The sequence below is a fragment of the Lissotriton helveticus genome, chromosome 5_1 (genome assembly GCF_964261635.1).
Source record: "Lissotriton helveticus chromosome 5_1, aLisHel1.1, whole genome shotgun sequence".
Lineage (NCBI taxonomy): Eukaryota > Metazoa > Chordata > Amphibia > Caudata > Salamandridae > Lissotriton > Lissotriton helveticus.
Genome location: NC_136065.1, coordinates 696,169,570 through 696,241,658, shown reverse-complemented (window position 1 = coordinate 696,241,658; position 72,089 = coordinate 696,169,570). Strand labels below are relative to the sequence as shown.

Here is a 72,089-nt window from a genome sequence, read left to right as displayed (position 1 = left end):
GAGGGTTGATCAGACTACGAACAGCTTTATTGTTACAACCACTACGGTAATCATTTCTTGCATAAATCTGCAACACCTAGAAATGTGTTTATGTTTAACCAATGGGAACATTGTGCAACACCACCAAAGGGTAGTTCAAAAACGTTTGCAAATAAGTTTCCATACTTTTATGGGTACAATACATCTGATCCAGAAACAGTTTTCTATAGAAATGTAAACAAAACAGGACAGAAAACTATGTTAACTAATACAAAACAGATTTATTCTGCAGCCTTTATTGCCCAACTGTCTACACAAAGGTTTGACTTTTGGAAAGACACAATCGACACTGGGGTTCTAAAGATTGGCAAGTGCCTGTATCATCCCACAGCAAATAATGTTTTTGAATGACACTGTGCAACAAACCTCTTGCCTTGCATTAGCCAAGATCAAAGACATGAACACACCTTCTGTACCAACACCTGCAAGTAATAGCACTACACAGGGAGCCGTCACAGTAGACACAATACTACAAAACAACAGATCAGATCCTGATTCGGAAAAATGTTTGCTCTGGCCCACAGACACAAACATCAGTCAAGAAAGATTCCTGAATAGAATACAGGGCTTTACTATGCATAGGCCAGACCCATGTTATGTTCAACAACAGCACCCGGGGGTGGTAACAACATACAGTGTAGGAAGATTGTGCCTCGACTGGCTACACAAATCTACACTCGAGGATGTGAAACAACACTTATCTTTACTTAAAAAAGACGCAGACCTTAGGGATTTCTTGCTAGGACCAAGAAGACCACGTCAAAAACGTTTCATATATGCCACCATTTATGCTGCTTATAATGAAATATGGAAGGTTTCACAGGCAGAGGCTGCAGAAAGAATAGGTGAACTTGATTGTATTAACTTAGAGAAATCTCTCACTGTGGTTGACAATGGATTAACAATGTTGTTATCCAGAATATATTCACTGGACAACATTGTATCCTCTGCCATTGACATACCGGAACAAGATTTAGCCATGTTACAACAAGGCCAGTCTCAGTTGCGTTTTATTATGTTCTTAGGCTGGACGCTGCAATCCTTGCGTGCAGGCTATGTGCCTTGGCATTTTATCAACACTTCGTCTCTTTTTTCAGAATACAATCTCATGGATAAACAGGTCGAACTGGCACAAAGGGGAACAAAGTATACAGTACTGAGCATTGAAAAACTGGAAAAATTACCATTTATGGTAGCAGAAAAACCAGCTACAGAATGGCTTATACATGGCAAAATAACTCTGCCTGTCACTACTTTTCATTTTCAGTATTGCCTCAAACAAATGCAAGCAGGCAAATATGAAAGGTTGGGTAAAGAATACATGAAGACATCCTGGGATTTACCATACGAATACAGATGTTGGAGTGGGGTCGTGAAGTGTTTCTAAGCGGTACACTGTGAAAATGCACTGAGCGGATCACTCATATGTCAGGGCATTTCTTTTCACGGGGCTTGTAATGCTTCTGTGGCAAACTTGTCCTGCCACCGGCAGGGTACACCAGCTGCTGTGATTAATCCAACGGTTGGCCAACTTTCAAACGGGAGTTACCTCATGTTAAATGATCAAGGTTGGTGTGGCATGTTGCCAGGAATCCCATATCTGGTAACGGTTAGCTCCAGGGTTACTTGTTGTATGCAAGCATTGTTCCCTCAAATAGACACAGTCAGGGAGTCGCCTCAATGGCCTTCATTGAATGATTCTTTTATACGTTTTGATACTTTAAGCACAATGAAAGCCATGTATGACTTTGACCTCGGTCAAAGAAACCTATGATCTACAAATTGCAAGGACTTTGGCTGAGATACAGGCTCTAATACATACATACTGCCCTATACATTTCGTAGAAATGATGGGACGTATCTTAAACATGTCTGATACGAGCGGAATTGTACATGTATTTAAGACCATATGTTCAGGACTGTTAACACCTTTTCAGGCAGCCCTCAGAATCATTCCAAACTTCTTGCATTTGGTGTTTGGTGGTCTGCCATTAATTCTAGCACTCGTTGCAGGAATCCTGTTTCTATTCCTACTAATACGCTATGGTAAGCCTATCCACAGGTATAACTCCCAGCAACTTGGAGAAAGCTCTCCTAGAACGAAAGTGCTGTGAGCGCATAGTGCAACTTTTGGGCATATCTCGTCTACGGGAACTTAATACAACATGGTTTCTGTCATTTAGACCAATCTGGCAAGATTGCATCTTACCTGTTCTACGCTGCCTGCTTTGTGGTGAAGAATGCATGCTAGACATCGGTCTAACACTCCTATCAGTCATGCCAACGAATATCGATACTCTGCTGGACCCGATAACGGCCCATGCTCCGTGTTGTCCCCAGAGGCTACCAATCCCGATGATGGCATTTGTTGAGATCTCACAGATGCTTCCTGCTGCTGCTGAGGCACGAGATGGATCAACAGGCACACAGGTAACAATGGACGCGAACATTGCTGCGGCATCCCATGCTGAAGGCGATGCTTCACATCTCTGTGCTGTTAACCTTCTAAACGAGGTGTTCCAACTGTCACCGACATCGGTAGACTATCTTTTGTCTATAGGAGTAGATGATTTCATGTTTACACCAGTCCCATACACTGACTTTGATTCGACTCACAGTGTACCAGGGAAGCTATTAATTTGACCTCCATATTTTCAAAACAGTACAAAACTTGGAACTCTTCTTACAGTAGAACTATTCATATAGAACGGACTTCTTTGAATACTTCCAGGGTCACATTGTCACCTTATTTACCACTGTTTAATTTAGTACCATGTTATGAAATGGCTTTGGTTTTTGAATAATTGTCAACCATTTTGTCATATGTATATATTTCTATTCATTCATATTGCATTTATTTCCGATATATGCTTAGAGTGAAAAACTGCTTTAAAATGTACAGTACCATTGCATTACATGTTTAGCAAAAGTTTTTTAAAACTTCTTTTAGTATGATTTTACAAATATTGTTTGCAACATGTGGTACTCAGTTTAATGTTTAGCATTTAATGTTTAGCATTTAGTATTATTGTTCATTCGAAAGTGGAGTGGGTGTTGTATTCTGCTTTAGCTGTCCGTATATAGGTTTTCCTGAAACATGTCCTTTTATAGCCACAATTCGCATTGCCCTCATATAGGCATAAGATCCCAGTCCTTATTTAGGCATTAGCCATGCTATCCAAATACAGGCATGGTCACCTACATCCGTCCATCCCAACGTCACAACGAGTTCTTAGAAACCAGACCCGTAAGCTCTTGGGAGTTCCCCTAGCACAGGATTATTGATTTCTCCAAGAACTCATTCGTATGCATGAACCGCTATTCCTTAAGGGTTCATTCCTGACGTCTTCCTCTGCCCGACTTTACGTCAATGCTAACATTCCAAGGCACCTACAAGGTATAAATATACCTTCCCTTGCCCAAGCAAGTAGGAGGAGACCTCGAATTTAGAGGAGCCCGTGTCCCAGCCTGATACACTGTCATCCCTGCTTGCAGAGAATCCAGCTTCCAGTGTTCTGACTCCTTTTGCGGGGTGTTAGAGTTTGAGACCCAGAAAGAGATTCCTACTTCTCTCATTCTCAAGGTATTGAGCTGACTAGAACCTAGAGCAGAGTTCTTCAATCTGTGGGGCGCTCCCCCCTGGGGGGGTGCAACACCATCTCAGGGGGGCACACACTCCACTCTAATCTTCCCTTTGTTCCCTGCATATCAAGTCTTCTTATAGCTGCAGCGGGCCACAGCGGGCCACAATCATCTTCGCCGCCATTCCCCAGAGGCTGGCCACGCCCCCCTCCAACAGGCCACGCTCCCCCCCTCACCTCCCTCTCTATTAATAATGTGCTTTCCCCGTACGCGCAGCGGACGGGCGCAGCGGGCGCGCCTAAGGCAAGCCCGTCTGCGCCCGTCCGCGCCCTTCTGGGCCCAGGGGCCATACCCCCTGACCAAACTGTACGCTCTCGATTATGCTATGACGCTGATCAGATCCTGGCTCTCAGATCTAAATTGGACAATCCGACAGATACTTTTAATATGCTAGATCAGTTTCCACAACACTGTCCCCACTGCTCCTTCCATCTGGATACCCCACAACAATGTTGTGGTCTGGCCTCCCGAGCAGCAATTCACTCCCTTTCAAACTACACCTTCCTCAGCTTGAACTGTCGTTCCCTGCCCAAACACAAACATGAGATCTTTGATCTTCTCACAGATGAATCCCCTGACGCACTCTTCATTACAGAGACATGGCTCCGCGATAGTTCCGGACCAGATATCGCAGAAGCTCTCCCTGCATAATATGCAATTGTTAGGCACGATCGCCCTAGGAAAATTGGTGGCGGTGTGGCAATAATATTTAAAAATACCTATCAATGTCATCTGGATCCTTCGCCGCTAAACAGCTGTGAGGCAGCGTTTTTTAAGCTGTCTCTCCAACCAAAAACCACCCTCTCGGGCCTACTAGTGTATCGCCCTCCAGGCTTGGCTAACGCATGGCAGCTACAACTCTCTGAACTCATAGCATCTGCCCTATCCACATCTAGTAATTTTTTCGTCATTGGTGATCTAAACTTTCACTTGGATGATCATAATGATAGTTTGGCCTGCAACCTTATTGCAGACCTTGCTTCCATGAATCTCATCTTGTTTAACAAGGGCGCCACTCATAAAGGCGGTCACCTCCTAGACCCAATTTTTTCCAACAGTCCCCACGTAAAATGTTTCACGGCGGTACCAATCATCTGGTCTGATCATTTTTTAATTAAATTTACCGTCACTAACAATGTGAACACACCAACTCATAAACCTGTTACCCACACACAAAAAAGGGATTGGAAAAAGTTTGACCCTGCTGCTTTCAACAAAAGTCTATCTGACCTCAAGCCAGAAAATATATTTGCGTCTAATGATATGGATGTGATGGCCAGCGCCGACAACGACTGGCTTTTTAAAGCGTTAAACTCCTGCCTTCCCACTACCCATAAGAAAGGGATAATCCACAAAGCCCCCGCTCCTTGGTACAACGAGACGCTCCGCTCGCACAAATCAAAATGTAAGAAATTAGAACGCTTATGGAGGAAAGACTACTCTCTTACATCCGGTACCGACTACAAAACTGAGCTGAAATGCTATCATAAGGCGTGTGCTACAACCAGAGCCATCCATGTTAACAAATCCATCAATGAAGCTATAAACAAATCAAAAACTCTGCTTAACGTGGTGAAGGAGCTTGCTGGCTCACAGACTACGGCCATTCCTCCCCAATTATCTAACACGAAATGCGATGAGCTTGCTCAGTACTTCATTTCCAAAATCACGAATATACATCAGGACATCCTTGCTCAAAGCAACACACATGTCTCCTTTACTTCTCCTCAGATTAGGGAAGAGGCCGTCAACTCTTCTGTGTCACCTTCGCCTCAACTGCTGTCTTGGCCTGATCTCTGCCCGAAATCTCTATTAGAAACTCTGAGCAAAGTCAAGTCAGGATCCCCGCTAGACCCTCTGCCCACCCCGATACTACGCTCCCTGAATTCTTCGCATCTATCTATTATTTGCAAAATGTTAAATCACTCACTGGATACTGCAACCGTTCCCAGCTGTTGGAAGCATGCTATGGTCACCCCACTCTTGAAAAAGCCACTGGCGGACCCTAAAATAACCACCAATTATCGTCCCATTTCTTTACTGCCGGCATTCTCGAAAGTCCTGAAACGACACATCCATGCCCATTTCTCTACATTTCTAACAGACAACAACCTGTTACATTCATCCCAATCTGGATTTCGCCCAGGCTTCTCTACGGAGACGACCCTGCTGGGCGTTACAAACAATCTGCGTCTGCTCTTGGATCGAGGAGAAACAGTTGCGCTGATCTTACTTGATCTCAGCGCAACTTTTGATACTGTGCTACACAGTATCCTTCTCAAATCCCTCGCTGCCATTGGCATTGGCAATAAAGCACTGGGATGGCTCACATCCTTTTTGTCTGACCGTACCTTCCACATTTTTTCAAAATCATCCTCCTCTAAGTGTTACTCCTCCCCCCACGGGGTTCCCCAGGGGTCTATTCTCAGCCCTCTTCTTTTTAACGTATATGTTACACCTTTGGCTTATGTTGCACAAAGTTCTGGTTTAAACCTTTATTCATATGCTGACGATTCACAAGTTGTTTTTTCACTCTCACAAATTGATCCCACGGCCCCCTCCCCTTTGCAAACAGGGTTCAGTAAAATATCTGAATGGATGAACAGCAACTTACTCAAGTTAAACGGTGGAAATACTGAGGTCCTGATCCTTGGCAACAAACCCGACCTCTGGAACCTGAGACATTGGCCCACTACCATAGGTCCCCTCCCAACTCCTTCTGAACAAGTGCGGAATTTGGGAGTAATTATCGATAAGGGACTTTCCATGAAAGATCAGGTCAACAGAGTCACAGCCACCTGTTTTACTATTCTTCGATGGCTGCGTAAAATCTTCTGGATACTCCCCAAAAACACCCAACGATCTGTTGTGAGTGCCTTGGTGACCTCCAGATTAGATTACGGCAACGTACTCTATCTGGGGTCCACAAAGGCCGTCACACGGCGCCTCCAGCTGGTCCAAAATGCCGCAGCTCGGCTTCTCTGTGGCTGTCGCAAACGTGACCACATTACAGAACGCCTTAGAGAGCTGCACTGGCTTTGTGTTGAAAATCGAATAAAGTTCAAAGCTTTGAGCTTTATGCATAGGATCAAAATAGGATCAGCCCCCCTCTACCTACAGGCCCTTGTCAGCCCCTACCTTCCAGCTCGCCCACTTCGTTCCTCATCCCATCATCTCTTTAATGTGCCAAAGTTCAAACTTACCAGAATGGGCGGTAGTTCCTTTGCAAACTTAGGACCCAGACTGTGGAACTCACTTCCTTTGGCCATACGGATGGAAAACTGTCACATGCGTTTTCGCAGAGCGGTGAAGACCTGGCTCTTCGATCTCTAAATCTTCTGCCTTATGTTGTCGATATGTCTCTTAGCGCCGGGAAACCGTCATGGGTAGCTGTCGCGCTCAATAAACTCAATTAATAAATAAATAAATAAATAAATAAATGGGTCACTACGTGCCCATGCTTTTGTCTTGCTAACTCTCCCAGGAGAGGGTTAATGCTTCAGCTGCAGTGGGAGGCAGGATGTCTCCTCTGCTAAAACTTAAAGCAAGCCAACAGACACTGATGCTTCGCTGTTCGATACCATAGCAGAGGAGACCCCTTGCCTCCCACTGCAGCTGAAGCATTTCAGCTCTATGAATTAACTCCTTCCAGGGAGAGTTCGCTCTTCCCAGAAAGGAGACAAAGTTTCCAGTGACGTTTTAAGGCATGGGCAAGGTGGGGTCTGGCCCAGGGCCCCAGCCTTTCAAAGGGGGTGGGGAGGGGGGGGGCTGAAAGAGCAGCTCTGTTCTACAGTCTTACCTTCATGACCTTGACATTTTTTTAAACACAATTTTGTAAATAGCGTTTTTCTATCATTCATTTTTAATGTGTAAGAGTTTATTACAGACAAAATGTGTTTATGCGTCATACAACATCCATATAAAAAGTTTATTTTACATCAATACAGGACCTCACATATGAGAAATGGGAGGGTGTGACAGAGATTATTTGCAGTAATATTAGTGAACTGCTGTTGTGTTACAGTATTGAAACCCCACATCACTCCCTAAATATTAGATGTACACTCAGTTAGTATTTGACCAAAGAAGGCATGAAAGAGCTGAGGCTGGATCAGAAAATCAAAGCTGGTCCGAACAGGGGTCCCCAAAATACATTTGGCCCAGGGCCCCCAAAATCCTTAAAACGTTCCTGAAAGTTTCTTTTAAAATTACACAGGCAGGCACACAAAATGCCAGCCAGCCATGTGTTGTTTAAACAGCCTGCAAATTGCTTGTCTTGACACTAAATATGGTTATAAATAAAGAAGTATGTATTCAATTGTAATGTGACTTGTCTGTCTTTGTTCCCTTTCATTATCAGCCATGGATCATTCAGGCAGCTCTAGAAAACAATTAAAAGTTATTTCTATTTATATTTGCTGTTCAACGTATGCACAGACAAGTGCTGAAAATACAGCTTTAGGTGACTGCTTATTTTTATACCATCTGTGACATCAAAATAATGAGCTGGCAACCCTAATCATAAGACTGGAAGTTTGTTAAGGGATCAGCACATTATTTCTTTCCTTCACCCTAATCCCTGGTTACTGCCATAATAGCAATAGTTTAACACATTTGAAACCCTACGCTGCAGTCAATACCATGCTGAGTTATTTCAAGTGTCTGGGATTGCACCTTGCATTCAGACAACTCGCTCCTCATTCTCACCCTTCACTTTCACCCCCACCCTGCACTCACACTGATCCTGATACACTCACACCATTCAGTCACTTACCCTCCACTCACAGTGATCACTCTGCACTCACAGCGATCACAATGCACTCACACTGATCACCATGCACTCACACCATTCACCCGCTCACCCTGCACTCACACTGATCAGCATGCACTCACACCATTTACCTACTTACCCTCCATTCACAGTGATTACTCTGCACTCACAGCGATCACAATGCGCTCACACTGATCACCATGCATTCACACTGTTCACCCGCTCACCCTGCACTCACAGTGATCCCCCTGCACTCACAATGCACTTGCGCTGTTCACCCTGTACCTCATTCTGCAGTCACACGAGCACACTACTCCACCTGCACTTGTGACACTTCACTCACCTGTCCCCCTCACTGCTCAATCTGCAATCTCACTCAAAAAAGCCCACCACTAACCATACATTCATTCGTCCCACTCTGCACTAACATGCGCACCCAAATTCATATGGTCACCTCACTCACCCCTGTACACAAGTATGGGCATGTCATGCCCCATCAAGGTTTTCGTCCTAAAGTACAAAAGGAGACATCTAAATGCACTGCAATCCAGCCTTCCAGGGGCCCCTTGATAGAGACAGTTCTGTTTTTGCCCCGATGGCCTGGAATAATTCCTAAACAGATTCTTGCAAATACCGTTTTGTTTAATTTCTTTTTAATGCGATTGATGTGAGGGAGTCTATTACTATTTGCAGAGAAATGTGTTTGTTTCATGCAACAACCATAAAAAAATTAGATCCAAGCGGGTACTCACATTTGAGAAATTGGAGGATATCACAGATATTATTCACTGTAAAATTAGAGGGCTACTGCTTTGTTACAACAGTGAACACACATCACTATCTCTGAATATTAGATGTAAACGCTTTTAGAATTTCGACTCCAGCACCTGTGCACCGTTAGTTGCCTGGCGAAATAGGGTATGGCAGAGCTGAAAGTAAATCATTTAAACTCAAAGCTGTACTGAACAGGGGCTCCCAAAATAGTTTTGGCCCAGGGCACCCAAAATCCCTAACATGTCCATGCCATCACAAAGTCTGTCAGACAACATTACTCTGAAGTAAAATAGACATCATTAATTTATTATTAGTTCTATTTCTTTTAAACATAAGCCCAACGTCTCCTAAACCCCCACTGCTTCAGGCAAGCAACTTATCGTACCACTAAGGAATTCTCAATTAGGTGTTCATTCAGCGCCCTCTCTGTGGACTTTCAACTGTCTTCGGATCCATAACTGGTTGGTTGGCAATTATCCCATTATAATGCTGCCTAAAACGTTTGTTAATGATTTCTAAAGAAGATTTGTTTCTCGTGTAACAGCTCTGAGCTAGGGAGTGCTCGAAAAATCTGACAACACTGTCCCCCTTACAATCCCTGTCTTGGCTGAAAATGTCTGCAGAATATTCAGCTTTGGGAGAAACTGCTATCAAAACTCTCTTGCCTTTCAGCTCGTCCTATTTATGTGAGATTGGGTTCTCAGCACTTGCAGTATTAAAGACTAAGTACCATTCAAGACTGGATGTGGAGCACAACCTGAGGATGGCAGTAGCAAAAATCCATCCACAGATTGGCCGTCTCTGAAAAACAGGCACACATGGCAAAATTTATGTTGGTGGTGTTATTATCAATCTATGTCATGTGTAAGACAAAGCATCCTAGTAAAAACAATTTGCGCACATTTTATCTTGGAAAGTGGTGTTTTGAGCTGTGTAATAAGCCTATGTCATTTCACAACACCCACTCACAAACCTGCAGTTTACTAAACACTCTTATTGTATTGAACATTATTTTCTGGATATGCCCGGAATATCCGCGTGGCAGTTGATTCCAGAAATTTCTATCAGGTGTTGGGGGGGGGGCTCAACATCTAAATAAATTCTGCTGAGGGGGCTCAACCTACAAAAGTTTGAAGACCTCTGACCTAGAGGGACTCTTGGCATACTAGTCTTGACATACTATAGAATACATCACCTACTTCTTACCTTGTACTACACTTATGTTAGGTACACTGGGTTAGAACTAGTTAGAGGTGCATCTTATGAGTACTCAGTATTATTTCTTTCTACTGCTTATCTTTTGTTTCCACGATTATGAGAGTGTTCCGATTCTAAAGGGAAACGAAGTTGTCATGTTTATGCGGATGCCAGAAACTACTCCCTTCTTGTTTACAAGGAGTTTCTAGTGGCCTCTGAGTTAGCTGGCACAAAGTAATTAAGTTTAATATACTCGATAGGGGCATGCTGACCTCAGTCCTATGCCGAATCTCTAGGGTATATTATTCCAATGCACAAAGCCTATTAGGGAAATAGGAACTACACTACAGTAGATAACACCTCGCCACATTGGCTGTTACTGACCTAGGGCCAGATGTAGGTAATCAGATTTTACCGATTCTTAAATACAGAATTTTACCGATTCGGTATTCAAGAATCGGTAAATGAGATGTAGGTAAAAAATCGGTATTTGTTACCGATTCGGTAAAATTCGGTATCGGACTTTCGGAATTTACCGAATCGGTGTTTACCGAGTCGTTATTTACCGAATCGGTATTTCCCATTCATCCCTATGGGCCAAAAGGCCCATAGGAATGCATTGGAAATACCGAATCGGTAAATACCGAATCGGTAAATACCGATTCGGTAAATTCCGAATCAGGAAGCAAGCAAAAGTGAAAATAATGAAAACAGCCAATCAGGTGCAACCACCCTCCCCCTCCCTACCAGGAAGTGGCTACCCAGGCAGCTGCAACTCATTAGAATGTTCTGGAGAGGCAGTCAGAGCTGAGCAGAGACACAGAGCAGCAGGGAGTGATTACTTTGAGTTTACCACAGTGAAAATGGCTAGCAGCAGTGAGAGTCAGAAGGCAGAGAGGAAAAGGAAAGTTAAGTTCAGCAGCATGGAGCTGCAGGTACTTGTTGAGGAGGTGGTGAGAGTCCACAAGCAACTGTTTGGCAGGCACTCCCTCACTGTAGCTGAGTCAGCAAAACGCAAGCTGTGGCTTGCTATTGGAGAAAGGGTAAATGCAGTGGGAGTTACAAGCAGGAGCATTGATGACCTTAAGAAACGCTTCTATGACATCAGGAGCCTCACAAAAAAGAAGATGTCAGAGCTTCATAAGCAGGCTGGTGTCACCGGTGGAGGCAGGAACCCAGCGCCCCCCCTGACTGACCTGGAGGAGTTGGTGGCCTCAACCATCGAGCCAGACAGTGTTGTGGGACTAGGAGATGTGGACAGCTCAGCCAGAGCCAAAGGAAAAGGTAAGACGCATGCGCAGCATGACACCCCATACCAACCTGCTACCCTTAACCCATTGTGCACAGGGCAACCCCAGTCCAGTACTGCTAGCACTATACAGGAGCAATGCATTATGGGAAATGTAGTCAGCTAATGTAAGACCATGTGTAACTGCACAGACATCAGCAAGGCAGTGAAAGTAATGCAGAATAATGACAGTTAAATGTGTAAAGCATTTATTTTAGTAACTGTGACACAGTAGCACTCATTTGACATACGCTTATTTATACCTAGGGGCAACATCAGCCAGTCGAGCCACAGCAACAGCAGGGACTGCACCAGCGAGGGAGGAGAGCGACGAGGCAGGGCCAAGCCATGTCCATGCCTCGCAGGAGGAAGAAGGCACAACTGCCATCTCCCAGGAAGAGGAGACAGTCCAGACCCCGAGTTTCCCCACTCCCCACACCTTTCTCAATCCCCTCAATTGCTTTTCTCTCCTGAGACCTCCCCATCACTGTCACTGCCTGCACCTGCAACCTCACCAGCCAGGAGGCGAGTCGTGGCCCCACTGCCAGTGATGGAGGCAGCAGAGGGTGAGGCTCAAGCCACTGCACCTGTGAGTCCTGCTGCACTGCAGCCCACCACTGAGTCTTTCACCTCGCGCAGACAGCAACGCAGGCCCAGCAGTGCAGGTGGAGCTGGAGATGGCACTGTGTTCCGTGGGCTGGAGGGGAGCATGGTGCGCATCCAACGCATTCAGGGGAAATCCATACAGGCCTGCCACCGCCAATTTCGTGTCCTAAACGAACAATTTGGAGAAATGGGGAAGGGCATCAGAGACATTGTAGAAAGCAACAGGGAGGTAGCAAAAACAAATGCTGACCTTGCTGCAGGAATGCAGCAAATGAGCACTTCAATCACACAGCTGTGCACAAAACTGGACAGCCTGGAGCACACAAGGCGCAGGGACGCCCGTGTCAACAATAGGGCCATGAATCGTCTGGCCACTGCCACATCACAGCTATGCCGTAGAGGCCTTAATATGCAGGAGAGCCTCACTCAGAACACGGCCGAGGTCACCATGGGCATGGCCAGGATCACTAGTGCCCTAGAGGCAATGATAATATCACACACTGCACTGAATCCTGCACTGGATGTGGCTGAGGGAGACAACAGCAGTAGCCGCACCAGCTTGGCAAGCGCTGTAGGTCAGCCACGTAGGAGCAGCAGGCGCCCAGCTGAGGCTGCAGGCCATGAGGAAAGCAGTGACCAACATCCCAGTGGCTCTGGGAAGCGCGGGCGCAAATGACTTTGCCGGTGTGGGTGATGTAACCCAGGACATGTAGTCCCCACCTTTATTTTGTTTAATTTGTTGCACTTCAGTGCATGAACGTTGTGGCAATATTAAATTACGTTCTTCTCATTCACAACCTGTCTGTGTCTCATTACTTACTCAGAAATAGTTGCTTGTTATTTCCTCACGTCTGTATCTGCCATCACTTGGTGTTGTCACTCCAGCAGGTTGTCTTTCAGGCACAGCATTGTCGTCGTCATGATCCTCGTAGTCAGACAACTCCACCTCAGTACCCTTCTTAACAGCAAGGTTGTGCAACATGGCACAGGCAGCAATTATCTTACAGCAGGTGATGGGGGTATACTGCCTTGCACCTCCACTCTTGTGCAAGCATCTGAATCTGTTTTTCCAGATACCAAAGGTCTGTTCGACGACATTCCGTGTGCTTTTGTGGGCCCGGTTATATCTCCTTTGGCTGGGTGTTGAGGGGTTGAGGTAGGGGGTGCGTATAAATGAGCGGAGGGCATATGCACTGTCTCCTAAAAGGAAAAGGGAATACATTACTCACATGCATACATGTACTTCTTACTGCAATAGGTATTATGGGGGTCAGACACTGTGTCTTACCTAGGAGGTATCCTTCACCAAATTCCACTGCAGTCAGCCGTGCATAGATGCCACTGTTTTGAAACATATACGAGACGTGGGTACTCCCAGGGAATTTTGCCACAAGGTCAGTGATGACGAACTTTGCATTGCAAATCACCTGCACATTGATGGTGTGGGTGGACTTCCTATTCCTATAGATATATTCTGTGGCAGCAGGGGGACAAATGGGAATGTGCGTGCCATCAATGCAGCCAATTATATTTGGAAATCGAGCCATCTGGTAAAATTCAGATTTTGTTTGCACCAGTTCAGCATGGGTAGCAGGAAAAGATATGTAATGCTCCATCCTCTGTAACATGGCGTCAAGGAATTTGTGGAAAAACCTTGAGAGGCTGCTCTGGGTCACCCCACCCACCGCAGCAACCACGCTCTGGTAGCTCCCAGACGCAAGCATGTGGAGGCTGCACAGCACCTGCACATGGGGTGGAATAGCATGTGCCCTTGGGGTAGTGTGCTGCAACAGTGGTTGGAGGTCCCTGATGAGCTCCAAGATGGTGTCTGGATCCAACCTGTACCACTGCAGTATCTCTGCCTCTGTGAGCATGAACAGGGTAACCCTCTGCCTGTAGACCTGCTCCTGTCTCAGCCATTCCCTCTCTCCTTCCTCCTGTAGCCGTAGCCGTCTTGCAATGACATAAAATGCCACCATTGTGCAAGAAGAATTGCATTTTGGGTCCATTTTTATAGGTTGCACCTGGTTACCACCTGATTTCAATCCATGGTAAATACCGACTCTTAAATATCGAATTTCAAGCAAATTCGGTATTTCAGAGCTTCCCTACATCTCAATATCCATTTTTACCAATTCTTAATTACCGAATCGGTATTTTACCGAATCGGTAACTTTACCGAATCGGTAAATGTACCGATTCGGTAATATTTCCGATTCTGTAAGTTACCGAATTGGTAAATTTACCGATTCGGTAATATTTCCGAATCGGTAATTTAACGAATCGGTAAATTTACCGATTCGGTAAATTTACTGATTCAGAGGATTTTTGGTCTCCTACATCCCGAAGCTCAATACCGGTCGGTAACGGCCGAAAATACCGATTTTCGGCCGTTACCGACCGGTAAAGGCCTTCCTACATCTGGCCCCTAGTTCCTACAAAAATTGCCTGCCCTGGCACCATCATCTTACACTATTTTTACTGCACCTTCCTCATAGCTGTGCATGTTGCACCCGTTTCTATATCAACTCCCTGTCTCATAACTGTGCAGTTTTAAAAATATTCTTCAGTGTATAGTGCCCCACACCTATTGTAGCGTATGACTCATCTCACTCTCCAAGATGCTGTGTACCCTTTACTATTATAACTGAGGTATGTGCCTATTACAAAGCAATGAAATGCCAGCGTTTAGTTTCTCAAGTGTTAATTTTAGCCTTACGTCATTTAGTAAAACCTCTTTAACCACATCGATGCTATGCATTTTCCCGCTGTGTGCTGGAAAAAACAAAAAACACATGTTCCATGACGAGCTGGGCTCGTCATGAGCGTGCGAGGAGGCTACCTCATGACGAGCCCAGCTCGTCATGAGCGTGGAAGGGGTTAAATGCATTTCTCTGCTGGACCAGGCTCCTAACTAACCATGCTCTAAGTCCAGCGTAGAGAGCCAGCTGAGCAGGAGGTGGGTTATTATCTCTAAAGGGCAGGCCAAGGCTGCACGCCTCTCTGCAAACAGTCGCTGCGCATACCCACCAGTTCACAGAGCTCCTCTCACCAGCGTGCGTCATGACTGTGACTCGAGACGGACTACTTTAAAATTTAATTCTGTATATGTGCACAGAACTTTAATAAAGTTCTGCCTGTGAAAGACTTGTTTAATATTTAATATCCTGGTTACACATTTGTTTAACGCAGAGGTCTTCAATTTGTGAGGCGCGACCCCCAGGGGGGCTGTGGACTCATGGGAAGTGGGTCGCGCTCTCTCTTAGCTAAAAGAAAACGTTCCAGACAGGGTAGTTAAAATGTCTTCCCTGGAGTGGTATTCAGGGACTCTCCTGTTCTGGGAAACAGAAGCCAGGATTTTCTCTTCGTCTGGTATACGGTGGGCTGCAGTTGCAAGTAAGTTCTTCTGCAATTCATGGATACATTTCATCTCATTTTAAGATCTGCATCATTTTACAAGGAGTTAAGTCTGCCTCCGTTTATGAACACAGTCCTTCATCTGTTCCTGACAACGGTGTCTACTTCATTTTTTTTGTTGTTTATGTTTTATGGGGGACTGTATTTAGATTTTCATATGTATTGTACATCATTATATAAGATGTCTTATTACTTTTATGCTTAATTGTACATGTGATTTAAAATGCTTTCTGTGGTATGAGTTTTTAATTCATTGCATATTTAATATGTACAGTTAATATGTTAGATGAACATTCTAAAAGTAACTGTTCTATTGTTTATGATTCATTTTTGGGAAGCTTCATGAATTGAAGTATACGTTTATTAGCCCGTGTTCTTCCATTTTGGAATGAATACATATCTTACAATTAATTTAGATATTGCCTACTATGTGACCTTTTGTAAATAATTTTAATTTAATTTACAGTGTTATACGTTATCTATGAGCATGTGACTTTCCACCTTTACTTAAAATGTATTTCACGTGGATTCGTCACCTACACATTTTAGAGTATTATGTTTTATTTTAAATTATAGTACTTTGCATGTGACTTGCCACCTTTACTTAAATTTCTGCTGTGGATTTGTCACCTACATATTCCTATCAGTACGTTGTGCACATGTTACTTAGTATGAATTGTAATTAAGTTAAGTATGTCTCGTAGTAGATAGTACCTTGTTGTATCTAGCTAAACAATTAAAGTTGGTACAGTCCGACCCCTCTGTTCTGCCCCAGTTGGGCTGACCCTTCCCTACTTGTCAACGTTCTAAGTCGCGCTCCTGTCAGTACTTGACTGGCAGGGTTATGGATGTCGTGTATGAGCTACTTCTGAATAAAGTATTTCAAGTTACAGAGCGTGGTTCTTAATTACAATACTGGCGACGATCGTTGGGAGGAGGCCAACGTACAACATCCCCTCCTTTCGTTACCCGGGACCAGTGGGAAAAAGGAAAAGTAACAAAAAGAAACGTTATGTGAAGAGAGGCAAGAAGCTGTTGGTGGCTGAGCACAGTGAGCCTGCAAGCAAGGTAATTACATGTGAAAAAGCTCACAAAGAGGAAAAAGTGAGAAGTGTGAGGGAACCGGCAGGCTGGAAAGTGAAAACAGCTGCTACGGGACCAATCTGCCGGCGGAAACGGGCAGCAACTTAAAGGAAAAGGAGATAGGTACCCACAGTGAGACAACGCAAGTTGAGGTGAAGGAGAAACTGATTGTGACAGGATAATAAATAAAAGAAATTAGAGGTACTCACAGTTGCCGATGCGATCTGAAGGTCTGATGACAGAAGGTTTGCACAGAGCGGAGCCATTGGGTGACTGGCGGCATCCGTGCTTAGGTGACGAAGCGCAGGCAATCTGAGGAGAAAGGAATCATCGTGGTGTCGGGATAAATAAATAAATGAATGAGAAGAAGTAATCCGGTGAGGGACGGTGCCACCGTGACTTAGAGTAAGGCAGCAGGGTGAAAGTCGGTGAAGCGACATTTTCTGCGACGGCGGAGGCCAGAGGGAAGTGAGAGAGGAAGATATCTGAGGAAAATTGAGCCCCTGTGTGGAAGAAGGAAGCAGGGGCCAGGGTGAGACGACGGAGTTGAGCATCTCGTCATAGTAAAGGAGAGATCCTGTGAGGAACTGAACTGTCGTGAATTTAAACAAGGCAGTTGGTGACAGACGGCGAGGCGGCATTGTATGCGACAGCGGAGACCAGCGTGAAGTAAGTGTAGAAGTAATCTCCATAGAGAGACTGAACCGCCGAGTGAAAGGAGGGAGCTGTGGCCGTTTTAGTCGACGGTAGGAAGCATCCTGTGTGGAAGAAGTGAGGCATTTTAGTGCACGGAGAGAGTCTTCCTGGGTTGGGAGCGTTCCTGAAGAGTGGTGGTGACCGGGTGCAACTGCGCAACGAGGAGTTCCGTTGTGACAGATTCGTCTAAGACCCCGCAAACGTCATCGGCAGATTCCTCACAGAACGGACTTGAGGAGCAAAGCAAGTTGCGGAGGAACTTATAGGCAAAAACTGTAGTAGACTTTTTAGGACACTCTTAAACGGGGGGAACACAGTAATTCAAGTGGGGAGCAGGTTAAGATTGCTGAAGTAAGAGACCCCCGAGAAACTGCGGGAGGATCTGATTGGCTGATTCCATAGGGAAAAATAAAGTGAGACGTGAGGTGAACTGTTATATGGTGAATGGTCACACGAGTGGGGGGAGCACTATTTAAGTTGTGACAGGAGAAATTTGTTCAGGAGCACATGGTTCAAATGTATTTGTAAGGATGTAAATTGGAACTTATAATCTGCAGTGCCTGGTGGAGGTTGTGGTGGTGCTAAACTATAGTGAAAGAGTTAGGGGGGTGACAAACCTTGAGGTAGAATAAGGTACAAGAAATCGTGCCACTCACCACCAGTAGGCTGTGCACTATAGGTGTAGACCAACAGGAAGTTAGATCTCATTCTTCAGCGAGTCACCCTGGAAATGGCGGCAGCAAGCATGAATCAACCTCCACCTTTCTTAACAGAGGAAGGGGAGCCAGTGCTGCCATGGAAAGATTGGAGAAAGGGTTTTGAGTCGTATGTGGTCGCAATAGGAGCAAGTGGGTTTTCCGCTATCAGAAAGCAGAACATACTCCTGATAAATCTAGGAACGGAGGGAAGGAAAGTTTTTGAGAGCCTACCTGAGTTGGAAGGAGGGGTAGGTGAAGGTGAGGACATGGATGTCTATGATAAAAGCTTAAAGAAACTAGAATTGCAATATGCTGACAAAATAAATGTAGTGCTGGAAAGACACAAGTTTTATGGAAGGGTGCAAGGGAAGAACGAGAAGGTAGGAAACTATATAGCATGCTTGAGAGTATTAGCGAACACTTGTGAATTCAATGATCTGACAGAATCTCTTATAAGAGATCAGCTGGTGAGGTGCACCAACAACAAGAAAATTCAGGAGAAGTTGTTGGTAGGGAATCCTGACTTGAGAAATGCCATAGACTTAGCTAAGAGTGTAGAACACACCGCAGAATGCGTGAAGGAAATGAATATAGTCGAGGGAAGTAAGGTAAATGAAATTGGTGGTAGCTGGGAGGTTAACCGAGAAGTGTATACTGTAAGGAACTTAAAGAACAAAGACTCCTATAGGGAACTAAAAGAAGAGAAGTTGAAGGAAGAAGATAGACTTAAATGTTTTAGATGTGGAAGTTTCACGCATTTAGCAAATAGTACCAGATGTACAGCAAGAACGGCAACATGCAGGAATTGCAACAGGAAAGGGCATTTTGAGAGAGCATGCAAAGATAATCCAAAAGTTAAATCTGTGAATATGGTGAGCAATGGTGATGAGTGTGAAGGAAGGTATGTGTTATGCATTCACAATAAGGATGTAGGTTCTGTGAAGAGAAAAGACTTACCAAAATGCATAATTGATCTCAATGGTGATATGATAGAAGTGTTTACAGATTCTTGTTCTCAATTTACTCTCATCAACTTAAAGACGTACAAGGGAAAATCTGGAAAAAGGGGCATAAGGTTGATGGAACCTGACGTTTGCCATGTTGGGTACAATGGTGAGAGGATATCACTAGAAGGAATGTTCATAGGGAAAATATCCTTTAAGGGAAGAAGCACATTAGGAAAAGTCCTTGTGGTGAGTGAAGGTCAAAACTTACTGGGATGGGCTCAACAAAAAGACTTAAGGATGATCCTAGATTCCACCAGTGAAGAATCGGTCATGGTATCAAGTAAAAGGGAATTTGGTGTAGAGGAGAAGGAAGGGAAAGGAAAGTTGTGCAATGAGAATTCAATTGTGGAAAAAGGAAACTTTGAAGGAGTTCACAGTGAGTATGTAAGGCAGGAAGGAATAGAATCTGCAGGGAACTCGAGTGTAGTCGAGCCCATAGTATTAAGAGCCGAAGGGGGCACCAACAAAAAGGTATTGACCAGTGAGGAAGGAAAGCATAAAATTGTGAGTGTTTTTTCGCGAGGCCAGTGGGACATTGAGGAGGACAAGGTCATGGCCATGGATATTAGCACCAAGGGGGAAGGGACTGCCCCTAGCCTAGAGGTAGAGGAGGAAGAAGAGGAAATGGTTGATGATCCTAAGTTCTTAATTGAATCAGGAGAGCAGGAGGAAGAGATTAAGGAGGGAAGAAAGAAACTAATATTCCAGGGAAGGAACTTGGATAGAGATTGTGAAACGGTACCCCAAGAGAACAGGAGAGGAAAGGAAGTGACCAAAACCCAGGTTAGTCTATTGGGTTTGAATTCTATGATAAACGAAAGGTATTCTAGACAGTGCAGGTGTACCGAGGGTGAGAGGACGGCAGCAAACAAGGAAGTCTGCATGTTTACAGTTGAGGTACCCACCTCTTTTGATTAGAAATCCATAAAGGGCAGAGTAGGACCCTGGGAGGTTAAAGAAGCGGAAGCAATTTGCAACGATCCCCTAGGGGCGGTGGACATTCCTGTGGAGTGGTGGAAAAGTGTGTAGTAAGGAGAACTTCAACTTACTAACTTTGGGTTGTCAAGTCAGGATGAGGAATGTAGGAACTCTTCTAACATTGTTGGACAGGAGTTTCGGATTGTCTAACCCCAGATGAGGGAGGGATATATATTAGAGGAGTTCCATTTTACAAGGTCCTACATTGTATCGTACATATATGAATAGAAGATTTGATAAAATGAATTTAGATGTCTAGGAGACACTCACAGTTTCTAGCTACATAATGGTCAACGCAAGGAGGCACTTAAGGAAATAATTTGTTGATATCTAACCTTATCAGCTGACTAGCTGAGGCCATTCACGTAGAAAAAAAAATATGGACCAGGCACCAACATAGGAATATCAATACTTAAGGAGCAAGAGGAGGAGAAGGAGGACATGGAAAGTACCAGTATGGTTAAGGAAGAATAGGTGGGGCATCTTTATGCCACTCCAACTATGCCGAGGAAGGGACTTGGGAGCAGGCATAATAACAAAAGTTGGTTACTTATATCTGTGTCATTTAGATGCTCCAATGTTGTATGTAGACCAGAATTTCATCTCGTGCTGCCACTCTGGTAGCTGCCTACCAAGGGGTAGGAGATGTGTTGTATTATTATGGGGTAGGAGATGTGTTGTATCTAGCTAAACAATTAACCGCATCCGCGCTAGCGGAATTCTGCTCGAGTGCTGAGATTTTTAAAAACCCATTATTCATGACGAGCTGGGCTCGTCATGAGCGTGCGAGGAGGCTACCTCATGACGAGCCCAGCTCGTCATGAGCGTCGAAGGGGATATAGTTGGTACAGTCCGACCCCTCTGTTCTGCCCCAGTTGGGCTGACCCTTCCCTACTTGTCAACGTTCTAAGTCGCGCTCCTGTCAGTACTTGACTGGGAGGGTTATGGATGTCGTGTATGAGCTACTTCTGAATAAAGTATTTCAAGTTACAGAGCGTAGTTCTTAATTACAATATACCTCTTGGGCTTTTCATTTTCGCATTCTTTTTAAATTGATTAAATCTCTGTTACCTTCACCATGCTAGTTTGGCCAACTAGTATGTCCTGTTGGTGGCATAGAATTTAATCGAAAGTATGTATTGAAACTATCTCATTTTTTCATGTTATTTAAAGAGGGAAGAGGTGGTCATATTGGATTCATTTATGCATTTATTGAGACTTTCAATTTTTACAATGTAAGTTTCAATTTTAGAATGACCTTACTCTATGTATACATTATTCATTTTTTTGCGTCCCTTTAAGGGGAAGAGGGTGTGGTATTCTGGTTTGGATGGCATTTACCTTCCCGATTTACCTGTCTTGCTGCTCAGCCTGTGTGGATGAATGGTGGAATGTTGGAGTGTGTGATGTAATGATAGAATGTGTGGGGTGCCTGGTGAATGGATGACAGTTGGGAGACTGGTGGGGCTTTATTGATCCTAGGATTTGGACTTATAATTAATCAATAAACCTTCTTTAATCATCACATCTCGGCTACAGCCTATTTTATTACAGAGGGGGATTTAAACTCTCCACTTTCGTGCAATATCCCTCTCTGCCCATTCACTGTGCAGATGCTCATGAGCTTTAAACATTTAGACTAAGGGACGGTGGGAGGGTTGAGGGTGGCTAATGTGCCTATTAGTGTCGAAGTCTCCATGTTTAATAACAGTAGATATTACAGCACTCAACATAATTTGCTGCATCGCTAAATATTTATAAGGTCCCAAAGGCGAGACCGATTGCATTGTAAATGCTTGTGTTTTTTAGGGGGGTAATTAAACTCCAAATCCCCTCCCCGCGACGCCCCCTGTGGCTACGAAGCAGCGTCATATGCAATAGCTTACATAGTCTAACCGCTTACCATCTTTATGTTGGGTTCGGCTTGTTCTCTATACTTTTCGAAAGTGTTGCGCTTACTTTATTGCTGTTCTGCTGTGTTTCATTCGACAGCTATGTCGACGCTTGCGATAGGCAGAGTGGCTTTGACGTAGAAAAGGAAGTCGAAGGGTTTCGCGCGAAATATTTTTCAGGGTTGACGTCCAAAGGGAAAGCCCGCGAGAGTGTTTTTATTAGTGGTCGGGCAGACTTCACCTGTTGAGCCGAGGCAAGTGCACAACGGGCAGGGTACTCTCCGATAGCAGTTTAGCTTCCTCGCATCTGTTAGTTTCTAGCCAGCATGCCGGGCCTCATGGAGCGCTGCGAGCAGTACTTCGGTACGACAGACCTGTACCGGGTGCTGGGGTTGAAGGGGAAGACGTCCTGCGAAGGCGAGATCCGACGCGGCTACCACCGTGTCTCTCTGAAGGTGCATCCCGACCGAGTCCCAGAGGAAGAGAAGGACGAGGCCACACCGAAGTTCCAGGTATGGCTTTTGATAGTTGGGAGGCAGCACAGAACAAATAATGCCCCCGCAGGGTGAACCGTCAATATTAGTCCATGTTGCAGAAGTAATCGTACTTTTACGGACCATTCATGTTGGTTAATGTCTATTATTTGGTGCTCAAATGGATTGGAAAAGGTTGGGGTGTTCTCCAGAGTCGTTAATTTGCAATTTTTAAGAGCATCCTAATCAGGCAAAGTATTAGTTAATGACAACACTGGAGCACAAGAATAAAATTAAAAAAATAAGGCAGGGAAGTGCCCCCGGGTCAATTTTTCGTGGCAAGTTAAATACGTGTAAATGCTGGAGGGCCTGCCTAATGAGTGAACTGCTGTTATGTACGATTTGCGTTTCGTTCTGAGTATAACTGAAATCCACAGACAAAAACTGTAGTACCTCGGTAATTGGCAATAAATACTGCTAAGATCTGTATAAAAATATAAGCAGTGCAATCAGACCTTACAATTTGAAGTTTGAGTTCCACCTTTAAATACGTTTTCAGGCACCACCACTTAAAAAAAAATTGACAAGCTCCTTTTCCCACATCCATTTTCGCAAACGTTCACGCATACAAGTGTCTTTATCTATTTATTTATTTGTTATTTCGGTGTTTGCAGCACACTTGTTATAGTATGTAATTATTAGGTGTTTCAGACAGAAAGCTGTTTTAGACTTTATCCAATATGTTTTGAACCTGGGACCTTCCATTGTCCTCTTGTTTTTATTAAAGGATAGCTCAGTCGGCATTAACCGACTAAGCTATTCTTTAAATGGCCAGACCTCCGTTGTGCTTGTCGACAATATTGTGAGAGATTATGAACAAATTGAGAACCACTGAGGCCCTTTTAGATTTGCAGCAAACTGGGCTCCAAACCTGAATGTGATGATATCTTTGACGCACGTTGCTGCTCTACTGTCGCATATGGATGGAGCTGTTTGTGGATATTGTGACATTTCAAAACTACAAGTTAAAGAGAATGTATTCCGTAGACGGCTCTTGTCTGTGCCCAACAGCCTCCCAATATTTCTCTGCCATACGGCGCTAGGTTTATGACCCATGGAAGACAGTTTTAAACTAGCCCCACTTATGCTGTGGTAGTTAGTTTGGACGAAGGAAGAAACCCTCCTTAATCAAGAATGAATGATTGTTGATCTCTTGGTTACGCTCCTAGCATCCCATTGCTGAGGTACATATTTACCCAAGTTTGAGCTATTAGCACTGTAAATTACCATGCCTTTTATTTATGTTTAGGTTTTTAAAACGTGAATAAAAGGCTTTGTCATTTACTATGCCAAAAACTTAAACTCTCGCAAATGCAAGACCTATTGCTTTCCAAATGCTTGAAGACATAGCTGAGTTGCCCCCTTCTATCTCCCATGTGCCCTGAAGAGCTCCCCTTTGCTACAAGTTAAATAAACAAGCCAGTGGTCACAACTGCGCACGAGACCCTCCTGCAGTAAGAGTAAGATAAACTCATAAAAGAAAATGGTGCTTATAGAGTAATTAAGACATGCCATGTAACAACTGAAGTAAAAGGGCCAGTCCTCATGGGAGGTTACAAATCAAGACCAAGTGGTACTACGTAGGGATTAACAAGCCTAATAACTAATCGGAAGCTAGTATTTACGAAGGACAGTTGCACAAGCCAGTGGCAAATGTGGGCGGGGTTTCAAGTACAATTCAGCATGGTTTGCAGAACTGCCTATGCGCTGCCCAGGCTCGACCTAAAAAACATAAAAATGTGCTGAAAAAACATTGCTTACAGGGACGTTATAGTTAGGAAATGGAATTAAGAAAACCTTGGAAATTTACAGAAAAAAAGCTTACAAAGATGTTATAGTTGGGCTCGGGTTTCACTCGTACAAAACTAGTGACATTCTGGAGTTCTAGTTTGCTGTGACTCGCACTGCTTATGACCTAAAAAATTACATCAATCATGACCTGATTAGTGACATCATCCAGAAAATGATTAACGCACCCCATAGAACCTTTCATACATCCACACAGTTCACAAACCCATTTACAGACCCATACCAGTACTTGCACACTCACTAATTCATAAATCTACACACACATCCACTAATTCACCTATACAGCCACTTATGCTCGCATTCACTCACTAACACAGCCACTGACATAGCGAGTCAGTCACCCATAGAGCTATTCACACACCTACTCACCCATAAAATCAGACAGCCACTTAGTCACCCATACAGATATACACACTTACTTACGCATACAGATACTAACACATACTCACATATAGCTACTGACAAAAGTACACACTTGCCCCTACCGTCACATTCGCTCACACATTCAGTCACTTGTATACCCCATCACCCACCTGTGCTGTCTTTCACAAATCCAGTTACTCACCCATATACCACGGACACATCCACTCACATATATATATATATATATATATATATATATATATATATATATATATATATATATATATACACACACACACATTCGCCGATACAGCCCTTCAGATATGTAATCACTAACCCCTACAGCCACTGACTCACTCACCCACTCACTCATCCATACAATCCACTCAGGCACCCATACAGTTACTCAGACAACCACTCGCGTACCCACAAACACACCTATACAGCCACTTTGAAACCAATTGACTGACTGATAGACATTCACACAACCAGTCACTCGCCCACTCATTCACTGAGACACCTAATGACGCGTTTATACAGTCAGTCACACAACCACTGAATCATCCATACAGGCACTCATACCCTTACTTATTTACCAATACACCTTGATATATTTATATAAACACTAATACACTTTTTAAAAACACTCAGTTACTGGATGATGTCATTTGAGATGTCATCAGTGATGTCACTGACCATGTCATGAGTTATGTAATGTGAGGTCCTAAGTAGAGCATTGCGGGGCGCAAGTTAGTTAGCTCAACTAATCAAAGTCAAAAGATACTTTATTCGGTTTAAATCACAAAAACCATAAAAGTGTATAAGGATTAAAAACGTCCACAAGTCACCAGGCTGCATAATATATAATAAGATACAACAATAATAAAAGACGAGGAGTACCCAATAAAATATGCAGTACATGGTGGCAAGAGTTTAAAAGCAACAGCATAAACATTGATCACCTAATTGAAGAATTCATACTGAGTTTAACATTTATAGAAAATCAACTAGGACCAAGCGATCTTTTTGCCAAGTCTCACTGCTATGGTTAAAAATGTTGCCACGTTAAAGATTTCCCATATTTCTGTCAAAAGTTGGAGGTACATCAAAGCTGGCTTCACTTGCCTAAAGCCTTTTCCTTTTAACAATGGTATAATACATTTTGATCTAATGCCCTTGAAGTGGTCACAGAAAAACAAAAAGTGAGCGGTGTCCATAATTGAACAGCCGTCGCATTTGCATAAATCTAAGTCCATACTCCTGGTCCAAACAGGGCGGCCAGAAATTAGAAGGTGAATTTTGTTCAGTCGGAACCTTGTCAACAAGTACCTGTGATTAGCATTATTTACAACTTTAAGGTACAGTTCCGGTTCAGAACCAGAGGAAACGATCAGCTGATGGGTCCTGACAGAGGGCTTTGACAGCTCCCTGCCCTCTCTGTCCATTCCTCTGTTCAGCAAAAAAGTGTTTTTTGCCCATTTCAAGTCTCCTTTCACCAAACTAGAGGGTTTGTCGAACAATTCGGGCCGGCCCAGCTTTTCGCACATTTGTTGCACATATTTCAACCAGGGGATCTTTTCCCAGTGATCTAGCAATAGACAATCTTTTAAAATTTCATGGTTCACTTCAAGCTCTGGATTTAACCAGACTGCCAACCATTTTAGTAGAGGGGCCATGGCAATTTTATCCTCCAAGTAGCCCACGCCGCATTCCTGATGAACTATGAAGCTTGCAGCGGATCTTGGGAGGGAAAGAAGTGTTTTTAAAAAATTGAAACCAATTGACTGACTGATAGACATTCACACAACCAGTCACTCACCCATTCATTCACTGAGACACCTAATGACGCGTTTATACAGTCAGTCACACAACCACTGAATCATGCATACAGGCACTCATACCCTTACTTATTTACCAATACACCTTGATATATTTATATAAACACTAATACACTTTTTAAAAACACTCAGTTACTGGATGATGTCATTTGAGATGTCATCAGTGATGTCACTGACCATGTTATGTAATGTGAGGTCCTAAGTAGAGCATTGCGGGGCGCAAGTTAGTTAGCTCAACTAATCATAATTGTTGAATTTCAGTTTTAAAAAAAAATATATTATATATACACACACGTCAGACAGTAAAACACATTTTTCCCGCCACTTTTTATTTTTATACTCGAGCCATCCAGGAACCATAGTCCCATAGTGATGCTACATGCATTCTCCCATTATGTGCTACTGGTCATAACAAAGGAGTAGCCAGAAAATTTAAATCCCCCCCCCCCCCCCCCCCCCCCCAAACACTTCGTACCAAAACTCTTATGGCGCCAAGCAAACAAAGCAAGTAATCACGGCCCTCCCCAGAATAACTCTTGACTTTGCCAACCAAGCATTTATCTATTTGTCCTTTCACCCTTCTGTCCACATGCTGATATCCACAGTTCCACCTTTACCTTCGGTCATCCAATCATTCTTTTATCCATCAGTCTTTCACCAGTCTGTCAGTCTGCCCATTGATATATCCAAACCTGCCCATCAATATCCACATCTGCCCATCCATCCCTTTATTAATTCAGCTCTTCATTCAGCTCTTCATTAATCATTTCAATCATCCACCCTTCCATTCTATCCATCCGTTCACTCGTGCACACATCCATCTACACTTTTACTCATCCATCCACTTGATTAACGCTTTCACTCATCCACCAGTCCATTCACTCGTTTTCACTTCCATCCGTCCTTTAATCTATCTATGCACCCTGCCTTTCGCTTCATCCATAAACCCTTTCGCTCTGTCCGTCGATCCATAAAACCTCTCGCTCGGCTGCCAATCCATCCATCCTTTCTCTCACTCATTCACCTTTTGTCTGCCAAGTTACAGGCAGCAGAGGCCCATCAAGAACTCCACCTCATCAGTAGCTGTTAGTTTGGAGTTCATAACCCCAATTTCAGCCTTTCGCTCATCCATTCAGCCTTGTGCTCATCCACTCTTTCATCCATCCACCCTTTCACTAATGCATCCATCCGTTCATCCACCCTTTCACTCACTCATCCATCAAACCACCCAACTATCCTTTCACTCACTGAGCCATTTCACAGTATTTGAGTCTTTGCTGAGTTGCAGACCGAAGAAGCCCGTCAATCAAGAACACCATCCCCTCTGCAGCTGCTGAAAGGAGGGCAGGGGATGACCACGCCCCAGCCTCATAAAGCTTGCAGTATGAATGCTCTGATTTTAAAAGCTGGGTTATTCTGTTAAATCTAAATCCACCACAGAAACCATACAATATAGCTAGTCCTCATTGACGCTATCCTAGGATTTCTTGAATTTTTGTATTTAAGCTTTTTTCTCCCCTCCACAGACCCTTGGTAAAGTTTATGCAGTTTTAATTGACAAGGAGCAGCGAGCAGTCTATGATGAACAAGGAATTGTTGATGAGGAAGGGGAAGTCTTAAAAGAAGACAGAAACTGGGAGGAATACTGGCGACTTCTTTTCAAAAAGGTACACATGAAAATACATCAGTTGAAGACGTTTCATATAAGAATCGACGCTGCTTTAAAAAAAATAATGAAATTAAAGTTTAAAGGTTATTTGTCATCATGCATATGAAAGACATGTAATGGACCAACAAAAATGGATTTACCGTTTTTAAGGGTGTATGTCCTGGGAGACGTAAGCATTTACTGCTTGTTCGCCCTGCTTAAATTCCAGGTGAGGTTGCATGGTTTGTATACTCTCAAATTTCTTCTGAGTGGGGAAACCAGCTGGTAAGCAAAGAGAATGTGAATAAGTTGGACATTGCACAGGTCAAATAATTATTTCTTAGAGGATATATTTGTATGAGATGCCACTGTGCAGCATGTATTGTAATAATAAAATTACTATGCCGTATGGTGCTTGGATATTAACTCTTCTACATCTGTCTTGCTCTATTAATTTAATGCCTGAGGCTATTACTGATGTTGCAACTTTCATGATAGCGATGCCACTTTATATATTGGACAATTTGGGTACTGTGGTCTGAGACAAGGAATCACACAGTGGGTAGCTGAATAAACCATTCATGTCTACGAACAGGCATGCCTTCCAAATCTATCATCTCTTTTTATTTGATTATTCCCTTGTAAGACTGGTCCCTGAATGGAGAAGACTGCAGTGTCTGAAGTAATGACCCCATGATTTGTGCTAAATCATTTTGGAGCAAGATATGCAAACTTAGTTGATTCTACTCCTGCTCCAACTGCCTCCTTCCCTCCCCTTCCCCAAGCCAGGCTAACATACCATGATTCTTGACCTTAGTGAGAGAAGCAGTGATTGTAGAGGATCCATGTTTGAGCTTTTAGCGCAAATTGGTGAGGCTCATCAGCTGCCATCTTTTTGGGAATGGCCACCGCTAACTCCTACTGGTTCCGAATCCTCCTCTCACTACCTAAAAATCCCATTCTAAGTGGTTAACTGCAATTTGCTTCCTATGAGGAAGATACTACCGCTGATCCCGTTAGAGGTCAGGAAAACAGTGGTCACAGCATTGATTGGTTCTAGACTGGACTACTGCAACGCCCTTCTGACCAGTGCAAGCAAACGTAGCCTACAAAAATTGCAGACTTCCCAAAATGCAGCTGCTAAAGTTCTGCTTTGGCTCTCTCGTTTTGCCTCAGCCTCCAAGGCTCTCACAAAACTATACTGGCTGCCTATCGGCAAGCACATCCAGTTTAAGGTGCCTTGTGCATCACATTTAAGGCAATACACGGCAAAGGCCCACAAAACTATCACAATTCCAAAGACCCTATATCCCAGGCAGATCACCAAGATCTGCTAATAGTGGCAATCTCGCCATCCCCAAGATATCAAAAGCAAAACAGGCAGGCAAAAGCTTCTCCTATACCACCGCTAAACTCTGGAACTCTTGCCCACCTCCCTGAAAAACGAACACAGCCTGCTACAATTTAGGAAGCGCCTAAAGACCTGGCTATACTAGTAACATTACTCTGGGAATAACTGCCTTCTAGTGTTTTCAGCAATTAGATACCTCTGGGTTGTGTCGCTCTTTAGAAACCCTTCATTTCATGTCTGTAGATTAAATTTTCTATGCATCTGGTTACGGATGCACTCATGTAAGATGTAGTTGCTACAATAATGGTTCTGAGAATGTAGTCTTTGTCTGACAGGACTGTTATGTAGCAAATGATCTTCTAATGGAACTCCAAAATGTAACCTTTCTCTTGCCCGCTTCAGAAGGTTCAGGGCTGTTTGCTCAGGACAATTATTTATCTAGACCATGCAGGGTTTCTTCTTGCCTTTCTTTATTTTTCATTTTCTTTTTACAGGTGTGTTGAATTTTAGAAATAGACTTGTCGTAGGGACCAAATTCTATAAAAACCTACATGTCCTGTAAAAACCACTTCCCTACAAACTTCCTCCATCAATCATATGGGCTCATAGAGAAACCTGTGTGTGTATGTATATGTGTGTGTATATATGTGTGTGTGTGTGTGTATGTATGTATGTATATGTGTGTATATATATATTACCTACTGGCGGTCGCCAGTAGGTATATATAGTTAGGATTTTTTCTCTATGGGATTTTTGAAAATTCTATGTCTAATAACTTTGGCGTTTGTGGACGGAATTGGCTGAAATTTTCAGGAAAATGGCACATTTTGTTTCTGAGCAGCCCCTGAAAATTTTGGGGGGGTTCGTCAAGTGGGGGCCGAGAAAAAAGGGGGGTCCCAAAACGCGTTTTTCCCATGTTAATTTCCATAGGGCGGTTGGCCTCACTTTTAGCCCGAACGGCTGAATGGATTTGCACGAAACTTGGCAAAATTGTAGGGACTGGTAGCCCGATGTGCCTTTTGTAGGTCTCAATATATGTGCTCCAGTGGATTTTGAGAAATTAACGTTTAAAAAAAGATATATATCTGTAACAGCGGACTGGGCAGCGGCCCAGGACGCGTACTTGTCGCGCAACGGAGCTTTGTGAAGCGAAGCTGATTGGTTCTCCGGCGTCTGTCAACATTCCAAACAGTCCGTAGCGGCCGCCATCTTGTCTCTCGGTAGGATCGAGAGACAAGAGGAGGTCAAAACAAAGGGGGAAATAACTATAAGGGGGCATAGTAGATCCTCGCTGACCCCCTAGGTTTGATGTGGAGGTTTTAAAAGGGCCCCGCGGGGCAAAAAAAAATAATAATAATAATAATCGAACGGCTGAATGGATTTGCACGAAACTTGGCAAAATATTAGGGACTGGTAGCCCGATGTGCCTTTGCTAGGTCTCAATATATGTGCTCCAGTGGATTTTGAGAAATTAACGTTCAAAAAAAGATATATATCTGTAACAGCGCTCCGCTTCGCGTAACGGAGGTTTGCGAAGCTGATTGGTCATTCTGTCACTGGGCTATAGTTGGGCTACATCTGGCTGATATTTGGGCTACATTTGTTTTTTTGTGTGTCTGGCGGCCATCTTTGGGCTACATTGGGCTACATTTGGGCTCCAACATATATATAGGCCAATGTAGCCCAATATATATTTTTCAAAGTTAATTTTCGTAAAAACCACTGGAGCATATATCTTGAGACATAGCAAAGGCACATCGGGCTACCAGTCCCTACAATTTTGCCAAGTTTCGTGGAAATCCATTCAGCCGTTCGAGCTAAAAGTGAGTCCAACCGCCCTATGGAAATGAAGGAAATGAATGGGTAATTTGTAATTAGCAAATAGCTCATCGCAAACTAGGAATGGTAAAGAATCGCTATTTATTCCTTAAAGTTCGCTATTTAGGAAATGCAAAAAACTTTGATGATACATATGGCGGTTCATCTCTAACAAGATAAGAAGCATAGGGATACATTTATGATGACTGGCGCATCACCAGGGATGTGTTAGTCATTCTGTGCCGCTGTTCCGTCACCTATGGTGTGCTGCATTTACAATGCGGCGCATCATGGGGCAAAAATAGCACAGATGCGTGATGTATCTGTGCCGTAAAGGTGGCGCATTGCTGGAGTTGTATCGCAAGTGTGATGAAGCTCCAGCAAGGGTCGGGGGTGCCCCTGTCGCAGGGTTTCTGTTCTCACACAGAACTGTGGACAGAGGATTGGAACCTCGGCGAATTAGGGTGTCCCAAAACTCACGTTAGTAATCAAAAACTCCTTAGCAAGCTAGGTACAGTGTCACATTGGATATAACAAACTCTCAATGTTTAGACAATCCAGAATATGAACTTATAGTACCTCAGGATACGTGGAACTCATGAACAGTCGGTCGTTATATATTTCTTAGAAACCAGAACATGGAGTTAAGAAGAACACATGTGTATTTGAAATGTTTATTTACTAATGCCGTCTTCACAGGCGTAGTATCTTAGATAATACAAGTACACATATTATCAGTAGCAAAATTACCAGCATAGTTACTAGTACATAAAAAGCGAATGGTGATAGTATGTTAACATGCTGTAAATGAATAAGAGTTAGCAACACTTATAAGCAGCCGCGGGCCGTGGAGGGAGTTACGGTGGGGCAGGGAGGCGGGGAGGGGGAGGGGCAAGGTAGAGAGGGCTCCACCCTGCTTCTCCCCCTCCCCGCCTCCCTGCCCCATCGTAACTCCCTCCACGGCCCGCGGCTGCTTATATCTCACCCTCCCTAATACACATATTATATTATTTGCTAAGAAGGTCTCTTTGTGTTGGTTTAGGGCGTGCCCATACTTTAGTGTCTTAGATTTGAAGGAATCACATCAGCATACACCAGCTCTCTCTTCATGTGAGCCGCATCAACTGTTGTGTATGTGTGTTCGGCAAAGCAATATAAAACCCGCCTCATGCCCAGAATTGGCAGAAGTTGCACTTATGTTATGAGTATGAAGTCGTGGAGATCAGACCTCATAACAATTCTGTATCGTGTTGTTCTTGAAACTTTAGCACTCGCTGTACAGATATAGTTTAACAAGCAAAGCAGATAGTAGAGCAATAACATATTATTCTCATGTAAACCACGATGAACTACTAGGTGGAAAGCTAAAGCAACAACTAAGTGTCGTGTGCAGAAGTTGCAAAAAAGGAAAAATGGCGTTTAAACCGGTAATGAGCCCATGCTAACTTAACACGGTGTAAAGATATCCAGGACCTAGATGACACCTCCCCATGATCCGGAAACGAACTGAATAAGATAATAGAAGTGCCATCTCATAAGAGCAGATTGCAAGTTTATATGTGGACGGTCCGCAAGGTAAAGCATTAAAAACTAGGAAAATTTAATGCTAAAGAAAAATAAAACAGCCAAGTACTTTATCGAGTCTTAAGCCAATAGGCAAGGTAAATAATAAAAACTTGACAAATAAGTCAATGAATTGTCAATGAAATGCTAGTACTCAGCATATCAAACATGAAAAAGGTCTATGACATAACTGTGTATGCAAAATAAGCTGCAACAGCCTCCAATAGGAAGTCACCGTCTTCATCCGAAAACAGTTCAGCCATCCAATTTAAAAGCGGAAAAGAACATGCGTGCTCTCCCAGCACCGGATCCTCTATCACCATCAGAGGACAGCTCGGTGGGTTTTCAAGAAAGCTCTGTTCCAAGAAAGACTGTGCTGCCGCCAGTAAATTCCAGGGACCAAGTAGTCCATGCATCAATGCCACAGCCATAATCCTTTCGCCAGGACAAAGCAACTCGTGAGTAATGATAGGAGTCATCAGCTGATTAAAGTCGACGTCAGGAGAAACCGGTCCGCAGAGACACAAATCAATGGCCCAATCGAAATCACAGGTCAGGCAGTGAAATACAGGCTGGACACAGGTGAAGTAGGAGAACCGAAAAGATAATCCATATGCCGTGCTTAATATCGCCAACGGCATTGTGCCATAATATTCTAGCATGCGATTGCGGAACAGTGTCAGCAGCTGCAGGGTGGGAGGTTGCATAGGAGGGACATCCATATTTAAAAATGTAAAAAAGCACAAGAGCGTCCGCTGGTAATGCAAGTAAAAATGCCAATCCACGAACCAGAGTGGAGAAAATAGAATGAAAGGAAGCAGGGATGAGTCCAAAGATTTTCTCAAATGAAGTCACGAGACCACTGGTAACAACTTTAAAAAAGTGCGCCAGGGACTTTGCGGAGGATGCGTTAAAGATATTCGGAACCATCTTGCTGAATTTGAAAGGCAAATCTGAATTGAAAAGTGTGTGCACCTCTGTACGGGTGTTCGCTATGTGAAGCACGAAAGTTTCACGGGCCGAACTCAAGGCCACCTCTCTCTGAGACAAAAGAGCTCTTATTCTTGCCATGCCGTTGAAATCTGTCCCAAGGTTGGTATTTGTGGCCAGATTGAAAACTCCCTATGTTCATGTGTGGGAGGAAATAGAACATTTCTGCAGCAAATAACCCGTTCACTTACTGTTACGATAAAAGGAATACTTTTAATTAACTCAGAACAATCTTCATTATTGAGCATCAAATAACTACCATTTTCCAACAACTTGAACGTGGGGATGATAGCAGGAACTGGCGTGCCTTGCAACACGCAAGCCATATTTGGTCGTGTTTGTTGCATGAACCGTGTAACTGTATGTGCCTACACATTAGTGAATGATCTGGCGTCTCAGTGCATTCCTCTCCATTCAGATAAACTTCTTGATCATCTTTGAAACATCTGTATGTGTATGGAAGCGACCAGACCTCATGAAGAAAAGCACTACCTAAAGGTTCATAACGACCTATTGGTATATATTTCATACAATTTGAAAACTTATATAAAGCAAAAGGCAGCGTTATTAAACCGTGGATAAGGCACGTTGCCAAAAAACCCGCAATCCTCTGCTGATGTCACTGAGCATGTCATGAATGATGTAATATGTGACATCATCAGCAGTGGATTACGGGTAATAGTATCTCTAGTTTACTCCCCTATAGCTGTCTTTCTTTTAACATAAGTGTCTGTTTCCTTCCCTTATACTTACTGTTTTTGGTTCGCTTCCGGTTCGCGTACCGGGGAGCGAACTGGGAAGCGAACTAAGAGAAATAGAGGTTGGCACAGTTCCAAATATTGTACCAATTTTTTAATAACGGGGAGGTAGTTCTGAAAAGAACTTTATTTTTTATTTTTCAGAACATTTTTTTACTTTTTTTGAATTTTTCTGAACAGTTTTATATTTTTTGGGGTTTTTCTTTGAGGGGGCAATGAAAGCGATTCATTGTAAAGGGCTCAACAGGAGCAACAAAACAAAAAAAAGAAGTATTTATTATTTTGGGCGTTTCGTACAAACTTGCATATGATAGTCAATAGCTCTGTTGATCAGAGTGATGCTTTTTTCTCCGTAGGAAATGAATCCATCGCAAAATACGCAGATGTGTTTTACATCACCAAATCTCATTTGTATATTTGGCACCATCTCCCTGCCCTCTGGTCCCGTTACTTCCGGTACAACAGATCTTCTGGCCATAATAGGGAGATTATCTAGGTCGTTCCGAAACTGTGCAGCACTGTAGTTGTTAGGATGCCACCTAGTCATATGGCGATGCATTGTGTAGTTTCCGAAACTGTATTTTTTGTCGGTCCCTCTGGACAGTCTATCTTGACATATAAGGCAAGTTACGTATCTTGCATTTACTTTTTTCTGACCTTTGGGAATTTAAAAAAATTGCCAAATGAAGTTTTCTTTCCGGTGAGACGTCCTGGGCTGCTCAGGCAAAAACTGCCTCTCTTCGTGCTCGTCCTCCTGTTCCTCTTCTTCCTCTCCTTGTTGAATTATAACTTGAGCAGGTGGTCCACTCTTCCTTGGATGTGGTGGAGGTGGTGGGGAAGCACCAGCTGAAGCTACTAAAGAAGCCATTGCTCAGTGATCACAAAGGGTCTTTCTCTCACAATGATGAAAGTCAGAGTGAGGAAAGAAGGAGGGATTTTCATCATTTGGGAAAAACAAGAGTTCTCAACCAATCAAAAGTGTTCATTTTAGATTATATGACCTAGTCTTACATCATTAGGAAACCAAAAGTGAAATGAACCAATGAAAAGTGTTATTACCAAGTCACATGACTTGCTGTGTTTACGTTAAGCGCTTTGCAGGGCCTCCCGGTTTGCTTCCAGAAACCTGCGCTTTGCGACTCGCTTCGCGTACCAGTTCGCTAACGTTGTACGTCATATGACGTATCACGCGACAACGTGAAACGTCATGCGGACGGGAGGCGTCACGATGTTGTTTTCTAACGCGGCACTTGCGGTAAAGAAACGTTTACCGGCTCGCGGTCTATTTCGCGGCATCAAGGTCAGTTAACGGGAAGCTTCCCGATTCGCGAAGCGGGAACGAAGAAAAAAAAATATTTTAAAAAAAAATTATTCATAAACATATAAAATATATTTTTGGATTTAAAGAAGAATACATTTTACAGCTACAGATATTAGCTGTTAAAAAACCAATGAAATTCACAGAAAAAACCATAGGTTATAGACCATATATAGTTAGGAATTAGCATTTACAAAACCTTGAAAATTCACTGAAAAAACCATAGGTTATAGACCATATATAGTTAGGAATTAGCATTTAGAAAACCTTATTTTACTCACACAAAACCATTGAAATTCCATATATAGTTAGTTGCACTAACTATATATCGCGCACCCGCAATCCACTGCTGATGATGTCACATATTACATCATTCATGACATGGTCAGTGACATCACTGATGACATCACTGATGACATCTCAAATGACATCACTGATGACATCATGACACACCAATACCAGTTACTACATAAGCACTCACTGATTCCTACGTCTACACACACGTTCACTCATTCACCCATACAATCACTCATACATACAGTCACTTATTATTACAACACTATCATATGCACTCATACACCTATGCAGACAGTCACACACTGCCACTCATCCATGGAGTTACTCACACACCAAGCCAGTCCTGTAAAGAATCAATCACACTTCCATTTCTTCATCTATACAGTTAAACACAGAACACCATACTTCAGTGACATCACTGATGACATCACTAATGACATCTGAAATGACATCACTGATGACATCTCAAATGACATCACTGATGACATCATGACACACCAATACCAGTTACTACATACACACTCACTGATTCGTACGTCTACACACACATTCACTCATTCACCCATACAATTACTCATACATACAGTCACTTATTATTAGAACACTATCATATGCACTCATACACCTAGTCAGTCCTGTGAAGAATCAATCACACTTCGATTTCCTCATCTATAGTTAAACACAGAACACCATACTTTTCACACATATACTAACACATACTTACTCTCTTATACAATCACTGATACAAGTACACATTGATATGCACAGTCACACACCTCCCAGCCAGCCACACACACACTCAGTCTTCCATACATCCAGTCATTCTTCAATATGTAAAACGTATTTAAACTTTACAAAAACACAGACACTAGATGATGTCATCAGTGATGTCATTTGAGATGTCATCAGTGATGTCATCAGTGATGTCACTGACCATGTCATGAATGATGTAATATGTGACATCAGCAGTGGATTGCGGGTGCGCGATATATAGTTAGTGCAACTAACTATATATGGAATTTCAATGGTTTTGTGTGAGTAAAATAAGGTTTTCTAAATGCTAATTCCTAACTATATATGGTCTATAACCTATGGTTTTTTCAGTGAATATATATATATATATCCAAAAGAATCCCTTCACGAGGAAAAGATCAGAGGCCACAGGGGAAAGCAGTGCAGGAACCCTTTATTTCAAACACCCCAGCAACGGCAGATGCATTTCGGAACACTCTCCTTCTTCAGTGCCTTGTGCTGTTGAGTAACGACCCCATAGCGCTCATCCTGTGTAAAATACTTGCTAGTGCTGTATCCCCTCCCCCTAATGATGTCGTCACACCAATAGGAGCACATGTCAAAATTCAATGGACTCCAAGTCCCAGCAGGCACTGTCCCGGCGCTGCGAGGCTGGTGGCGTGGGGAGGCGGGGTAACTGTAGGTTGCAGCCAGCTCCAGGTGAGGTGGGTTGAACGTAGGTCCAAGAAACAGCGGGAATCTGCCTGAGTCCCCATAGCTGCAGCAGCCCGTCCCTTCAGGTGAGTTCATGTGTGAGGGCGGTCAAATGCGAGACTGTGTGCCCCCTTGAAGTCAAATACTTCTGTCCACACACGACGTCCTGTCGTTCTTGGCGGCCAACGGAATTACTGATTCCTCAGTGTTCCAACTGCTGCAAGCAGCTTGCCAATCTTTATTCCGTGGCTCTTGACGCTGCAGGGCCATCTAATTGCGCAACTGGCAAGCGCAATAACATGTCCAAAAGAATCCCTTCACGAGGAAAAGATCAGAGGCCACAGGGGAAAGCAGTGCAGGAACCCTTTATTTCAAACACCCCAGCAACGGCAGATGCATTTCGGAACACTCTCCTTCTTCAGTGCCTTGTGCTGTTGAGTAACGACCCCATAGCGCTCATCCTGTGTAAAATACTTGCTAGTGCTGTATCCCCTCCCCCTAATGATGTCGTCACACCAATAGGAGCACATGTCAAAATTCAATGGACTCCAAGTCCCAGCAGGCACTGTCCCGGCGCTGCGAGGCTGGTGGCGTGGGGAGGCGGGGTAACTGTAGGTTGCAGCCAGCTCCAGGTGAGGTGGGTTGAACGTAGGTCCAAGAAACAGCGGGAATCTGCCTGAGTCCCCATAGCTGCAGCAGCCCGTCCCTTCAGGTGAGTTCATGTGTGAGGGCGGTCAAATGCGAGACTGTGTGCCCCCTTGAAGTCAAATACTTCTGTCCACACACGACGTCCTGTCGTTCTTGGCGGCCAACGGAATTACTGATTCCTCAGTGTTCCAACTGCTGCAAGCAGCTTGCCAATCTTTATTCCGTGGCTCTTGACGCTGCAGGGCCATCTAATTGCGCAACTGGCAAGCGCAATAACATGTCCAAAAGAATCCCTTCACGAGGAAAAGATCAGAGGCCACAGGGGAAAGCAGTGCAGGAACCCTTTATTTCAAACACCCCAGCAACGGCAGATGCATTTCGGAACACTCTCCTTCTTCAGTGCCTTGTGCTGTTGAGTAACGACCCCATAGCGCTCATCCTGTGTAAAATACTTGCTAGTGCTGTATCCCCTCCCCCTAATGATGTCGTCACACCAATAGGAGCACATGTCAAAATTCAATGGACTCCAAGTCCCAGCAGGCACTGTCCCGGCGCTGCGAGGCTGGTGGCGTGGGGAGGCGGGGTAACTGTAGGTTGCAGCCAGCTCCAGGTGAGGTGGGTTGAACGTAGGTCCAAGAAACAGCGGGAATCTGCCTGAGTCCCCATAGCTGCAGCAGCCCGTCCCTTCAGGTGAGTTCATGTGTGAGGGCGGTCAAATGCGAGACTGTGTGCCCCCTTGAAGTCAAATACTTCTGTCCACACACGACGTCCTGTCGTTCTTGGCGGCCAACGGAATTACTGATTCCTCAGTGTTCCAACTGCTGCAAGCAGCTTGCCAATCTTTATTCCGTGGCTCTTGACGCTGCAGGGCCATCTAATTGCGCAACTGGCAAGCGCAATAACATGTCCAAAAGAATCCCTTCACGAGGAAAAGATCAGAGGCCACAGGGGAAAGCAGTGCAGGAACCCTTTATTTCAAACACCCCAGCAACGGCAGATGCATTTCGGAACACTCTCCTTCTTCAGTGCCTTGTGCTGTTGAGTAACGACCCCATAGCGCTCATCCTGTGTAAAATACTTGCTAGTGCTGTATCCCCTCCCCCTAATGATGTCGTCACACCAATAGGAGCACATGTCAAAATTCAATGGACTCCAAGTCCCAGCAGGCACTGTCCCGGCGCTGCGAGGCTGGTGGCGTGGGGAGGCGGGGTAACTGTAGGTTGCAGCCAGCTCCAGGTGAGGTGGGTTGAACGTAGGTCCAAGAAACAGCGGGAATCTGCCTGAGTCCCCATAGCTGCAGCAGCCCGTCCCTTCAGGTGAGTTCATGTGTGAGGGCGGTCAAATGCGAGACTGTGTGCCCCCTTGAATATATATATATGTTTTTTTAATGATAAATGTAATACTTTGCAATACTGCAAAAAAGAACTTATAAAGTGGTATCATTCCCATTTACCCGAAGGTACAGAAACATAACGATAAGTGTAGCTCTCAAATTTCTCTTTGTTCCTACTTCTTTCCCAGCTGTTTATTTCTTGTCTTTCCTCCCAGGTGAGTGACCTACTCAACTTGCAGACACAAAACACCCTGCCAAGCACACATCCCTCTGCACATACCTTGTTCAGAATACCGTAGGAGTGTTTTCACAGGAAATAATCATAGATGTGTCCATTTGTGAGAGACTTCCATTCTTTATTAGAACGTAGATGGGTTGATGTGCGACAATAATTGAATAACAGCCTACATGCGGTTCACCCTCTCAGGCTAATCTGCCTGGGGCTTTCTAAGGGCTGTGAAAATTAAGGCTACAGGTATCGGTATGCGAAATTAAGCTACCAGCCTTTTTTTATTTCACCAGTACACACCAAATTTAGGAATAAAAGTTGTGTCATTGGTGTGTCTGTTGATTTTAATCACTTATTGCGTCGCATCAGTGAGTGATTTCTTGAGCTCCTTTCTTGCACCTGTTTTAGTTTCATTCTTAACACTTATGGTTTTGTTGTGGACACTTTCTTCTTTTTTTTTTCTTTGAAAAGGAATGACAACCGATGATGAGAAAGGGGCTATGAATCGGTAACATCTGCCAGTTGCCCCGAGGGTTGTTCGCCCGTGAGGTGTCATTCTTTTTCGCCACGCATTTTTTCATTGATATTGAGTGTGGGTAGATGTACTGTCTCAGAGCATACATCAGTTGATTCTTAGTGGACGTGTCGAGTTGAGTTCCTCCTGGAATCTCCTTCTTCATATACAAACAGCGGTTTGATTTGTACGGCATAGGCATAGATATAATACACCCGGCTACATATAGAGGGGTTATAGAACTGGATGTAGATATTGTACTTTTCCAGTTAATAGATGTTTAAACGCCTACTAGATAACTTCTAGCCAGGGTACAGGGATTCTGTAGATTATTGTCTGTTGAGTGGAGGGCCATCCCGTAGTTACCCTTTTTTTCCCTCTTGGCTCCTGTGTGAATGAGAGAGCTGTGAAAATTAAAGCCTAATGAGTCACATTAGTTTCAAATTCTATTTCTCAAGCAATTATGGTGCTGTAAGCTTTTTTAGGTCTCGCCTACCAGAGAACATTTTAGGTGTCTGTAGGCAAAAGCCTTTTGTGGACTTACCAAAACCTACAATAGACATGAAGCCCACCCATTGATTAGTTTTGTTGTCACACTCATTTTCTTGCTTCTTATTTAATTGCTTACCTTTCTTGCAGTTTAAATGGGACTTGATTTAAATGGTGGTTCAGTGGCACCGGGGCCGGAAGTTGTCATAATTCAATTAAACACCAAATCTTGTTTTATTTGACTAATAAACAGGCGGAAGTGCAGTTATCTAGCAGGTACTAGTGACATGGTTTCACTAGTGCAGCAAGTGCAGTGACACTGGGACCAAAAGTTCTAGGAACCCCCATTAAACACCGAAAATTGCTATATTTGACTTCTAACAAGGCAGTCACAAGTGCAGTTACCTTGCAGACAACAGGATCATAAAATAAATTGTGCAGCAGGTCTGTGACCTGATCTCTCCCTCTCATACAGCTCCCTCTCATTCTTACTTTCTATGTAATTTATAAACCTCTTACCCCCTGTCTAGTCACCATACCGTATATTTACAAATACACTACTCTCCCCACAGTTCCACATCTAAAAATTCAAACAGCATAATTCCACTGCAAGCATACATCCACTCCACTACAAGCAACTGGCGATTAATAAAAAAATTTACAACGCAACCCATATTTTCACAAATGCAAGACCCATTGCAAATTCTTGTTGAAATTGGATGGAGGGTCTGAGGCACAGAGAATACTATACACTGTGCAGCTTTAATGAGTTTTAGAGGCACAAACCCAGTGTTTCCAAAATTTACCATATATCACCCCATCGCTCTCTGCTCATTACGCACTTTAACAGTTCAGTGCGAGTGGTTGTTACTGTGGTCAATGCCTCTCGCCTGTTTTGGATGTGTGCTTTAAATCAGCACTGTCCCAAATTAAACCCTGGAATCTCCGCTTTTCTACAGAGCAGCCTTGCATCTGAGGGTCCGGAGGTCAAGGCAGTGGAATAGAACCGGAATTTTCTCAGCAAACGTGCTATATAAATAAAGCCTGTGCGGAGCTCCAAAAGCGGTAGAGTGTTAGATCAATGCTGTCAGCGATGATTTTCAGTCCTCACTGTGCAATCATTGCGAACGGCACCATGCACAGCTCGAGCAGGCGCTGCCTCCTTTCTGCCGCTAGAGTAGCTTTTTGCTCTAGCGGCAGCTTTCTCAATGCAGACAGTTTCTCAACGCCATCGGTTGCGAGCATACGCGACCACTCGCGGTGAGAAATCTGACCACCCACGTTGAAATCAAGCCGGGAGATTGCATTTACCCGCTCTCGATCGCCAACTTGATGTTGATGGTTGCGAACGAGGAAAAATCTCGCTGGGAGGTGGATTTTCCTCGCTCGTGCTCGCCAACTTGACCTTGACGAACGTGAGCGAGGGGGGGAAAAAACCCGATCCACAGTTTTTTTTAAAAACTCCGCGTAACGCCGAGTGCGGTTAACTCAGCAAGACTTAATATAAATCCAGTTTCAGCACACTCTTGGAGGCAGGCTGGAATCCTGCGAAAACTAAGCCTGCCAGGATTCTGCTGCTCTGCTCCCCTGCTCATGGTGATCTGTGTGGGACTGCGCAAGGGCTGGTGTGTGGGTGCTTTTTTTTTTTTTTTTTTTTTTTTTTTTTTTTTTTTTAAATCTTATCATTAAAGCTAGAAAAAAAATCTGGTAATCTCCAAATTAGGAAGTAGATGCTAGATTATTTGGCAAATCCATACTTAATGCCGATAACGCCACTGCTACAGAATCCAAAAATATCAATGTCCCTGGTTTACAGCTAGGAAGCAGCAGTCTCATGTAATTAAACAATCGACCCACCCCCCAAAACAAGTTCGTAAGATTGTGAATAATAAAGATTGTGAAGACTGTTTCTCTCTTCGAAACGGCAATGCCAGTATAGCCTGAAAGTCAGGCAGCAGTAAATGGGTGTATTAAAACTGACTTTCCACCTTACGTGCAGATATATATTAAGTGGTTACGCTTTATTGATTTGTTTGTCGTCTGGCGAGGTACACAAATAGAAAAACAAGCATTTGTAGAAGCATTTAACATCAATCAGCTTAACCTCCATTTTACAGCAACAATAAGTGCCAAGTCTGTAAACTTTCTAGACCCTGAGATCTATGTCCAAAATGATAAACTAGAAAGTAAATTGCACCGCAAGGATACAGCAGGAAATACAACATTACAGCACACATCCTAGACATTTAATAGAAAGCATACCCTATGGGGAAATGCTGCAGTTGCGTCGCATATGTAGCAATGTAACCGATCTAAAAGCAGCCCAGCTGGAAAGCTCAAAGATTTCATGAGAGCCTACAGTCAACCTACCTTTTCCAAGGCCATAGCCAAATCTATGATCCTTACCAGAGATTCTTTGCTCAAAATTTCAGGATCTAATCCAGACCTATACAAGACTAAAGACCCTAATATCAACTTTAGAATGATAATTGGCTACAGTAAGCAGCACAATCAGATATACAAGATTCTGCAACAAAGTTGGCCACTAGTATTAAACGATACTGTAATAGGACCCCTGTTACCACACAGGATTGCAGTTACATACAGTAAATCACATCCATGAGATGTATTGGTAAATACTAGTCCAGAGGTATTGGAAAGAACTAGTTGGCTACAAACCAACAAGGGGTTTGCCAAATGTCGCATGTGCACAGGGAATAAACAAAAATACATATGTAACCCCGTTTAGCAGTAAGCCCTGCACAATACAGAAACTCTTGATATGCAAGACAGAGTATGCTGTCTATGTATTGAGGTACCCATGTGGTCTCCAATACATAGGCAGCACCAAACTACAAGTGCACAAACGCATACTACAGCACTTGAGAGCCATCAGCAATCAGGATAATACTTATCCTGTTGCTCGCTACTTTAGAGAAACACATAATTCAAACAACAGTGGACTCAAGTATTTTGTTATTGATAGTGTCCAACCAAGTAAGCGAGGTGGAAATAGAGTTAAAGTTGCGCAGGCTTGAGACTAGATATATACTGCAGTTAGACTCCAAAACACCAGGAGGTCTCAATATAACTTAAGATTTACATCCATGTCTAGGCTAACTGATCATAGTATATGCATAAACGTGTGATTTACTGTGCTATATTCATCTGTATATATTTTATTAGGGCTAATGAGGTCAAGGCATTAAGACTTGAGGTAAACAACAATACTCATGATGTCACAGGGTCAGCAATTTTGGCCTTAGTAATGAACAATACTATTCAAGACAACTAGAAATGATAATTACAATTTGGTTTTAGCAACCACTTTATTGTTCATATGCATAGTTAATGATCCTATTTTATATGTATTAGTCTACAACTTATTTATACTGAAGTAGGATTTTAAGATCATGTATATGTTTTAAAACAATATTTAATCTATATAGTGTTTTAATATACTGTGGTTTGATATGTTGATCTTTGGATCTCTATTCAGTTCTTTATATGAATTTGAGATTGTAATATCTTTTTAGTCTTTAGTTGAATGGTTTGTTTGTACTTCGCACAGAGTATAGTCAAATCATGAGGGATCTTAAGTACAATATAGGATGCTCCCCATAATGGATTATCCTGTAATGAATTCAAAAGTAGCATCGACTCTAAAAACCATTTCCAATGTCAACATTTAAGGAGTCTATCGATCAAAACTCTTTAAAATCACTACATCTTTATATTTATTTCCACTAAAGCACGTTTTGCGCTTGAATATTGGACATTCACATACTGACGTATTACGCACAGTAATTGCTTATAGATTCAGTCAGTAGAATGAAGATGTATGGGTTGGAATCTGAAAGTAATCTAAGAGATCCAACACTCCTAGTATTTTACTAAGATGTACCAATGATTTGCAACATTTATTTATGTATAAGACACAATGCTTTCTATCGATTTTACTGTTTACATCAGAACGTAGGAAGAAACAAGTATTTTTACTATGCCTATTACCCCATGCATCTAGTGAATGGCGTTAAGTATGCACTGGTCACTTTAAATTTGAAAAGTTCACTCACCTGTGTCGTGATCAAGGCTCGTCGAGAGCCGAAACGTTATGGCGGCACGGCAATAAATAACTCAAGACTGGTATTTGGGTCTCTCCGTGTTTTGCAGTGGTAGCAGAGTTGCGCGGAGTTTTGGATATATATATATATATATATATATATATATATATATCTATATATATATATCTTTCATTGAATGCCATCCTTCCTTCAGTTGGTGTTTGTGAATCACTGAGCTGTCCAATATCTTAACTCTTCCAGAAACTACTTGTTCTATAGATTTCTGACCTCTATAGTCTTCATGAATTGAGCTGTTTGATCTTAAATTAATTGGTAAGCTAGGTTTTTAATGTCTTTTCCCCTGGAATAAATGTACTTTCACCATTGAGGACTCTTACTTGCTGACAGGCCGGTTCAGTTTGTATTAATGTTTTTGAAGAAACTGCTAGTTGAACATTGCAGTCAGGTTTTGACCAACACAAAAATTATACCCATTTTAAAAGGTGTGCTATCCTTTATCCCTATCCAGCTTAGTGCTTCATTGTGAACCAAATATAGGCATGACTTTTCAGAGGGTGTTAATTGGTATACAAAATATATATGCCAAATAGCAAAATCATAAAGAGGCCCATTTTAGGTAATTTCTTTTTTCCCCTGTTATACGTTTTTATACAGTAATGTCAAAAAACACAGCCTATACGTTTCATTCCACACAAGGCCTCTTTCAATGTTATTACGGGACTCAGAAGAGGATTGGCCGCAATGTAACTCCTTGTCTTGGATTGACAGAGGCATGCCTTTGAGTTAAAGCGTTGAAATTCAATAGAATCAGCCACAGAATAACACCACCTTTTTAGCTTCCCGGTCTGGTTGCTTGCTTGCCTGAAATATTATCTTGGTGACATTATGAAGGTGTACCATTCCCAAATGGATCTTTGCTCAAGGTTGCTTTGATAGCTTCATTCTTCAACTCTGATGACCAGTCTGCGACCATCATTAATAAAAGTGTAATATGGGCTTTCATCTTAAAGTTATTTGTCAGTGCCACAGCCTACGTTAATAGCTGTGTAAAATTTGAGTGCGTATACAGTGTTTTAGTAGATCTGTTGAGAATGAATAATCAATAATAATTTTCTTCCCTCAGATCACTACAGAAGATATTAAAGCATTTGAAGAAGAGTACATTGGCTCAGAAGAGGAGCTGGCTGATGTTAAAGAAGCTTATGTGGACTTTGAGGGAGATATGGACCGCATTATGGAGTCTGTGCTCTGTGTTACCTATAAAGATGAGCCCAGGATAAGGAAGATAATACAAGCAGCCATTGATTCAGGAGAGGTTTCTGCCTACGATACCTTTGTAAAAGAGCCTAAGAAAAAACGCACGGACCGTAAGAAAAGGGTAGGATTTATGTAGATTACTATCACTCGTATAAGTGTGATAACTTTAATTTTTGAATTATTTTCCGACAGTAAGAGGGCTTGAAGACCAATGGTAAATGAGTAAATCAATCTCTTATTTTAAACTGGCATTCTCAAAAGCCAGAGTATGACTCCAACCCACACCCACCTTCACTCAAATCTTTCAGAGATCGGTGTTACATTTACACGTCGGTGCCAACAGACATTTCGCCGGTTTCGCATGACATTTCCTCATTTGGGATATATTGTTTCATTGTGGTGGTACATGTGTTTGCAATATCAATTCTGATCTGATCTGTAATGATGTAGTTGGAGAACTAGTGTTGGCCAACGTTTAGCTGTGATGGCTGTAGTAGTCTTACTGGATTTTTCTGAATAACAACATTCTGTGATTTCCTTGTTTATTATTTTTACACTTATTCCAAGGTGAGATCTTGAACATTTTACGTGGCACTTGCCCTCTTGGACCAACCATGGTTGTCACCTAGACTGGGGAGAGTATGCCTGCCAATAGAAGTTTATGAAGTTAATTTGTGCAATCTCTGAATAACAAGACTACCAATGTAACCCTGTTTTTTTTTTTTTTTTTTTATTTTTTTTTACGGTTTCTGTGACTTGAGGTCCATAACATTAACTTGCTAATTAGTCCCCAGTGAGGTGATAAATGAGGAATGGACCTCTCCGCATTATGGTGTAACATGTACATAGCCACCATTTCCTCCGTCCTGATGAAGACTTGAAGTGATTAAGCTATGTACTATAAACACAACAAAGAAGGCCTTAAGATAAGAGTCTGAATAGATAGACTCTATTATGTGTTTTGGATATTGTGAAACAAGGTGTACTTGTGTATTATGGATGACTCTTACAAGTTTTCTTTTTCTTCTTTTTAAATAAGGATGAATGTTGAGTTGCTTGGTTAGGTTTATTATGGTTTTATGTGTAGGATGTATCTAATTTTTAATGATTTAGTTATTTGCGTGTATTTGATTGTATGAATTAACTGATAATATAGAACTATATACAGATTTAGACCAAAGACTTTTGTCAGTACCCTAGGTATGAGAATAAATAAGTAGATGTAATTTGTGTATAATAATGCCTAGATATATAGAGCTAAGAAAGGCCAGCCAGCCCTGTTATGCGATAAATTTAGAACATCTGACATGGCACTTGCCCTTTTGGACCACCACTACTCCTCACCAACTCTTGACAACTGAATTGGAAGGCAAATAAAACTGCTTCAAACCTTGAAATGTAGGAAGCAACATCATCTGCAAACTATGTTGCTATGTGACATGGCAAGGTGTGGCACAGCCTTCAACCCCTTGCATATTTTTACTACATAGAAACTGGTCTATTCTGGAACTGAACATTTACCTACCCTCCATTGAGTCACAGCTAGGTATTAATAGCTAATCACTTTTATGCAATGCCTCTCCAAGGAAGTTGTACAACTGGGCTGTTGGCACAGGAAAACTATCTTCTAATCGGCTACCACCACCACCAACCTAGAACAGGGAGTGAAAAACGTCAACACCCGGATCACCAGCTGCATCTTCCCCCATCAAGGGCAACATACAGAGACAATCCACCAAAAAGGCTTGGTACACCAAAGAACTTAGAACAGCGAAACAGGACAGCAAACAGTTGCAGAGGAGATGACACCCCAGCAAGGACACCTCCGGCAGGGCAGCCTTCAAGACCTACCTCTATCACTTCCTGCTGAGGGCAACAAAACAGACGGAACTTGCTGCGCGCCAAACTCGGTGCCAACAACACCAAGGAACATTTCAACATTGTGAAGGAATTCTCCAGCCCAGCTGCCAGCGAAAACAACATACCCTTACAGGAGCTGTCCAACCACCTCACCCACTTCCTCCACAACAAGATCGCAACCATATACAGAAACTTTGAACCCCAACCTACACCTATGGACTTCCTCGACCAACACGCCATAACAGACATGAACCACACACTGACCACCTGGAACCTCCTCTCCACCCGGAACCTCCTCTCCACCCAGGACACCACCTCCACCATGACTCCTGCTTGAAACACATCTTCAACCTCGGAAACCAAAGGATCGTCTAAGAACTCACCACCCTACTTAACACTTGTCACCACAGCAACATTTCTCGATACCGGGGAACACTCTAAAGTCAGATGACTACTCAAATAAGCATTTGCAATGTAATAGGTCTCGCATTTGCAACATTTTGAGCTATTGGCATTCTAAATAACAATGATTTTTGTGTTTTGAAAACCTGCAATCGTGCTCAAAGATGCACTTTGCGGGTTTTCTGAAAACCTAAATAAAAGGCATTGTCATTTACAATGGCAATTGCGCAAACTGTCGCAAATGCAAGAACTATTGCATTGAAAATGCTTGTTTTTAGTAGGCACTGGGAGATTAAGTGATTTGTCCAGTGACCCAGTACTCTGAGCTTACGCCAAGGCTCTAACCTAGTTCCCCAGCGACAAAGCCGACAGCTCTGGCCGCAAAGCCACATCTCCCATATTATAGTGGCCTGTAAGGGTCCAGAGCACTATTTCACACGTGACAATCCCATTAATACAATTGAGCACCAGCACCATGAGAAATATGTGCGAGAGAATTTCTGGGTGGTGTGACCTCTGAGTTCAGAGAAGACCATCTCCTTCCTTAATAGCAGACTGTAGAGAAACAGAACAAATTATTAAGTAATATTGACCTTCTTTAAGGGCCTATTACAGACTTCAAAGCATGCTGTTCTCTAGTTTTGTCTGGGGTAAACAGGCCGTTATCAGGACAATAAAGGGTTTTTCACACCTGGTAAAAGGGCAGTAAAGAAGAATTCCTATTTTGCAGGCGCCATTGCTCAGAGTATTCTGATTTCCCTTTGCATGAAAGATCCTTTGCTGACATACGTATAAAATGTGCGCTGTTGTGTCCACGACAGGCACCGCCTGGCTTTTGGGCTTTACAAGTCTGTGCGTGTCGCTCTTAAGAATAAAGCATGGTTTTGTTTCTATATGCGCTTATCTATTAAAGTGCTTTTCAAAGAACTTTGCGTGGCTTGCAGGCACGTGCTGCTGTTTTAGTCTATTAAAGCAGTGTTTCTGTGAAGTGTGTGCCTTAACGGATATCGCAAGGTAAAAATCCACTATTTCTGTGGGCCTGGACCAAAGGGTGACGAAACAATGTTCATCCAGTGTTTTGAGACTCATTTCGGGCAAAGAGACTAGGGTTTAGAGACTATTTGTTTCTGTGAGGTTTCCCACTTTTCTTGTGATATGCATGCTTGAAATTACAATACCATGGCATAAAGTACTGTGTGGGGCGGCAGCCATTGGAAATTTCAAACAAAGCTGCCATTGCAGAGGCCGGTGTTCTGTGTATTTTTTCCTCCCCGTCTATTATGCTGCCACTGGCGGCCGCTTGTTTGTATTTGCAGCATGCTTTCACTTTGACGTGAATGCTGTGAGGGGCGGCAGCTATTATAATGAAAGTGCACATGGCCCCCTGCAAATACAATCAAGCGGCTACCATTGCTGGCTCAACAGATGGGGAGCAAAGAAAGTCATGTGCACTTTCATTTTAAGAATAGTTGCCGCCCCTTACTACTTTCAGGACGCAAGTGGTGTGGCAGCTACTGTTTAAGTGAAGCTCTGCAAATACACAAGTGCTGTTTCCTACATCTAAGATAAGCAGCAACTATTATTGAAGTAAAAGCAGAAGGACGCCATTGCTATGCGCTCTGTCATGCTTGCTTCGATAATACCTGAATTAAGCAAATAGTGCTCTCCTTATGGGAGGTAACCACAGAAGACAGTGAGGTACTAAGGAGGGACTAATAAGCTTATTAACAAATCAAAAGCCAACATTTACAAAGGGCAGTCACAGCAGCCAATTAAAGAGTGGGTGCAGCTTATGAGAATACAGTTTGGCTCAGAGACCGCGCAAGCACTGCCTAGGAGAGACCTAAAAACCCTCTGCTGACCCCAGCGAACTCAAACTACTGGCCAATCTCGATACTCCCATTCCCTGCGAAGGTACTAGAAAAGACCATCAGCAATCCACTCATGACACACCTGAAGCAGAACCAGCTACTCCATGCATCCCAATCTAGCTTTCACATCACAGAAACCGCCCTGATCACAGCTACCGAGGACATCCGAACCATTGTGGACTGAGGAGAAATAGCAGCTTTAATCCTCTCCGCAGCCTTCAACACCATATCCCACCAGCACAGATCTAAAGACTCCCCCTTGAGAAACTTCACTGACTGGATGAGGAACTGCCTGCAGCTGAACACAGACAAGACTGAAGTACTGATCTTTGGCAACAATAGCAACTCATGGAACGACTCTTGGTTGCCATCAGACCTAGGACTCCTATCCACTCCCTCCAACCACGCCAAAAACCTCGGAATCGTCATTGACAACAAACTCACCATGAAATCACAGATCAAATGTCTCCTCTACCTGCTTCCTCACTCTGCGCATGCAGCATAAGAACTTCAAGTGGCTACTCCTGCACACGATGCTCACCGTGACGCAGGCCCTCATCACCAGCTGACTGGACTATGGCAACGACCTCTACTTGGGAATCCCTGCACACCTACTACAGAGACTTCAGACCATGCAGAAAGTCGCAGCCAGACTCCTCTCCGGCCTTCCCTGACAAACACACCTCACACCCCACCACCAGCAACTTCGCCTGTACAGCAGATGCCAATTCAAGCAGCTGACGCATGCACACAAGGTTCTGCACATCCAAGGACCCACCTATATTAGCCACCTCCTTAACTTCCACCAACCGTCGACCACGCTCTGCCTCCCTTTCACTTGCCCATACTTCCCCCATCTACTGAAGCAAGAGTGGAAAACGCTCCTTCTCCCACATCGCAGCAAAGACCTGGAACAGCCTCCCCACACATCTCCAGACATCACCTCTTTTCCAGAATTCCGAATGGCCCTCAAGACCCGGTTGTTCGAATAAGCCTCTAGGACCTGAAAGCACTTGGATACCCTATCTGATATTTAACTGCGCTTTTATAACTCTTAATTGAATAGTCATACCTTGGCATGCGAGACAGTCTGATAAATGCATAGTGGCTAAGGGAGAGAGTCTTTGTTTTATTAGATACGTTATGTCAAATTAATGTGGGATTTTCTACAGTCATTTCTGCTAGAAGGTGGAGTATCACAGAAAAAATATAACTCTGGTTAATGTTAAAGTGAGGTGGCTGCATTTTGCTGGAGTTGAAGTCCTCAATAGATTATTTTCCTATGATCCATGCAAGTACAGCTACTCACCACTGTGGCATTAGGGAAAGGAAAGTGACAAATATGTTGTATAACTAGGGGTAGAAAACATGAGATTAATCCAGTCTGCAGGTCCAGCAAATATAAGAAAGTGGATTATGCGGTGACGTTGTAAGACCTCACATTTAATGTCAGTCTTTATCGGACCCTATTTATTATTATTTTTTTTAAGAAACCCTTTAGCTCATTCCTCTGTAGATGTGAGCCAGCAGAGCTAGGCTTAATCAAAGTAACAAGTGCCAAAAGGTAAGTAAGAAACACTACACATTAAAATCCAACACCAGTTTATAAAAATGGTATAATTTTACCTTAATTTTGGTATCAAAACTGTCATTGTCTATTGCGGCGACCCGGAGATATGATTTTTAAAAGGTAAGTAAATTCTTTTGAATTCAAATAAATCTTTGTAGCCAGCGTTCCCGAGGCAATGGCTAGTACAATTAACAATCGTCTCTTGGACTGGCCACAAGGGTTGGGTCACGGGGCCTCTTAGGGCGGGGGGAGGGGCAGTTTCTTGTCTGGTACAGTAGTCTGAGTCCTCACAAATTATACTAGGAAGCATGGTTCCAGCAAATGAGTGGTCCTGATGCTGGGGGGTACAGGGTGCTGAAGATGCTGTAGGTGTGGAAGAGATACATTGTTTTCCTGGGGCCACCATAGGGTACATGAATTTGGGGTGCCCTCTCTGGCCTTGGAACTCCATCTCCCATAATGCCCCCTCGGAATCCAGTGCAGGTCGAGTTGCCACTGGTCCACTGCTCTCCAGTTACAGCAGTCTTCAGTGATTGTCTACACCTCCTCCCTTAAGCAAATCTATTTGATACCTGTTCCTGGTAGAGCTTCACCCTTCCTTAGTGGTGGGGATGAGAATGGGGGAGTTGGGGTGGGATGTTGGCTCTGGTGAAAACATGTGCAGATAAATAGGAAAGTCTACCGAAGGTTTGGGCATCCAAGTGGTGACTCTTCATATTAAAAGTTGCTGTAAATTTCAATCTCAGAAATTAGTCTGGTTTAATATAACAATTTGTCTCTGGTAGTCAAAAATGGAGGTTGGCGAGGGGCGTGGCCGAGCAAGCCAACATGGCGGACGCAGCCTAGAGTAGCTCCGTCCCAAGATCCGACGAATTATCCTGCCTTCCCCCCGCGCTCGTGTGCCCCAACGCGGAGATTTGTGCGCTGGACACTGGTGGCGGACTCTGGGCGAAGTTTTGGCCGGACTTCACCTTCTGGGGGCGGACGATCGAGGCCCCGAGCTGTGCGGCCTGGACTGGGCGGAGGAGCCGGGACCTCGAGTTTCGCGGGTCCCGGCGGGGAGTACTGAGGCTGAGCGGGCAGTGTGGGCGCCGGTCCCCTGGCCATTGGGACCACAGAGAACACCCGGAGGTATCAACTGGTAGCCTGCGGCCCCCGGGAGCCGCAAGTGAGCCCAGAGCGGGCACAGCACCCCGGTGTAGACTAGGGGCAGGGCAGTGCGGCTGGCGACGCCGGGGACTTGAGTTTGGAGCTCCCCCGGCGGCGGACTCGGCCCAACTAGCGGGGCCTCTCCTTCCTTTTTTTTTTTTTTTTTTTTTTTTTTTTCCCCGCCTCACGCGGCAGTGGACCCTGGCGGACTATACAGTAAGGAGGAAACTGTGGTGCTGTGTGGGGGTGCCGGGGGGGGGGGGGCGGACTGGTGTGGCACATCTGAAGGGGGCCAGCAGCAGCTGGTTGGCGAAACGTACTGCTCGGCTGGATGGTCCTGGGCAGTGCGGCATACAAGACGTGGTGTCCAGCATTTGGCTGCAGGCCCCGTTGGTTGTACATCGGGCAGATCTCAGTGTGTGGTGCTCCGCTGGGATGCCGCCCCCCCGTTTTTCTTTTCGGCGGTCGGGCCGTGGCGGGGAGCTCAGCGGTGCCTGATCCTTGCCTCAGGGGCACTATCGCTGGCCCAGGCGGAGGGCCTGACTGAGGGGAGAGGGAGGGAGCCCCATGCTGCGGTGACGGCACTGACCGGACAGGAGCCGGATACACGTCCGGGACCGGGGCTGTAGCGGAGCGAGTCCAGTGGAGATATCGACGTCTGGTCGTTGGGTGGGCCTCCCGGGCGACTAGTGGACATGACCCGGGGGGGGGGGCCCCCAAGTAAGGCCCCATGGATAAATTTACAGGGCCCAGTGGCGACGCCGGGGCGTCTGGTGGCCGCCAAGAGACCGGTTTGGACAACGCCGCACTCATGGCAGCCATAATGCAGTCCCGAGATGTCCTGGACGCAAAGATTGGGGCTGTGGGATCCGATGTGACACTGCTGCGCCAGGATCTAAGGAATGGTGTGTCCCGCATTACCGAAGCTGAAACGCGCCTGTCTGGAGTCGAAGATGACGTTGAGTCCTTAAAGCGCAAAGTGGCAAGCATGTAATCTGTTCAGAAGGGCCTAGCGCTCCGAGTGGAAGATGCGAAGGGGCGCGCTAGGCGGTACAACCTGCGCTTTGTGGTGGCTGGAGGGCTGGCTCCCCCCGAACTCTCTCCCGCTGCTTTGTCATTGAACGAGCACACCGGGCCCTCATGCAGAAACCGCCGGAGGGGGCAAGGCCACGGCCAGTGATTACTAAACTTCTGAACTACGGGGACATTATCCTCAAACTCGCAAGGGAAAAGGAGTCGTTGCTTTATGAGAACCCCCGAATCATGATATTCCCAGACTATACATGCATGGTGCAGCAGCGGCAATCATTCACGTCGGCAAAGGCCCGCCTGCGCGACTTGAAGCTCCCATATGCCTTGCTGTATCCGGCCCGCCTGCGGGTGGTGTACCAGTCCCGCACCCACTTTTTTGACACCCCCCGTAGGAGGTGTTCCGCTGGACAGACGAGACCATACCAATCCGAGTGCATACACCCCGAGGTCAAAAACTGACTCCTCTCGGGGCAGGCTGCAGTCACGGGCCTCCCGGGGGACTCGTCGTAAGGGCAACTGGAGGTCCAGGTCCCGGCAGCGCTCAGCGTCAGGGAGCGCATCTGAGGAGGGAAAGGAGGCCCCAGACAGCCACGTCGATCGAACCTGAACTTGATGCTGGTGACACTGGGGGAGTTCTGTCTACGGCGAGTTTGAACATTCAGCTGTGTGCTAGCGCTTACATAATTCTTTTTCTGTATTCCTACGTATTACTTCAGTCATGTTGGTGGGTAGCTCGATAGGAGCTGATTTCCCCTTTGCACACAATGAGGGGGCACTGAGAAGCGGGGTGGGGGGAGAGGTCCTGGGCGGGGGGTATTCGGGGGAGCGGGCTGGTTGCGGGTGACTGAGGGGTTTGGGAGAGTTTATGGGGATCCATTGGGGTAGGGGGTCTCTGGCCTCCCGTTGGGGGTCGGGTGTCCACTATGCCGCGACAGGTACTTCACCGTTTCTGAGGTATGGGGGGGTAGGGCGAGGGAGAGTTGATGGAGTTGGGAGGTGGGGTTGTTGGGGGAACGGGGGACGGGGGGGGACGGGTCACATGGTCACATAGGAGTCCGGAATGTTAATTTGTGTGTGCAGGCTGGGCCCAATAGCTGGGCGTTTACTTTCGATGTCCCCTGATGGCAGATTTCGAGGGTAGGGCACATGGGCCCGGGGGCTCTCTTCGCCTTCTTAGCTGGAATGTGCGGGGATGCCTGGATAAGATTAAGAGGGGGGCAATACTACGACAGGCTAAGAGCGGGTGCAGATGTACTACTGCTCCAAGAAACACACCTGCTAGGCACAAAGGTGCCATGCCTACAGCGCTATGGTTACCACCAGGTATTTCATGCTGGTTTTACGAGAGGCTCCAGGGGGGTGGCTATCCTTATACATCGCAGAATCCCTTATACCCACTTCACTCAGTGGACTGATACACAAGGTCGCTATGTCATCATTAAGGGCACATTGGGTAAGGACCCGTTAGTGTTTGGGAGTATCTATGCCCTGCCCCCTTTGCAGTGGTACCTGGTTGAAAAACTGTTTGATGTATGGGCCGCTAATTCAGATACCCTGCAAGTTATAGGAGGAGACTGGAATGACGTCCTGGACAGCCAGATAGACAGGGGGGGGGCCCATCCTCTAAACTTCATGGTATGGCACAAGGTCTTAATTGGGTGGACACTTAGCGACACTTACATGGCAATACGAGGTGCTACACCTATGTTTCCGTGGTTCATAAATCTTTTTCCAGGCTGGATTACCTGTTTGTCCCAGGTTAGGCGATACATAGAGTAGAGGCGGCGGGCATCCTTCCCCGCGGGCTGTCGGACCACTCTCCCATAACGGTGGATATTGGCCTCGATAAAAAGCGGCGGCCATTCAGGTGGCGCCTATCGGTGTGGCATCTTCAGCTGGCGGACTACCAGAAACACTTGGGCGAGGCCGTTGCCCACTTTCTAACCGAAAATGTGGGGTCGGTGGCAGATGTTAGTGTGGTGTGGGAGTCAATGAAGCCAACGCTTAGAGGGGTGGACATAGCATGGAGTGCGGCAGCGAAGAAGAAATGCAGGGAGAGCCTGGTTCGGGCTGAGGACAACATAGCGGCACTGGAGCTTCTGGGGAGTACAGAGGGGGGAGCACGCACGGCGGGACAGCTCCTTCTAGCGCAGCAATTGTATGCATCTATGCTGATGGACGAAGCCAAGCAGATCTGGTTAGCTATACGCAGCCGGATATATTAATGGGGGGACAAGTCCGGGATGATGCTCCACAGGCTCTGTCGGTGTACGGTCCAGGCCCAGACGCTGCCCCGGATATCTGATCAGGAGGGTTTGCTGGTCACAGACCCCATGGCGTTGGAGGGGTTTGCCTCCTACTATGCCAGATTATATGCCCCAAATGAATGTCTCCCCGCTGATGTGGTGGACAAATTCCTGGCAGATATGCCACCGCGCGTGGTCTCAGACGAGGTACGGGACCGACTGGATCTCCCCTTAACAGAGGAGGAACTAGGAACTAGGCACAGCCCTGGGCGAGCTCAATACGGGTGAAGCGCCCGAGCCCAACGGGTTTCCCAGTGAATTCTTCAAGAAATACCACCTACAGTTGGGAGCACTTTATAGACGGGTGGTGGAGGACGCAAGGGAGCGGGGCTGCCTTCCACCCGACTGGAGACACGCGGAGGTGGTCTTCTTCCACAAACCCGGCCGTCCCCCTGAGCAGCATGCCTCATACCGCCCGATCTCCTTGTTGAATGTGGAAGCAAAGATTCTGGCTAAAGCACTGGCCAATCGCCTCCTGCCTCACGTGGCCGATCTGGTCCACCCAGGCCGGCTTTATGCCCCAGAGGGCGACCAGGCATAACATACGAAGGGCGCATGTAGCGGTGGCGGTGGTCCGGAAAACCAGAGTGCCTGTGGCGCTCCTGCTGGCTGACACGGACAGGGCATTCGATTCACTGAGTTGTGTCTACCTCTTCGCCATTTTACCCCAGCTGAATCTGGGTCCCCGTTTTCTATCGTATATACGGCTGCTGTACACCGACCTGACAGTCTCGGTCGGGATAGCAGGGGTCACCTCCTCTAAAATCAACATCTGGAGGGGCACCCGACAGGGATGCCCTCTTTCGCCCTATCTTTTTGCCCTGGCCATGGAGCCGCTGGCATGTGGGTCCGCATGGACGTGCAGCTACAGGGATTTGAATGGAATCAGAACTAATCTAACAGACATTAACCGGTCAGGACCACGGATTTTGGAAATCATGCAGATCTTTGGCGGGACCTCGGGGCTCTATCTGAACCCTAGCAAATCCACTTTATGGGAGCTGGGGGGGACATGCGCGAGCAGGAGCTTGGGCCTCTGCGTTACAAATTGCGACCGGGGGCATTAAATACTTGGGCGTCTTCATCTCCGAGGTTCCATCGATTTGCATGGGAGCGGAATGTTGTGCTGGTGTGGGAGCGGGCCAGAGCTGATATTAAAACCTGGTCCCGCATGCCGCTGACCATCTATGGCAGGTCTGCGATCTTTGAAATGGTGGCCCTCCCAGATTATTGTATCAACTGCAAAATCATCCCGATCCAGTACCCTCCCCATGGTTCCAGCAGGTCAATGCAGTACTGGGGCAGTTCCTCTGAACCGGGGGTGCTGTGCGGGTCGCAGTGCACACATGCTTTCTCTCCTCTTACTGTTGGGGCCCGACGACGTTGGATATCCTCTCTTAGTACCAGGCGTCTCATCTCCTCGTCCTCAATGACTGGTGGTACGGGGATAGGAGAGACCCGGCATATGCACTAGAACACCTCTTAATAGGAGCTCACTCGCTTCATACCATACGCGGCGAGGATACGGAAGACACTACCGCCTGGCACGCAGTTAGTGTTTCAGATCTGGAGACAGGCCATGCGGCGTATGGGATGGTGGAATACTCTGACGGGCGAAACGCCCCTCTGGCGTAATGGTAGACTCCCCGATCTGTCTGCGCTACAGGGCTTTGGGGGGATGGGACAGCATTGGAATTTCCACACTGGGGGATGTACACTATGTACTGGCGGGGGTTACCCTTAAGTCCTTTCAGGAATTAAGTCGGGAGTTTGGTATGCCCCGAGCCCAGTTCTTCAAATACCTTCAATTCCGGCATGCTCTCTCACCATATTTGGTGGGCTTGGATTCATTCCCAAAGTTTAGTCTCCTAGAAGCTAAGGTCTTTATGGGAGATTTGGGGCCCAAAAAGATATCCCGTATATACCAATCTCTAGTCACGCACTGCTCCCCTTCGCTGCAGAGGTTACGGGAGGCTTGGGAGGCAGATGTGGGTGCCTTGGAAGAAGAGGACTGGAGGGAGGCGTTGGCCGGGCCCGGGGTGCCGCCATATCTGTCGGCCTTCGGCTTATACAATTCGAATACCTCCATAGGGTGTTCACCAGACAACGATTATATCGGGCGGGTCTGATAGGCTCCCCGGACTGTTGGCGATGTGGGCGGGAGGTTGGGACGTTTTGACATACGGTATGGAGCTGTCCTACACTGGCCAGATTTTGGAACGGGGTGTGGGATTGTCTATCTGAAGTGCTTGGGTGGGAACTCCCCTGTACGCCACAACTGGGCCTCCTTCATGTACTGGAAGGGGTGGGAGGGAACATATACAAGAGACATATGCTATTGTTGGGCCTCACCCTGGCTAAGCGGGATGTGACTAGAACATGGAAGGATACTCGGGGCCCCTACGGCCGTAGCATGGAAGAGGGGGCTTGACTTTTGCATGGGTCTGGAGGAGCCGTTATGTTGCCTGGGGCTGCCCACGGAAACACTTCAAAATTTGGAAAAGGTGGGCCGATTTCAGGGGCCTATGGCTCGAGCCTCCGGTGGATCAAGACCCCCTGGTAGATGTGGGCTGAGACACTACAGACGGATGCCCACCTTGGGTTTAGATGTACGGTACGAAAGCGGAAACTGAGAATGTTGACCATGCGATGGGTGGTGGTTGGGGGAGGGGGGAGTTGGTTAATGTGGGGGGGGGGCAATGTCTATTTCCTGCTCCTGTAACTGTTGATTAGAAAATTGGATTGGATTTTACTGCTTGAAGCTTATGAGTTCTGCAGTTATCTCTGGGGTACAGAGACCTGCATGTTGTGTACAATCTTCAATAAAACATGTTAAAAAAAAAATGGAGGTTGGCACTTAGTGCAGTGGCTAGTGAAACTATGTTGGCTATTGGAATCACAATCCGTGCCACTTTGAAAACCGCAATTTCATGTTCTTACTGTCGGGGCATATCGGATACAAAAGAAGCATGCCTCTTTAATATTAAGCATCCTTCCCAGTAGGCTGTGCAGGCCTTACCTAGGGGTGGTTTACGAATATTTAATAAGGAAGGTTTTTGACCGTGGCAAAAGATTTTGTTTACCATGTTGAATTGGCAGGTTTAAACCACCCCATTAGGTTGCAGTGTCACGCCTAGAGTTTCGTTTTCACTTCGTCACTGTAGTGCAGTCCATTCGTGATATTTGTGGGTATCTCTTGTACCATATACTATGGACTTAAAAGAAATTAAATGAGCCAGTTGTGATTTATCCAGTTGCACACATGCACTGGGGGCTAGACAGCAGGACCCAGTGCCATAGTCGAAAAACCAGCAGCATCAGTCCAAAAACGTATGGAGGTGGTCTACCAAAAAGAGGTCCTTTCCTATGTCCATGTACTAGATAGCAGTGGTGCCTGGATTTGTCATTTGATGAACAGGGTCTGTTGCTGAGCTGTGTTGGGGCCTTTCTTAATAACTGTGCATAAGAAGTTTGTATTGCCCATATAAATGATGTGAATTTCTTTTTTGGACACTTTGATAACTGTGTACATTGGATATCCATTAAAATGTTGTGGAACTTCAGTGCTCTTAGCAGTCAAAAACAATTGTAGTTAGCATCCACTTGCAGACAAGATGTGTCAATTGGGCTTATTTTTCTTTTTTTTATATTCACATCCTTCATGTTGAGTAATTGTTCGACCTAATTTACGATTGTTTATCTCTAATGTATATTTGCAGGCCCTAGCAGAAGCAGCAGAAGCTGAAGAGATGAAGAAGGAACTTGGTTTAGGCGAGGGTTTGGATGATTTGTCAGCATTAATTCAAGTAAGTTCAGAATATTTTTTTAAATCGTTGATTAAGTTTGGAAGGTTTCTAAGTTCAACATATATGTAGTGTAATATTAGACGATGAAATACCGGGAGCTGACGAGCCAATCCGAATGCACGCATTGTGCTTGTAGGTATTGTTATAGGTCTTCAAAGGGAGCATTCTCCCAGCTCCTAGTGTCCCTCCTGTGTACTGTAGGACCTGGGATTTTTCTTTACTTAAAGGGTAGAGGAAATGGTTCTATTGCCCCCTGCTTCTTCAGAAGCATCCTGTTTACACTTGGCTGTCTAGGTTCCGCATTGATTTTTACTGAGAGGAAATCTCAGACTTTTTTTTTATTTTTTATTAAAACTAGTATGTATTAGGCCCATAACTATACAGATGGTAATACCAGCTGGTATTGCCTGTGAGTGTGGGCACTAATGCTTAAGTAATAATTTGTTGAATTGAATTTAAAGAATGTATAGTGAACTGCTTGTGAAGTCCTAAACTTACAGGTAACATTAAAGATCTTTTTTTCTTATTGTATATTATATCTATTGGGAGGGGAGTGGATTGGATCCTAGTTGTTCCATCGCCAAAAACTGTGTTGACTGGATTACGTTGTTAGTGTGATTTTTTTTTTTTTTTTTTTTTTTTTTTTTTTTTTTGTAAGGATATAGAGTGCAGAACCCTGCTTTACCTCCGTTTGCTGTCTCGAATAACTCAAAAACAGACTCTAACCATAGCTGCCGTTTTTGTTTAGTGGTAGATGGTGGAAAGGCTAAATAGTTGTCCGCCGTTAGTCCAGTTAATGCATAGTCTGTCCATGTAATCCAGAGTAGAGCACAGCCTGCATGAAATGTTACCACGCTTTCTTTTCCAGATTTCATTTTATTGAAGTTGCATTTATGAAACACTTCATTCACCTGATTGGAGTGAAGGTAGATAATGAAGCATTATAGAAACTAGCTACGTTTCAGCAGGAGAATGAAAAATGTCCTAGCTAATGGAACGTTTCAATTCCATTAAGGATTTTGAGGCGAGGATTATGCTCTTCTTTCTCCACTTTAATTTAACAGCAGCCATTTTAACAGTAAATCTATCCACGTTTCCCAGAACCCCAGGGAAATTTTAAAAACAGTCCAAGTCCCATCAGGGCCCAGAATCCACCATGTAGCCCCTACTCTGTGTCCTGGTTCTCCTCGTTCGTCACACCATTAGTATTTTCCTACCCCCTTGCTTTCCAGTATCTCCTCCTGGAACCAAACAAAGTTAAATCAGTACTGTAAATGGACTTCAAGAGAATTTAGTACATTCAAGTATATCAACATTTTCTCAACAGAGAACACCTGCTATTTATTCAAAGACATAGACCTTTCTAAACAGAGAACATTCTGTTTACCCAAGCATCTGGAGTTCGGAGCACATGTGTAAATATCCAAACAAACCAAATTACTTACTGTGAGAAAGTGGCTCTATATATACTGGACAATAATAAAGTATAGTGTGTATAGAGTCCACAAACCCCAAAGGTATAATGGAGGTTAAAGTCAGGACTGACCTTACTCTCAAAAGTGGTAGCTTGGTTGAGCAGTAAGGCAGTACCAGAGGGCAGTGCAAAGCATTTGTTGTACACACTGTCAGCAAAGGATTTCACACACTCAATGACTGAACTCCAGGCTAATGGTTTTTATATTCAAATATATAATTGTTTTATTTTTAGAACCAACAGTCATAAAAATATACTTTGCTAGATATGAGAACTCTCATGTAATTTGCAAGGAAGCAATAAAGTTGGTGAACACAATAGGTACAGGAGTTGCTGAAGGCAACTCCAGTCTAGACACACTTTAGCATTGAGCTCAATGGATTGTAACCATTAAAGTACAGTTGATTACAGTACAGATTACTTTAGTAGTTCCAGGACTAGATCCAGTCCTGGGGTCTAAGCTGAAACCAGATTAGCAAAAATGTTTTAGTTACTGTGGTGAATTTTCATGAATATAAAGCTGTTTTAAAAGTTCACACTTAGAAACTTTTCAATGACAATCTGACAATGTTAATCAATGGTAGAAAATTCAGGTTGCAGGTAAAGTATGATCGCGTTATTTTTGTAATCCAGTACTGGGCTTCTAGGGCCAGCACTGGGGTCTGAACTTAAAACAGGTAAGTAATTGCGTTTCAGTATTTTGTATGATTTTTAAAGAATATTTCAAGTTTTCAAAAGTAGACAGAAGAAATTTCATAGAAAAGCAGACAATGGGTTCCTATGGAGAAAATACAGATTACTAGTAAACCAGGTAAGAATTACTTTTGCGGTTTAGTACTGGGCTGCAAGGTACAGTACTGGCTTCTCGCCTGCTTGCAGGTGAATACTTCGGAATTCGGACTTCGGCTGATTTTGTATGAATATTTGCAGTTTCCAGAACTTCACACTTAGAAAATTTTCGAGTCAAAATGGGTCAATGTTATCCAATGGCAGGGAAGTGAGTTACCGATTTCCAAGTGAGTACTTGGCTGGTGAAGCTAAGGTCCTGGGTATAGACCCGGGGGGGTCCCCCAGGGTCAGGTAAGTACAGTCGGTCCCACCCAAGCTACTCAGGGCCGGCCAGGTACAGAGGTAGGTAGGCGGAGTTAATGCCGGTCACCTTTCTCTATCGCGCAAAATTGAAGGGGAAGGATCCATGACCCAAAACGGGTGTTGTTCCAAAAAACCATTACCCTACCGGCTGGTACGAGTACTGATGGCCGTGTGAGGTTGCGAAGACTTATTTGTCCCTATGCAGTGGCTTTAATACATATGACGCCCTGAAGAAATTGCCTGAAAATTGATGGCAGTGAAACATGTCGGCAAGTAAAGTGGTGTTGGTTGGATAGTTAGTAACCACACTCACTTTTTTTAGGTTGCACACCCAACACAAGAAACAGAATAAAATTAAATATCTGTGTTGTAGTGTGTATTTTATGTTTTCGACACTTTACTGGTTGTTTTGTGGTCTATTCTCACTGCATACACTTATCGTTGTTTGTGTTTCTTGGACACTATTTTCTTTTCCCGAGCTTGATGGTGCCAATAATGAGAACAGGGCAATCCTGGTGAGTACCTGCCAGGTTCCCGTTGGTGGTGCGCCCGTGAGGTGCCATCTCGCTCTCACACACTTTTTTGTATCGTATTCCTGGGTATAGTTTGACACTAATGTGTGTGTTATGTCTCGCAATTGGAATTTTTATTGCTATCATAAGGGAATGGGTGGATATTAAAGGAGGCACACTTTTAGGATACACCTACCCCAAAAATTAATGAAAGGGAGGAGATTTGTAATATTGAAGCAATATACAGTGTACCTATAAAGAATCACAAGAGTCGATAGGTGCCCATATAGTCTAGGTCATTAATGTTGGTTTTACAGAGGTAGGCCCAATTATCTCAAAAGGGGGCCTTCGGTTGGTGGCTGCTGGCTAGCAGGCCATGCAGCTGTGAGAGCTGGGCTCCTGGTCACTTGCTCAGGGTGAAGGGGGAAGTAGGATAGGACAAAGGTGGAACAGCGAGCGGCACTCTGGCGGCTGGGTGCAGGGTGCTCTTGAGCCGTCTGGAACTCCGTTATCCCAATGGGAAAGGTCAAAAAGGAACAAGGGCTGCAGGCTCTGGGACGGAGACTCTCCAGGGGCGACAGGCACTTTGAGAGGTAAGTTGGGATCTTGGAGCACGGGTAGGTACCCCAAAGGGAGGCACAGGGGGCTGTAGGGCGCCAGGTGCAGAGGTGTCTTTGGGTGTTGGAAAAGCTTACCCTCGGCTGGTCGCGGTTGGGGTGGCCCCTGGTTCGGAGTCTGCAGGCGTTGGCTGGTTCGTCGAGGAGGGTCTTTGGGCACTGGACTTTGGGTCCCAGTCGCCGGGTGGGATGTCCTCGTGGTCTTGGTTCGGTTGGGCCCGTCCCCGGCGGGTGCAGAGTGGGCTGGTCCGGAGCTTCTTGGTTGGCATCAGGTGGGTTGTTGCAGCAGAGCCTCTGCTGATGGGAGTCAGTCTTTAAGAGGGTCAAGGCAGGCAGGCCCTCCGGGTGTCCCAAGGTTGCTGTCCGCAGGAGTCACTGGCATTCGGCAGGAGCAGGTTCCAGGATCGACAGGCAGTTAGGGCTGGGGCCAAGTCAGTTGTTGTCGTCCTCTTGTTAGCTGCACGGCGGGTCTTTTTCTTGATCTTTCTTTTTTTCGTATCGGGATCTGAGGAAGGAAGGTTCAGGGAGCCCCTAAATACTGAATTATGGGGCGTTACAGGTAGGGCAAGGACAGGGACCAATGGGTCCCTGTCCTGGGGTGAGTACACCCCCTAGCCTGCTCCTCTCCGGTGTGAGGGGGGCAGGAACCTAGCTGGGATTGGGCAGGGCTCCCCATCTACAAGATGGCCGGAGCCCGGGGTCGTGCTTCACCTCGTCCCCCCCCCCACCTGAGGGGTGGTGTTGGCACAGGCTGGAACACCCCTCTTCCTGACGTAGTTTTTCCTGCCAGAGTGGGTGTTAGAACTGGTGGGGGCCAGGGCTCATGCAACTGTGCCCACAACTCTGGCATAGGGCATCCAGCTAGAGGGGTGCCTGAAGTATGCCAGGGCAGTGGGTTCTGTGGGTATGGCACAAAGGGATGTGTGCCATGTAGACTCTTGGTTTAGTTCTGTACTTGGGCACTCAGCCTGCAAAGGCAGTGTGTGGGTGCCAGGGTACAGGGTCCCTGAGGGTGGCACAATAAGTGCTGCAGCCCTCCGGGGTCTTCTCTGGTCACCATGCCCTGGGTACCTAGGGTACCATTTACTAGGGGCTGACAGGTGGCCAATTGGGTTTTTAGTTTCAGCAGTTTTTAGGGAAGGAACACAGGCCCTGGGTACCTGGTTGGCAGGAACCCAGGGCACACTCAGTCAAAGCACATCAGCAGTTCAGGAAAAAAAGTGGGGGCATATCAAGGCAAGAAAGATGGCACTTTCTCACACTTACTATTTACAGGAAGAGAATTCGGAGCACATTCGCAGGTGGGATAATCCTAGCCTCAGAGTCCTTAATAGAATGAAAACGTTCCTTGCTGTTAGCTAAGAAATTACGCGTTCTGTGTCTGGATGGAGGCTTTGGATTAAGCTGGTTTAAAGCGTAGTTACCACAAAAGGGGCATATCAACAATGGGCTTTAAATAAAACCTCTTAAAGGTCCAATCTGAAGACCAGTCAGCCGCGTTCATAATGTCTTCAAGTTTTGTGCCTAGGCAGAAGAGGCCTTGGAGGCCATAGCCTCCCAGCAGAATGGGCTCCAAAAATCCTGATATCAATAACCTCCTCCTGCATGAATCGCTGCACCCATCATGCAATTGTGGGAGACTAAACTGCCTTATGAGGTATCAGAAGTTGTTTCTCTCCAGGAGTCCTAAGCGCCATCAACCTCTCCTTGTACGCTTTTAGAACCTGTACCACACATCATTTTGGAGACTCTGGAAATGCGGGGTACTCTGTCACCCTGGTGTGACATCTTAGTCTGCTGACAAATCGTAAAAGGAAACCCCATTGGAGAGTAAAAACTTCATGAGATATCCAGGGCTCTAACCAGACCCCCCAGGATATTGCGGCATGGATTTGCAAATTTAGCGGCACAAATATGGAAATTTAGCGGCACAAATATGGAAATTTAGCTACATTTTTGCTGCACTTTATTTTACTCATCATTCATTTTCAGCCTGAAATCGATGGAAGCTGTTTTAGCAGAGTATTCCACTTTGAAATAGGCATGTTTAAAGTGTCTGCAGCTCTACAGAAGCACAGCACCAGTCCTAACCTTGTGGTAGGGAGCTGTATTTATCCCTGGGATGTTCTAGTGCCATGTATGCACCCCTATTGGGGCACCGCTGCCTAAGGATCCGAGAGGCAGGACACCTCCTTCCTCAGGCAGCCTCTTTTGCCAATTGTGGTTGCCACTGATGCCCCACAACATTGGTAGCAACATATTTTTTCTTTTATTTGCTGCAAAGATATTGGTAACAGATGAAAAATGTGCCAGTAAATCTGTTCTAAGGTTACTCAATTGGTTACATACAGGCTGCATTTTAAAATACCTTAGTGTTAAGAGATCTGTTGTAGAGACTATTGTGTGCCCTACAATTTCAAGGGGATTTTAATAGAGATAAGATGACTTTTGCTCCCAGCTGAGTGTTGAAATAAGAAAGCCCTCCTACTGCCTGCATGTTGCTGCACCCAGCCGAATACAAACCGCTTGCAGGCGCTGCTGAATTATCAGACTGCATTTTTCTCTGGGCAATTAGCTGCCGGAAGTGAGATCAGGTGGGTTACCCCTACTTTCCAGCACTGGTTGCCGTCTCCAAAGAAATTGATATTTAACGAAGCCTGATAATTTTAGTTTTCTTGTCGGTTACTTTGAACAGTGCATTCTGCACAGACAGGAAACCTTTCGTCATGCAGCAACAAGGTTCAATGGCCACCACCCGTCTTCCCTTTCCTTGGAATTTTGTGAGCATGAGTATTGACACCCTGATGCCTGCAAAGGCCTATCCAATAAGGCACACATAATGACATCGCAGACAGCTGTACTTTCAACACAGGCCAAAAATAATTCTGTTATTTCCATTTCAATCGTTGACTCATTCCTTCTCTCTTCATTTTCTTGCTTTTCTGTTATTTTTCTCAATTCTTGTCGCTCCTCTCCCTTTACTCTGTTTTCATTGCCCCATCCCTTTCTCTTTATTTCCTTCCTCACCTTTCTCTTTTCTCATTTTCAGTTTTGTTCTTGCTTCCATCACTTCTCATCCCTATAATTCCCACTCCAGTGCTTCTTATCATTCTCTTTCAAATTCTTTCCTCCTTACTCGCTCTGTTCTCTTCTTCCTACTTTTTTCTCTTTTTCACTCCAATTTTCTGCCTCTGGTCATTTCAGTGCACGGCTCTTCCTTTCGCCTTTCCCTCCTGCTTTCAGTTTGTCCTTCCTGCCTCTCACGCACATTCACTTCCCGCACTTCTCCTTTGTCTTCCCATCATCTCTTCTATCTTTGTCTCTCGTTTATATTCTATCTCCCCACCTCTCCTCCTCTTCCCTCCTCTTTGCCCCGCCCCCCCCCCCCCCCACTTCAGCTCTCAAGCTCTCACCGCCCCCTCTATTTCTGCTCGGGGAACCTTTTACTCATTCTCCTCGCATCTCTATTCTCCTGTCCCATCGCTCTCTACATCTTTCTCCCATGTCTTTTCTCCCATGTCTTCTGCTCCTCTTTTCCCCATCTCATCCTCGTTTTGCCCACCTCAAGGCCTCTCCCATTCCTCCCCTCTTTAGCCTTGGCCTCCTTTCGCACACCTAATTCTTCTATCTCATCTCTCCTTTGCCATCTCTATCTTCCATCCCACCCTCACCAACTCACACCTTCCATTTCTTTCCAACCTTCCCCTTTCTAGCTCCTTCACTCTTCCTTCACATCTCGCACTTCTCTCCCCTTGTCTCTTCACCTTCCCCCTCCTCCAATCTCTCTTCCCCTCGCCTCTACATCATCCAGCCCTCCCCGTTCGCCCCCTACACTTTCTCCTGCTCCCTCTCTTCCTCTTCCAATACCAATCCTCATCCTCACGTCTCATTTGCAGCCCCCCCCCCCTCTCCACGCCGCTTATCTTTCTGTCCCTCGCAGTTTATTCTTCATTTAAATGCCCGCAGTTGTCGCTGGTCACATCAGCCCCCCCTCCTCACCACACCTTCGCCTGCTCCCCCACAGGATGCTCAGAGATTCACCATGGGTGGGAAGGGAGCGGAGGTTACTTCTAGGAGTGAATCCGCCCCCTGCTCCCCACGAGGGTGATGTGCAGGAATAAACTACGTGGGGGGTTGACATTCTAGCAGGGCGGGCGAGCTCTGCTAAAAAGAGACCTACCCCAGCTCCTGAAACATTAGACAGACATTGTTGAAACGTTTATATGCTGATGCATGCAGAGGCCTAACAAATTGGCAACACATATTGACATTGCAGACAGCTGTCCTGTTAGCACAGACACCTAAAAGGGTCCTCCTTCCAAAAGCTGACCAACCATCCAATTTTTGCGGGCAGTTTTGTAAAAGCGCAGCATTTTTACAAAACTGCCGATTACGCGATTTATTTATTTTGCAAATCGCGAAATCCTGGAGGGTCTGTCTAACATCTGAGACCTGTCTACACAAATTCAAACAGAAGAGCATTGCCAGCTTCGCCAAGAGCTCCTTACAAGACCAGAAGATATTTGGTTGCCAAGACTAGAAAAGGTTGAGGACCCTATTCGCAGCCCCCAGCTCCAAATATTGCAGCTCTGGCGGAAGAGAACTATATACCTCTCAGAAACCAACAAAAGGGTAATAACCCAACAGGGGAGCCTTCCACCGGAACCTAGCCCGCTGATATGGCGAAAAGAAAAGTATTGATAGTGATAGACCAACCTTGCTGGGCCAAACTTACTAGAAAATTCAAAACTTGAATTACTTCAGCACCCACAGGATCACAATCCCATCGCACACACAAACTCAATCGCCTCCAGGCAGATCGGTATCTTTTGACTGCGATGTTGGACCAGGCCTTTGACAAGAGGTCTCCAGAGTATGCCGAAAGGCCTGGAATCAACCAACTACTCCTGTAATTCTCAACACCATCTGGTGTAGGGACTGTCCGGCACCATCTGATGCAGAACCTGATTCGGGTAGAGAAGAAGCTCTGGAAACTAGGGGAGACAGATTGGAAAATACCAAGAAAGTTCCAGAAGAAATGGAAAGTTCCAGAAGAAATGGAAATCAAACTTGTGACCTCCAAATCGAGGTGATGAGAACCACCTTTGCACGTTGCCACCTGATCTGAGCTGACGCTCTTGTGATCATCGCCAATGTTGGAAAAGCATAGGTTCGCTCCTGACTCCAATCTTGCAGGAATGCATCTTTGGTCGCTGCCAGAGTATACAGTCTCCAACTGAAGCCCTGTGGAATCTGATGATTCAGTCTGGAGGCAAAACGATCTACTGAGAACCGTCCCCATCAGTCCTGAAGCATAGCAAAAACCTCTGGGTGCAACCTCCAAAGACTGGAATCTCGAAAGTGGCACAAGTGCCAGACTGCTCCCCTATTATCCCACCCAGGGAGGTATTCCACAGTTACTGAAATCTGGTGGTCGAGGCTGAACTGCCAACAATTTGTCACCAGATCTGAGAGAACTCTGACCGAGTCCTGCCAAGATAGTGTCCATCTTTAGGAAATGTCTGAATTCTTTACCTGGCCCAACACCAGACTGCAAAGGACCCGTCAAAAGCTCTGCACAATTGATGTGCAGTGTTTTGTTCCTGCGGAAACCAAGACCCTCCAGTAGAAAAATCTCCATACCAGGTGTCTCAGCTGGACCTGCTGGCATCTGACTGTATAACCAGGTCTGAGGGTCGTACCACATATAGCTCGTCCATCCCACGCCTCCGAATGTTTTCCCCCGCTTCATCAGGCGGGGCAACAGAATGAGTAAGGAAGGCCTCTATGTGGGTGTCCCGCATTCAATCTCTACTGTGGCTGATAATGCAGCAGGCCTGGGAAGATGGCCTGTGTAGAAGGCCAGACTCATCATACACCACCACTTATATCTCAACTCTTTCCCAAACTAAATGTGCTTTTTTATTTTTTTCTCTGCAAATCATTTAACAAGTTTTTACAAATGTAGAAAGCGTTAAACAAATAATTGTAGCACAGTGTAAGTTTTGTGCAGTTAACCTGCATAATTGCTTGATCACATACATGTACCAGTAGTGTACAGTTTCAACTATGTATTGCTCTCCTAGGCTTATTTTCGGAATAATGCAAACAGGGATAACCATCTCAAAGGATACAGTTCAGTTAAAGCTGTAGCGCATAATGGGATACCTATCCACTAATCTGTTACGGTAGAAAAGGTTGCTGGTTTCAGCAAGTGTCATGATGTGATGTAATGTTATGTTAATGGGTAACACTAAACTGCATTGTGTCATAGACTAATATCCTTTATTCTTATTTTTCATCCTTGTTAGAGCAGACAGAAAGACCGGAAACAGCAAATGGACAACTTTTTGGAAGACATGGAGGCAAAATACTGCAATACCTCTAAGAAGTCTAAAAAAAATACTGCCTCAAAGCGTGGGAAAAAATGAGCAGTATTCAAACGCAGCATCCATTGGAGGCTCAATTTGGCATGACAACACTGTGGAACACAAGTATCACCTGGTGGAGCACCATTCTGAAAGCCCTTCATGCTTTAGGCTTTCTAAGCACTTGAAGATTGTTAAGCATAATTTATTTTAAATGCCAGGTTAATTGCGTGCAAAGGCTGAAAGGATAAATGGCTGGACTGGATAGTAATTGTGCTTTGTTGCAAAGATCTGTAATCTGGAACATTTTGACGTTTTGATTGCATCTGTATAGCAGCAGAAGCATTTTGTCACAGTCTCACATAGTTACTTGTTGGTTTGTTCATATCAGTCTGATTCTGAGCAAATGTTATAATATTTTTTAAATAAATGTTTTTTAAATCTGATCTATAGTTTTGGAGTAATTGTTAAAGCATATTACCATAGGGATCACTGACGTTATAATATTCAATAAGTATGTCTTTTTAAGCATCATCAATAGAAATGAATAATCCAGTAATTGATATTTCAATATAAGGTCAAATACAATATTAGTAAGTCCATAAAGGAATATCACTAAACTACATTTTTGGAATGGATTAGAAAAAGGTCCGTTGAGAAACCCAATGAAAAGTTCTGACAGGAGAATACATGCATAAGCTTAAATCCCTTGCACTTCAAGTAAAGTAAATGTCAAGCCTAAAAGTGTTCTCTGCTAGAAATGAGCAAGAAATAAGAGATGTGGTCTCAAGAAACCAGAGATGGATTTCCAGTAAATGCGAGTGAGAAGCTGCTCCTATTCTAGGAACGCACACTAATATAAACACATTGAATTGTAAATTGAAACAATTTTTACATTCACAACATACAATAAGATTTCAGTAAACTACTGGGAGTAGGTTAACTCTCCAGTTTCTCACATCTTCACAATGGGCTACAGACAAGTCCTTGAAAAGATACTTTGTGCACATTTTGCAGTTCAGACAGTTCTTCCCTTTAATCATTCATCCTGTTGTCTCATCTACTCTGTGAGAACCTCAACATCTGTTATCTAATACATAACCAATTCCTATTTACCAACTAACAGAAGGATTCTGGAAAGATACAATATCTGCAATAAAAAGAAAGATCTCATTCAAAACAGTTCAATGTGAAAAACAGGCCTTTCAATGCTAATATACTTTGCGGTTAATATACATCTACATTTAGGCTAACTTGGGTCAGTACATTATTTCTTTTGTTTACTTCTACTAGCAAAGTATGCTTGCTTACTGCTAAATTTATAAAACCTAATGTGTGTATTTAGCATAGACTCTTGCAATTTTCAGTTAATTGTGTTTTTGTTTGAAAGATGAGGACATTTGCTGCTTCAGTTCCATCTCTGATGGTTGAATAACCATCACAATTTTCCACAAATTGTCTAAAGTACACCTTCCTGTGTCATCAATTTCCTTCAGCTTCTTGTGTGCCCTATTCGTCCTTCTATTTCTATGTATTCTTTCCGTTCTTTGCTTTTCTTTATTGTTAAATAACATCTAAAACCTATATATTAATCCATGCAAATAATGAATATAGGTTTTAATATGAATAAACTCACTAGAGTTGTTAAACCATTA

At 44.6% G+C, this 72,089-nt stretch overlaps 1 protein-coding gene across 1 annotated transcript; it reads left to right on the top strand.

The window, feature by feature from the left end:
* The first annotated feature begins 22,192 nt into the window (after positions 1-22,192).
* DNAJC9 (DnaJ heat shock protein family (Hsp40) member C9) lies at positions 22,193-70,880 on the top strand. Its single transcript, XM_078643103.1, has 5 exons — positions 22,193-22,600; positions 28,158-28,298; positions 46,242-46,496; positions 60,285-60,371; positions 70,378-70,880. The coding sequence occupies exons 1-5, from the start codon at positions 22,415-22,417 to the stop codon at positions 70,495-70,497; spliced, it is 789 nt and encodes a 262-aa protein (XP_078499229.1). The 5' UTR covers positions 22,193-22,414; the 3' UTR covers positions 70,498-70,880.
* The last annotated feature ends 1,209 nt before the right edge of the window (positions 70,881-72,089 follow it).

Coding starts and splice junctions, on each gene's coding strand:
- DNAJC9 (XM_078643103.1), top strand. CDS start 22,415: ATGCCGGGCCTCATGGAGCGCTGCGAGCAGTACTTCGGTACGACAGAC. Junction 28,299..46,241: donor GGCGACTTCTTTTCAAAAAG/GTACACATGAAA, acceptor TTCTTCCCTCAG/ATCACTACAGAAGATATTAA. Junction 60,372..70,377: donor ATTTGTCAGCATTAATTCAA/GTAAGTTCAGAA, acceptor CATCCTTGTTAG/AGCAGACAGAAAGACCGGAA.